Here is a 60,948-nt window from a genome sequence, read left to right on the forward strand (position 1 = left end):
TTTTTAATTTTAAAAAATATAAATCACACTCAGCAATTTTGCTTTTTCACAATTGCTTTTCATATTTTCGAATAATTCAATATTTTTAATTAAAAAAGAAAGGCTCTGATACATAAAAAAAAAAAAAAGTTACCGTATGAAAAAGAAAAGAATGATGTAAGTTTTGAACTTATATGGATGTCTTGTTGTAGAATGAATGGAATATGAAAATTTATTAATTATTAGGGTAAGAGGATAGAATGATAGATAATTCAGTAATTCATAATTGTGTTGGTGTTCTTCAAAAAAAAAAAATAATTGTGTTGGTGTTCAGGGCATTCAAAGGGACCGTGAATGTGAATGGCACTTATAACTGTTGTAATAAGTAGCATATTGTATTGTCGTATTCATGAGTTATAAAACGCGTGTCGTTGATTCACACTTACACATAATGTCGTTTTGAGGGATAGTCAGTCATATGTCAGCAACTGTGTCAGCATCTCTTTATTAACCCAAAAACCCCACAACCATAATTTTGTTTGAAATTACCAAAATTATTCTTACATAATATTTGACCAATGACAACAAATTAGAGTTTAAATATGATCCAGATTTCAGTTTACGCATAATACTTCCTCCTCCGTTTAAAATAAGTGTCAGTTTTTACTTTTTGGATTTATTACTAGTTAGTACTTAATGTATCTAAATAAATTATGTCTAAATATATTAATTTTTTAATGAACTTAAAAGATGAAAGCATTAGTTATTTTAAAATAAAGGGAATAATATATAAAATATAGACTATTAAAAATGTGCTTGATTTATATTTTTATTTCTAGTTATTTTTTTAGAATTAAAAAAAAATAAAAAGCAATAAAATTTATTTTCTACTTTTACTTTTTATTTTTATTTTTTAACAAAATTTTGAAAATTTAAAATATTACAAATAAAATTTTGATGTTCAACCATCATAATTGCCTATTAGATTGAGACCACATCAAGATGCTTTACATGGGATTTTTTCTACCATTATATAATTCGACCTAAATTTTATTGTATCTATCTATAATTTAAAGAGAAAGTATAGAAAGATAATGTAGTATTTAATTATTTATACAATATGTATAATAGAAATTTAGGGATATTCAATTCAGTAAAATCTCAGATGTTTATTATTTCTGATATCCAGATAGTTATTTTGGATAATATGAATATATTGTGTTTGAGAAATTAATAATATTTTATTCTAAATGTTTATTTTTTAATTTATATTAGACTAAATAAATAACTCATTATGTATATTGTACAAATATTTCATTGGCTTCCTAACATGATTCTAATTTAAATGTTATTATTATTTTTTGTTATAATTTGAAATGTTTAGGGCAATTTGTTGTTACAAAATTTTTTTTATCCAATGTAAGATCATATAGAGATGGCAATGAATAAAGTAGAATAAAATTTAAATTTCATCGTAATTTTATTCACCGATTTAAATTTCTCAAGTTAAATCCTATATCCACGCTCTAAGCCTCCCAATCCAACTTGATCCGTAAAATCAAATTTATCATCATTCAAATATTTAGTTATTTCACATTTTATAATATCAAATATTATGTATGTATGATTAGCAAATTAAATCATTAGTTTGGTGGTACTAAACATATTTGTACAGAAGACATAATTTGAGTTTACATTTTTAATCGTTCATCATATGTAGATATACTTTTATAAAAATATTATTTGTACATTAAAATTATTGATGAATATTTTTATAATGATATCTTTATATAAAGATAATATTGTGAACTATTAGATGAGTTGATAAGGTTGACTAAATATGTTTAATTAATCATCTAAAAATTCACAATGTTATCTTCATATAAAGATGTCATTATATGAGTATTCTCCAAAATTATTTATTAAAATAATTATTATATATTTGTATATAATATATGTATAGTTTAATTCATTAATAATATATATTTTGTATTTTAATATTATTCGACACTAATAATTAGGGCAAATCATAGTATTAAATCAGATGGGAAGAGAATTTATATGACTCAACCAAAGCCAAAAACATGACAAAGATCCCCCATGAGGACGTTTCTATATAGTTCGAATCAAGGCAACTCGAATTACACCAACCAATAGTAATTCGAATCTGAATAATTCGAATTTAATGTGAACATAGTAATTCGAATTGGTGGAACTCGAATTATGCTTGCATCAATTCTTGATAGTAATTTGAATCAATATGAATCGAATTACATATGCACAACAACTCGCACTAGTTTAAATTAGCCCAGTTTGAACTAGCCAACTATTTTGTGCATATAGTAATTCAAAACAACTTGTTTCGAATTAGCTAATGGTTTTGGTTGCCGTTGGTAATTCGAATTCTACTCATTCGAATTACTAAGCCTCTTCCTATATAAAGAGTTCGAAGGAAGCTCATTCGAACCACTTTTTCAAACTTCTGTCTCACCAAATCTCAGAGAAAAGGATCTCATACCACTCTAACAAAGGGTTGAATAGAATATTCAGCCGATGAAGGATAATCCGGACCGACTTTATCACTTGGATGGAGTCGCCCATATAGCCGGTATTATCAATGAATTAAGAGGTTAGTGGGAGCTTATTTTTTTAAAATAAGAATCAATGAGTTTTTTTTTATATATATTTTTGTCTTTGGTATGTTAGAGTGGTAATCATTATTTATCGTTGCTAATTTAGAATATATAAGTGGTTATGTTAGTGGTTAATATGAACAGTAATCAGTGATCTTTTTATCTTGTCGTGATATTATTCTTTTTTTAAGAAGTATGTTTTAAAAATATTTTCTCATTTGACCCAGTTTAATGGATATATGATGTTTTTTGGGTTTCAGATATGCGTTAGTGAATGATGTCGTATGAATATGTTTCGAGCTGAGAGACATTCTAGTACATTCTTTATGCAGTCCCACCGCTGCGTTTTGGTGGACGAAATTATGATCACATGTTCTTTATACTTTGATGAGTTTACTCTTAGGGCACTGTTTATTTTCACAACTCCGTTCAACTAGCCAGCAAGTGTACTGGGTCGTCCAAGTAATAAACCTTACGTGAGTAAGGGTCGAATCCACAGAGATTGTTGGTATGAAGCAAGCTATGGTCACCTTGTAGATCTCAGTCAGGCGAATTAAACATTATTTATGGGTTCGAGGATAGGAATAATAAAATAGAAAATAAATAATAAAAAGGATAGAAATACTTATGTAGATTCATTGGTGAGAATTTCAGATAAGTGTATGGAGGTGCTGTACGACTCACGGACGTCTGCCTTCCCACTGCTTCTACTCAATCCTTCTTACTCCTTTCCATGGCAAGCTTTGTATAGGGGTTCACCATCAGCTGTGGCTACTTTCAATCCTCTCGGGGAAATATCCTATGCGGCTGTCACTCGCACAGCTAACCAGTCTGGAGGCATCACCCATGGTTGATGGCTACATCCCATCCTCGCAGTGAAAACTAATGCTCACGCACTCTGTCACAGTACGGCTAATCACCGGTTGGTTCCCGCTCCTACTGGAATAGAATCCCTTGATTCTTTTGCGTCTGTCACTAACGCCCAGCAGGTTACAAGTTTGAAGCACGTCACAGTCATTCATTACCGGAATCCTACTCGGAATACCACAGACAAGGTTAGACTTTCCGGATTCCCAGGATCCTACTCGGAATACCACAGACAAGGTGAGACTTTCCGGATTCTCATAAATGCCGCCATCCATCTAGCTTATACCACGAAGATTCTGTTGGGGAATCTAAGAGATACACATTCAAGCTCGGTTGCATGTAGAACGAAAGTGGTTGTCAATCACGCGCGTTCATAAGTGAGAATAATAATGAGGGTTATCTAACTCATCACATTCATCATGTTCTTGGGTACGAATGAATATCTTGGAATAAGAATAAGATAGAGACCGAATAAAAGAAAATAGAACTTCATTAATACTTGAGGTACAGCAGAGCTCCACACCCTTAATCTATGGTGTGCAGAAACTCCACCGTTGAAAATACATAAGCAAAAGAGGTTCAGGCATGGCCGAATGGCCAGCCCTCTCCATGATCAAGTGACCGAATGAATAAAGACTTAAAGTGGTCAAAAGATGGTCAAAAGATGTCTAATACAATAGATAAATGTCCTATATATACTAGACTAGCTTCTAGGGTTTACATGAGTAAGTAATTGATGCATAAATTCACTTCCGGGGCCCACTTGGTGTGTGCTTGGGCTGAGCTTGATCAATCCACGAGCTAAGGCATTTCTTGGCGTTGAACTTTGAGTTATGACGTGTTTTGGGCGTTCAACTCCGGATCATGACGTTTTTCTGGCGTTTAACTCCAGACAGCAGCATGAACTTGGCGTTTAACGCCAAGTTACGTCGTCAATCTTCGAACAAAGCATGGACTATTATATATTTCTGGAAAGCCCTGGATGTCTACTTTCCAATGCCGTTGAGAGCGCGTCAATTGGAGTTCTGTAGCTCTAGAAAATCCATTTCGAGTGCAGGGAGGTCAGAATCCAACAGCATCAGCAGTCCTTTTATTCAGCCTTTTTCAGAATTTTGCTCAAATCCCTCAATTTCAGTCAGAATTTACCTGAAATCACAGAAAAACACACAAACTCATAGTAAAGTCCAGAAATGTGAATTTAACATAAAAACTAATGAAAACATCCCTAAAAGTAGCTTAAACTTACTAAAAACTATGTAAAAACTATGCCAAAAAGCGTATAAATTATCCGCTCATCACAACACCAAACTTAAATTGTTGCTTGTCCCCAAGCAACTGAAAATCAAATAGGATAAAAAGAAGAGAATATACTATAAATTCCAGAATGTCAATGAATATTAATTTAATTAGATGAGCGGGACTTGTGGCTTTTTGCTTCTGAACAGGTTTGGCATCTCACTTTTTTCTTTGAAGTTCAGAATGATTGGCTTCTCTAGGAACTTAGAATTTTGGATAGTGTTATTGACTTTCCTAGTTAAGCATGTTGATTCTTGAACACAGCTACTTATGAGTCTTGGCTGTGGCCCTAAGCACTTTGTTTTCCAGTATTACCACCGGATACATAAATGCCACAGACACATAACTGGGTGAACCTTTTCAGATTGTGACTCAGCTTTGCTAGAGTCCCCAGTTAGTGGTGTCCAGAGCTCTTAAGCACACTCTTTTGCCTTGGATCACGACTTTAACCACTTAGTCTCAAGCTTTTCACTTGGACCTTTATGACACAAGCACATGGTTAGGGACAGCTTGATTTAGCCGCTTAGGCCTGGATTTAATTTCCTTAGGCCCTCCTATCCATTGATGCTCAAAGCCTTGGATCCTTGCTTTTTCTAGAATTTTCGCCCCTTTTTTTTTTCACTGCTTTTTCTTGCTTCAAGAATCAATTTCATGATTTTTCAGATCCTCAACAACATTTCTCTTTGTTCATCATTCTTCCAAGAGCCAACAATTTTAACATTCATAAACAACAAGATCAAAAGACATATGCACTGTTCAAGCATTCATTCAGAAAACAAAAAGTATTGTCACCACATCAATATAATTAATTTAAATTCAAGAGCTATTTTCGAAATCTATGTACTTCTTGTTCTTTTGGATTAAAACATTTTTCTTTTAAGAGAGGTGAAGGACTAATGGATTTTATTCATAGCTTTAAGGCATGGTTACATACTAATGATCATGAAATAAAGACACAAGACATAGATAAACACAATAAATTAAAAACCGGAAAACAGAAAGAAATAAAGAACAAGGAATGAATCCACCTTTAGTGGCGTCTTCTTCTTGAAGGACCAATGATGTTCTTAAGCTCTTCTATGTCCCTTCCTTGCCTTTGTTGCTCCTCCCTGATTGCTCTTTGATCTTCTCTTATTTCTTGGAGAATGATGGAGTGCTCATGATGTTCCACCCTTAATTGTTCAACATTATGGCTCAAATCTTCTAAGGAGGTGTTGAGTTGCTCCCAATAGTTGTTGGGAGGAAAGTGCATTCCTTGAGGCATTTGTTGATGATGAACTTCCTCATGTTCTTCTTGAGGGCCGTGAGGAACTTCTCTTGTTTGCTCCATCTTTTTCTTGGTGATGGGCTTGTCTTCTTCAATGGAGACATCTCCTTCTATGATAACTCCAGCTGAGTAACATAGATGGCATATAAGGTGGGGGAAGGCTAGCCGTGCCATGTATGAAGGCTTGTCAGCTATTTTGTAGAGTTCATTGGAGATGACTTCATGAACTTCCACCTCCTCTCCAATCATGATGCTATGAACCATGATGGCCCGATCCACAGTAACTTCAGATCGGTTGCTTGTAGGGATGATGGATCTTTGAATGAACTCCAACCATCCTCTAGCCACAGGCTTGAGGTCCAGTCTTCTTAGTTGGACTGGCTTGCCTTTGGAGTCTATTCTCCATTGGGCGCCTTCCACACAAATGTCCCTAAGGACTTGGTCCAACCTTTGATCAAAGTTGACCCTTCTAGTGTAGGGGTGTTCATCACCTTGCATCATAGGTAAATGAAACGCCAATCTCACATTCTCCGGACTAAAATCCAAGTATTTCCCCCTAACCATTGTGAGATAATTCTTTGGACTTGGGTTCATACCTTGGTCATGGTTCCTAGTGATCCATGCATTGGCATAGAACTCTTGAACCATTAGAATTCCAACTTGTTGTATGGGGTTGGCTAGGACTTCCCAACCTCTCCTTTGGATTTCATGTCGGATTTTCGGATACTCATTCTTTTTGAGCTTGAAAGGGACCTCAGGGATCACCTTCTTCTTTGCCGCAACATCATAGAAGTGGTCTTGATGGCTTTTGGAGATAAATCTCTCCTTCTCCCATGACTCGGATGTGGAAGCTTTTGCTTTCCCTTTCCCTTTTCTTGAGGAAACTCCGGCCTTAGGTGCCATTGGTAATGGAAAAACAAAAAAGCTTATGCTTTTACCACACCAAACTTTAAAATTTTGCTCGTCCTCGAGCAAGAAAGAAAAGAAAAGTAGAAGGAGAAGAAGAGAATATGGAGGAGAGGGAGAGAGTAGGTTCGGCTATATGGGAGAAGAAGGTATTTGTGTTGTGTGAAAATGATGAAGAAGGGAAGGGTATTTATAGGGAGAGGGGAGGGTATAGGTTCGGCCAATTTGGGTGGGAATGGGTGGAAAAGTGAATTTTGAATTTTATGGAGGTAGGTGGGGTTTATGGGGAAGAGGGGGTTGATGTGAATGGTGAATGGGGTAATTGGGAAGAGGAATTGAGGTGATTGATGAAGAAGATGTTGGGAAGTGTGACATGGGGAAGAGTAATCACATTCACAAAAACTAGGATTAGAAGGTAAGGTGTGAATATGTTAGGTGGGGATCCTGTGGGGTCCACAGATCCTGAGGTGAGGATCCTGTGGGGTCCACAGATCCTGAGGTGAAAACAAATACCATTCCTTCACCATATAGGCATGTAACATGCCTCCATGCATCATCCTGGCGTTCAAACGCCCATTTGTGCATGTTCTGGGCGTTCAACGCCCATGTAATGCATGTTTCTGGCGTTGAACGCCAGTTTCATGCTTGTTTCTGGCGTTCAGCGCCAGATTGTCCTCTTCGTGCACCATCCTGGCGTTTAACGCCAGGTTATTGCTTGTATTGGGCGTTCAGCGCCAGAATGGTGCTCTGTTCTGGCGTTGAACGCCAGACAGATGCATCTTACTGGCGTTGAACGCCAGTCTGCGCTACCTCCAGGGTGAAAAAATTTTTTTCTTCTGTTTTTGACTCTGTTTTTAATTTTTTTGAATTTTTCGTGACTCCTCATGATCATGTACCTAATAAAACACAAAAATAACAAAGAAACAAAATAAAACAAAATTAGATAAATAAAATTGGGTTGCCTCCCAACAAGCGCTTCTTTAATGTCAATAGCTTGACAGTGGCTCTCATGGAGCCACATGGTGATCAGGTCAATTTAGTGTGCAGTCCCAACACCAAACTTAGAGTTTGGATATGGGGTTTGAACACCAAACTTAGAGTTTGGTTGTGGCCTCACAACACCAAACTTAGAGTTTGACTGTGTGGGCTCTTCTTGACTCTGAACTGAGAGAAGCTCTTCATGCTTACTCTCTTTTGTCACAGAGGGATGGCCATGTGCCTGAAACACAAGGTAGTCCCCATTCAATTGAAGGACTAACTCACCTCTGTTGACATCTATCACAGCTCCTGCTGTGGCTAGGAAAGGTCTTCCTAGGATGATGCATTCATCATCTTCCTTCCTAGTGTCTAGGATTATGAAATCAGTGGGGATGTAAAGGCCTTCAACCTTTACTAGCACGTCCTCCACTATTCCATAAGCTTGTCTTATGGACTTATCTGCCAATTGTAATGAGAACAAGGCAGGTTGTACCTCAATGATCCCCAGCTTCTCTATTACAGAGAGTGGCATAAGATTTATCCCTGACCCCAGATCACATAGAGCTTTTTCAAAGCTCATGGTGCCAATGGTACAAGGTATTAGAAACTTGCCAGGATCTTGTTTCTTTTGAGGTAGAGTTTTCTGAATCCAAATATCTAGTTCATTAATGAGCAAGGGAGGTTCACTTTCCCAAGTCTCATTACCAAACAGTTTGGCATTCAGTTTCATGATAGCTCCTAAGTATTGAGCAACTTGCTCTCCAGTTACATCTTCATTCTCTTCAGATGATGAATATTCTTCAGAGCTCATGAATGGCAGAAGGGGATTTAAAGGAATCTCTATGGTCTCTAGATGAGCCTCAGATTCCTCAGGATCCTTAATAGGAGACTCCTTCTTGCTTGAGGAACGTCCCAGGAGGTTTTCCTCACTAGGATTTTCGTCCTCCTCCTCCCTTGTGCATTTGGCCACTTTGATCACATCAATGGCCTTGCATTCTCCTTTTGGGTTCTCTTCTGTATTGCTTAGGAGAATGCTGGGAGGAGTTTCAATAACTTTCTTACTCAGCTGGCCCACTTGTGCCTCCAGATTTCTAATGGAGGATCTTGTTTCATTCATGAAACTGAAAGTGGCCTTTGACAGATCAGAGACTATATTGGCTAAATTAGAAGTGTTTTGTTCAGAATTCTCTGTCTGTTGCTGAGAAGATGATGGATATGGCTTACTATTATTCAGCCTGTTGCGTCCACCATTGTTAAAACCTTGTTGAGGTTTTTGTTGATCCTTCCATGAGAAATTTGGATGATTTCTCCATGATGAGTTATAGGTGTTTCCATAAGGTTCACCTAAGTAATTAACCTCTGCCATGGCAGGGTTTTCAGGATCATAAGCTTCTTCAGAAGCTACCTCTCTAGGACTGTTGGATGCATGTTGCAATCCATTCAGATTCTGAGAGATCATGTTGACCTGTTGAGTCAACATTTTGTTCTGAGCCAATATGGCATTCAGAGCATCAATTTCAAGAACTCCTTTCTTCTGAGGTACCCCATTATTCACGGAATTCCTCTCAGAGGTGTACATAAACTGGTTGTTTGCAACCATGTCAATGAGTTCTTGAGCCTCTTCAGGCATTTTCTTCAGGTGAATAGATCCACCTGCAGAATGGTCTAGTGACATTTTCGAAAACTCAGAGAGACCATAATAGAATATATCTAATATGGTCCAGTCTGAAAACATGTCAGATGGACATCTCTTGGTCAGCTGCTTGTATCTTTCCCAAGCTTCATAGAGGGATTCACCATCTTTTTGTTTGAAGGTTTGAACATCCACTCTCAGCTTGCTCAGCTTTTGAGGAGGAAAGAATTTATCTAAGAATGCAGTGACAAGCTTATCCCATGAGTCCAGGCTATCTTTGGGTTGTGAATCCAACCATACTCTAGCTCTGTCTCTTACAGCAAAAGGAAAAAGCAAGAGTCTGTAGACTTCAGGATCAACTCCATTCGTCTTTACAGTGTCACAGATCTGTAAGAACTCAGTTAAAAACTGATAGGGATCTTCAGATGGAAGTCCATAAAACTTGCAGTTTTGTTGCATTAAAGCAACTAGTTGAGGCTTAAGCTCAAAGTTATTGGCTCCAATGGCAGGAATGGATATGCTTCTTCCATCAAACTTGGACGTTGGCTTAGTGAAGTCACCAAGCATTCTCCTTGCATTGTTATTATTATTTTCGGCCATCTCCTTCTCTTGTTAAAAAATTTCAAGAAGGTCTCTTCTGGATTGTTGTAATTTAGCTTCTCTTAATTTTCTCTTCAGAGTCCTTTCAGGTTCTGGATCAATTTCAACAAGAGTGCCTTTATCCTTGTTCCTGCTCATATGAAAGAGAAGAAAACAAGAAAAGAAAAAGGGATCCTCTATGTCACAGTATAGAGATTCCTTTATGTTAGTAGAAGAAGAAAGGGGTATAAGAAAGAAGAAGGAAGGATTCGGATTTTTGGATGAAGAGAGGTGAAGAGAAGTGTTAGTGATTAATTAATTAAATAGAAGAAGAGAAGAGGAGAGAAATTTCGAAAATAATTTTGAAAAAGAGGTTAGTAATTTTCGAAAATTAAAGATAAATGTAATTGAAATTAAAATTTGAAACAATTAGTTAATTAGAAAGAATTTTTGAAAAAGAGAGAGATATTTTCGAAAATAGAAGAGAGAGAAGTAGTTAGGTGGTTTTGAAAAAGATAAGAAACAAACAAAAAGTTAGTTAGTTGATTGAAAAAGATTTGAAATCAAATTTGAAAAAGATAAGAAGATAAGAAGTTAGATATTTTGAAATCAAATTTTGAAAAAGATAAAATTTTGAAAAAGATAAGATAAAAAGATAAGATAAAAATTTTAATAAAAAGATATTTTGAAAAAGATTTAATTTTTAAAATGACTTAACTAACAAGAAACTACAAGATAAGATTCTAGAACTTAAAGATTGAACCTTTCTTAACAAGAAAGTAACAAACTTCAAATTTTTGAACCAATCACATTAATTGTTAGCTAATTTTCGAACATTACATATAAAGGTAAGAAAAAGATTTTTGAAAATATTTTGAAAAAGATTTTTGAAATTTTCGAAAAATAATAGAAAAATTGAAAAAGATATAATTTTTGAAAAAGATTTTGAAAAGATAAGATTTTTAAAATTTGAAATTTTGACTTGACTTGTAAGAAACAACTAATTTTGAAAATTTTTGACCAAGTCAACCCAAAATTTCGAAAATTTGGAGGGAAATAAGGAAAAGATATTTTTTTTTTATTTTTGAATTTTTAATCATGAGAGAGAAAAACAACAAAAATACTCAATGCATGAAATTTTTAGATCAAAACAATGAATGTATGCAAGAACACTATGAATGTCAAGATGAACACCAATAACACTTTGAAGATCATGATGAACATCAAGAACATAATTTTGAAAAAATTTTTAATGCAAGGAAAACATGCAAGACACCAAACTTAGAAATCTTTAATGCATGCACTCTAACAAACGAAAAATGCATATGAAAAACAACAAACAACACAAAACAAGAAAACATCAAGATCAAACAAGAAGACTTGTCAAGAACATCTTGAAGATCATGAAGAACACTATGAATGCATGAGATTTTCGAAAAATGCAAGAAAAATTTTTAAAAGCATGCAATTGACACCAAACTAAAAAAATTAACACAAGACTCAAACAAGAAACACAAAATATTTTTGGTTTTTATGATTTTATGATTTTTTTTGTATTTTTTTTTGTATTTTTATTTTATTTTTTTCGAAAATAATTTTTTTGGAAAAACGAAAAATAAAAGAAAAATTTTGAAAAAGATTTTTGAAAAGAAAATTACCTAATCTGAGCAACAAGATGAACCGTCAGTTGTCCATACTCGAACAATCCCCGGCAACGGCGCCAAAAACTTGGTGGACGAAATTATGATCACATGTTCTTTATACTTTGATGAGTTTACTCTTAGGACACTGTTTATTTTCACAACTCCGTTCAACTAGCCAGCAAGTGTACTGGGTCGTCCAAGTAATAAACCTTACGTGAGTAAGGGTCGAATCCACAGAGATTGTTGGTATGAAGCAAGCTATGGTCACCTTGTAGATCTCAGTCAGACGAATTAAACATTATTTATGGGTTCGAGGATAGGAATAATAAAATAGAAAATAAATAATAAAAAGGATAGAAATACTTATGTAGATTCATTGGTGAGAATTTCAGATAAGTGTATGGAGGTGCTGTACGACTCATGGACGTCTGCCTTCCCACTGCTTCTACTCAATCCTTCTTACTCCTTTCCATGGCAAGCTTTGTATAGGGGTTCACCATCAGCTGTGGCTACTTTCAATCCTCTCGGGGAAATATCCTATGCGGCTGTCACTCGCACAGCTAACCAGTCTGGAGGCATCACCCATGGTTGATGGCTACATCCCATCCTCGCAGTGAAAACTAATGCTCACGCACTCTGTCACAGTACGGCTAATCACCGGTTGGTTCCCGCTCCTACTGGAATAGAATCCCTTGATTCTTTTGCGTCTGTCACTAACGCCCAGCAGGTTACAAGTTTGAAGCACGTCACAGTCATTCATTACCGGAATCCTACTCGGAATACCACAGACAAGGTTAGACTTTCCGGATTCCCAGGATCCTACTCGGAATACCACAGACAAGGTGAGACTTTCCGGATCCTCATAAATGCCGCCATCCATCTAGCTTATACCACGAAGATTCTGTTGGGGAATCTAAGAGATACACATTCAAGCTCGGTTGCATGTAGAACGAAAGTGGTTGTCAATCACGCGCGTTCATAAGTGAGAATAATAATGAGGGTTATCTAACTCATCACATTCATCATGTTCTTGGGTACGAATGAATATCTTGGAATAAGAATAAGATAGAGACCGAATAAAAGAAAATAGAACTTCATTAATACTTGAGGTACAGCAGAGCTCCACACCCTTAATCTATGGTGTGCAGAAACTCCACCGTTGAAAATACATAAGCAAAAGAGGTTCAGGCATGGCCGAATGGCCAGCCCTCTCCATGATCAAGTGACCGAATGAATAAAGACTTAAAGTGGTCAAAAGATGGTCAAAAGATGTCTAATACAATAGATAAATGTCCTATATATACTAGACTAGCTTCTAGGGTTTACATGAGTAAGTAATTGATGCATAAATTCACTTCCGGGGCCCACTTGGTGTGTGCTTGGGCTGAGCTTGATCAATCCACGAGCTAAGGCATTTCTTGGCGTTGAACTTTGAGTTATGACGTGTTTTGGGCGTTCAACTCCGGATCATGACGTTTTTCTGGCGTTTAACTCCAGACAGCAGCATAAACTTGGCGTTTAACGCCAAGTTACGTCGTCAATCTTCGAACAAAGCATGGACTATTATATATTTCTGGAAAGCCCTGGATGTCTACTTTCCAATGCCGTTGAGAGCGCGTCAATTGGAGTTCTGTAGCTCCAGAAAATCCATTTCGAGTGCAGGGAGGTCAGAATCCAACAGCATCAGCAGTCCTTTTATTCAGCCTTTTTCAGAGTTTTGCTCAAATCCCTCAATTTCAGTCAGAATTTATCTGAAATCACAGAAAAACACACAAACTCATAGTAAAGTCCAGAAATGTGAATTTAACATAAAAACTAATGAAAACATCCCTAAAAGTAGCTTAAACTTACTAAAAACTATGTAAAAACTATGCCAAAAAGCGTATAAATTATCCGCTCATCACGTTTCAAGCATGCAACGACAGTAGGGTATGCGTTTGGACGAGAGGTATGTTCCGTACTTGCAGATGGCCGGCTTGCACTATCTTGCGAGGTTGAACGAGAGATGGTTTAGACTGGATGAGCCCCTGGTTAGTGCGTTCGTGGAGCACTGGCGTCTAGAGACGCACACGTTCCATATGCCATTTGAGGAGTGCACTATTACATTGCAGGACGTAGTGTACCAGTTAGGACTGCCGATCGATGGACATTATATTAGTGGTTGCCTGACAGATTTTTAGACGTACATCGAGGGTGGTCGGCCAGCTTGGTTGTGGTTCCAGGAGCTGCTGGATGTGTTACCTCCTGCGAACCAAATCCAGAAGTTTGCAGTGAATTGCAGCTGGTTCTAGGAGACATTTGGAGAGCTTCCTGAGGGAGCCGATGAGCCCACTGTTAGGAGGTATGTCCGGGCCTATATGATGATGCTGTTAGGGACTCAGCTATTTGCCGATAAGTCCGGCAACCACATTCAAATTAGGTGGCTCCCATACGTAGCTAGGCTTGAGGACATGGGTGGGTATAGTTGGGGATCGGCTGCTCTCTCGTGGTTATACCGGTGCATGTGCCGCGTGGCGAATAGACACGTGGTGAAGTTAGCCAGACCGTTACAACTACTTTAGTCATGGATCTTCTGGCGGTTTTCTGGATTTAGACCCACTAGATATGATACGTTCAGCTTGCCCTTGGCCTTGAGGTACTATTAATTTATTATATCGTCTACTATTATTTTATTATATCTCTGTTTCTACTGTTATATTACTTGGTGTTATTTTCATTTCGTGATAACATGGGGGTGGGTTGCAGGTGGTCATCTCGGAATGCGATAGAATAACTTCTAAACCCGTTTCACGCCTTACAGCCCAAGTTTCTGTATTATAGAATTCAAGAAGTCATCGAATCTCGTCGTAGGTCTCATAAAAATATTCAAGGGATCCTTATCAGTGAACTTTACACTAGAGTGTGTTTTTTTCTTAATAGACCCTCTATAATGCACCAATACTACAAAACTCTCCTCACTAGCCATTGTGTCACACTCTAATGAGAAGAATTCACGTTCACACCATACTTATACACGTCTGGAGCTTCATAATTTAAAATAACCGTTTTCGAATTATATATATATATATATATATATATATATATATATATATATATATATATATATATTCGAATAAGTCAGATTCGAACTACATTCGAATTGCGTCCCTTATCATTCGAATTAGTTTAATTCGAACTACCTTCTGCATAATTCGAATTAGTAAGGTTTGAACTACCTACGAATTCATGTATGTATAGTTCGAATTGATCAACTACGAATTACCCTCTCTCATAATTCGAACAGCCTTGATTCGAATTACTCTTGGTTTATAGTTCGAGTTAGTTTGATTCAAATTACATAGAGACATGCTTTTAGTTGATCCATGTCTCGTTTTTGGATTTAATTGAATTGTGTAATTTCTCCTCCCATCTAATTTAATACTTCAATTTGTCCTAATAATTAATTTTAATATTTAATTTTAGTGTACGTCTATCATAATTGATATTTTTATATACATTTACATTATATATCAAAGGTACGGATTTAACGGATAAAGTTTAAACGGTGCTTAAATTCGATCCTAGTCATAATGAATTGAATTGTCAATTTATTTCGATCAAATTAAAATGAGTTAGATACTTATAAATACGAATTGTACTGTTAGTCCTAATTCTATTATATAAATAAAATTTTTGAAATATAAGGTTGTTTAATTTTAAGAATTTACTCATGCAGTTTTATTTAATCTAATACCAACTACAGAATATAAAATTATAAAAGTTTGATTAAAAGTCAAATCCAATTATAAGGGCAAGCAATATAATCATAGGATGAATGATAAGATGATCAGATGTAAGTTTGTATAAATAGATAGATATTTTTGTTAGTTATTTATATAATGACATGTGTATTGTAAGTGCAGCAATTTGGTTATTGTTTTTAATTAGGGAGCAATTTTGTAGGTTTTGTTTTTAATTAGAGAGCAAATTTGTAGGAGTGATTATGATTAATTGATTAAGTTAGAGTGAGCTATGCAAATTTCTAAGAATAGTTTTCATTATAGTTTTATGCCTTTAGTGATAAAAATGGATATTATTGGGTCTGTTTGGGAAGAAATTGGGTTAAAATTTTTTTTTCTTAAATAAAAAAAGATTTATACAAATAAAACATACCCTATCATAAAGCATGAAAAAAATTAATTTTAAATATAAATTTATTTTTTTAATCAATTTAAAAAAAATAATCAAAATTTAGTATTTAATATCTTGTAAAAAATTATAAACAAATGAGTCTTTCTAATAAAAGCAAGTAATGTAATCAAGAAGTGAAAAATAAAAATAAATTACTAAAAATATTTTTAAGAATTCAAGTGCCAATAAAAATAATTTTAAATGACGAAAATAATAAAAATATTATAAAAATTTTTTAAAGTAATGATAAAAATAATTAAACGTGAATAAATCTGTCTTTATTAAAAAGATAATTGTGATAAAAAAAAGGGTCAAGTCCAGTCTGTATAGCTTTTTTTATACGGATCAAAAACAACTACCATCTCGATGAATAAGTCAAAATCCTCAATCTTAAGTATTTGGACCTCATGTTTGGATTCAAAACCTACATTAATTTTAGTTAATGACTCAAAACAACAACCTTTTATCATTAATTTAAAAAAATAAATCTAAAATGAGATTATTAATTTATCTTACTTGATTGTATTAGAAATTAAAAAATTTAAAATACCCTCGTTATAACTCAAACAAAGTTAATCTTTAAACAAATTTAAATTTTTTTTAGGTAGATTCTATTTTAAGGGACTAAAAGATTCTTATGGCATTAATTTATAAAAAAAACAAAAATACCCTTGTAGTTCATATTTAAAATACAAGTAAATGGTCAAATTAGTCCCTAAAGATCATTCGTTCTCTAAATTGGTCCCCCAAAAATTTTTTTAATCAAATTCGTTCTTTAAAAGTTTTAAATTAGTCTTGTTAGTCCTTCTATTACTTTCTTTATTGATAGAGTCAAAATTTACTAATATGACACGTTAAGTGACACCATAATTCACATCTAAGAGTCTTAATTGACTATTAATATAATAAATTTATGAAATTAGATCAAATCAACATCTAATTGAGGAAAGAACATGAGGCATTAAAATCCCTAAATTTGGAGTTGATTTGATCTAATTTCATAAATTAATTATATTAATAGTTAATTAGGACTACTAAGTGTGTATTGTGATGTTATTTAACGTACTACATATATCAACAAACTCTAACGCTGTTAGCAATGGAAGTAACGGAATGACTAACATGACTATTTTTTTAGATGACGCTAACATGACTAATTTAAAATCTCTAAAGGACGAATTTGATTAAAAAAATCTTTCGAGTACTAATTTTGGAGAACAGTAATCTTTTAAAGATTAATTTGACCATTTACTCTTAAAAGTACTAAAATATCTTTTAGGCATTAATTTTAAAATACTAAATTACACTTATAAAATTATTTGAAATTCTTTGATTGCATTATAAATAAAAAATGTTAATTTAATATTAAATTGGAATTAACCTTAAAAAATATCCTTTTAAAATAAAGATTAAAATACTCTTTCAAAAAAATATTTTTTAATTATATTAAAATTATAAATTTAAATTTAAATAAAATTAAAAATACTCTTGTAATTAATTTTTATAAGAACGCAACAATTTCCGAATATTATTAAAAATACTAAAGTATCATTATAGGACCAATTCATATTCTTTAATTGTATTAGAAATTAAAAATAATTTTAAAAACATTAAAATACTCTTATATTTAATTTTTAAGATATTAAAATAGTCTTTTAGGATTAATCTTAAAAATAATAAAATACTTTTTTAAAATTAAGGTTATTTAATTATGTTAAAATTTTATATTATAATTTTAAAAAATTAAAATATTTCTTGAAGAAAAAAGGATATTTAAATATTTTTGTTTGTTTTAATTTTTATATTTATTTTAAATAAAAAATATAGACACGTAATGTAACACCCTACCACACAGAGTCTTATGCTTAAGTCATAAAACAGAGGTGGTGAGGTATTACGACATCTAAAAGTAAAATTATATATATATATATATATATATATATATATATATATAATATAGTTGAAAAAGAATTATGACTAGGAGCCTTTCTAAAAAAGGTTTAAAAATAAAGCGTAAGCAGAACAACATGTCTCTCGCGTAAGCATTAATGTAACGAAGTAGGTTAAGAGACTTACAAGATATAGTTAACAAGGCTCCTAACTCGGCTCGCGAAGTCAAAACTGGATGGAGCATATAAACATATATACATATATACATGAGAATCCCAAAATGACCCAAAGCAGAAAAATGACAACTTAGTTCTCCGAGTCAACCTCTAAGAGGGACAAACATAATATATAAGGTGGAGAATCTATATACATATATAAGTATAAACAAAATACGCCCCAGAGTCCCAAGAGTTCTTTGCTTCATCAGAGTCTCTAGAATACAGAGTGGTGCTTCTCAACCTGCATCTGAAAAACAACAATACTGTATAGGATGAGAACCAGGGGTTCTCAGTATGGTTAAGGTGCCCATATATATAATAAATAAGGTCCCGAAAAAGTCAGAGGCGATCATAGAACGTCGACACTCAGATTATAAAATGTAAGGAGCTAAAACTGAAACCATAAATGAAGGTAGGTCTCTAAGGTTCTAAACTTGATTAAAATCGAATCAAAACCCTCAACCCTCCACTTGCTCTCTAATCCTCCAACTTCGGTACACAGTAGGCAGTTAGCAATTAACATGGATAAACAATTACGCAAGTCAAGACAATGCACACTCAAATAAAACATACAAATGCATATGATGAATGCCTGCCCTATGGCTGATGATATCATCTGTTGGTTATATAGCCAACCCGACACAGCCTAGTAGCTAACCATGGACTGAAATACCCATGGAGAGTGTTGGGAATAAGACACCATTCCCCCTTGAGAAAACACCTTTGACAGAGAAATAAAATAGACACAATCACAACACAAGAATTTAACGTGGAAACTCCAATTACCGAAGAAAAAACCACGGCCATTGTCAAATGACAACCAGAGATTATCACTATGTAAAAATTGTTACAACACATATACTTCTTTCTCTCTAACACCGGCACCCCAGTACAGCCACACTCTCTCAAAACAAATATCTAACTACACCTCACAACGGTCTCTAATCAAAGAGTACAGTGGAAAAGAAAAATCAGATACAAGCTTAAAGTGTTTCTGACTGGTGCAAAAAATATGGAGAACTTAGCCTCATATTTATAACCTATGCCACCCACTCCATTTGCTATCCTAAGCAATGTGGGACTAATTCAACCAAATCCTAACAATCTCAACCTTGATTGAAATAGTCACACATCTTCAGCTTCCATTGTCAACACCGACAATTCTTTGCTGCCATTGTCTATACCGACAATCATAGTTCAGAGAACTATCATACTCCACCATGAAAGTATACTCACTTGAAATTAGACCACTCCAAACATTTCGCCTTGGTACATATCGAAATCTTGCTGAAAATTCATTGTGCAACTTCCAAATTGGCTTTTCCTGGAAGTTCTTCAGCCATCGACCTAACTCCGCCACACACCTTGCATCTTAACGCCAACCAATGCCCGTGTGCAATTGTGGACCTGATTGCCACAACTTATCCTTATCCATGGCAGTGCGGTAATACCATGAGGATACTTCTTGTCTTCTAGAGAACATCATCTTCTCTCATAGAGAGAGCAACCAGAGATCTTCTCCTTCAACGCCTTGTGCAAACCTGATTGTATCAACACATCCATGACTTGTATTTGCCACAAGCCAAAATTGATTCTTCCATCAAATTTTTCTATTTCAAGCTTCACAGCACTTGAATATCCTAACATTGTTGCAACCGTATACTGGAATAGTATAACTCAACTGTAGACCGTGTACTAGGAAGTGTCCCCAGGAAAGAGAGGTGGGTCACAATGGACACACTTAAATACCAGGTCTTTCCTTAGCCAGAATCTTTCCAAACTGCACTCTCACAGTGTCACACTGCCTTCCAGCAACAACAACAGCAACCAAAGCTCAACCTCAAGCCACATGACAAAATTCTTTTCTGATGTGGAAGGTCAGACTAGGCTGCAACCACAGAGCATACTAAGAATAAATCCCACCGAACCGAAGCTCTGATACCACTTGTTGGGAATAAGACACCATTCCCCCTTGAGAAAACACTTTTGACAGAGAAATAAAATAGACACAATCACAACACAAGAATTTAACGTGGAAATTCCAATTACTGGAGAAAAAACCACGGCCATTGTCAAATGACAACCAGAGATTATCACTATGTGAAAATTGTTACAACACATAGACTTCTTTCTCTTTAACACCGGCACTCCAGTACACCCACACTCTCTCAAAGCAAATATCTAACTACACCTCACAACGGTCTCTAATCAAAGAGTATAGAGGAAAAGAAAAATCAGATACAAGCTTAAAGTGTTTCTGACTGGTGCAAAAAATATGGAGAACTTAGCCTCATATTTATAGCCTAGGCCACCCATTCCATTTGCTATTCTAAGCAATGTGGGACTAATTCAACCAAATCCTAACAGAGAGCAAGGTGGTTTGAGCTACAACCCCCTTACTACTATCCGCTTAACCCAGAGCCAGTGGAATACCCACTACTACGGCTACTACCCAGGCGGGTGTTTAAAAGCTCAACCTGAAGCAAGTGGAATAATACACTACTACTGCTACTATCCAGGCGTCACAATCACTAACCTGGAGCAAGCGGGATGAACCACCATCCTTGCTACTACCCAGGATCTCAAACATACTTTCATTCAAAATTTTATAATTAAATTCGTTTCTCATAATTCTTCTTTTCTAGCCCATATCCAGAACAAGTGGATATCGTCACTGCCTACTTCCCGAGGCCACAATTATATTTACACACAATAACTCATATCCAAACAACGTTATGCACAATCACTAACACAAAAACCAACTATTTCACTCATTACAACCTTATTCCTCAACTTACCAACAATACTAATTCATTCCTCATTAATATCATCACCTCATCAATCAACTTCCTTATTACAACATCAATTCACAACATGCATGTACACATCATCAATTTCCACAAAATTTACATTATTTCACTAACAACCTTAACTTGCCAAGCCTCGTAAATACCCACCATTCTCAATTCATCAACCACATCAATATTATTATTTACCAATCTTCACATACAATATTAAACAAATCATTCATATAGTATACAATTCAACCACCCAACTCAACAACACTAACTAGTACTCATATGTTCATTAATCCAATCAACAACCAACTTCAATCCAAACTTATCCTATGGTCATCTAACCTAAGTTTTCACGACACATTACATATTATATATGAGAAACCAAAATCATACCTTAGCCGGTTTCTCCCTAATGCTCGGAACGCAACAAATTATTGCCGTTTCGCAATACCCAAAGCTCCAATTAGTGTGTCGGATAGAATTTAGTTATCGCAGCCCAAATTCAGCTTACCGATACCACCAATTACTTCAAACTTCAAACATTTAATCTAATAATATGTAATTTCATCAAAATTCAACATAGGGTTTACTAAATTAAAAATTCACCAAAGTTTAAGAGCTTCTTACCTTTCCCATGGGCTAATAGAACAACACCAAAAAATTCTCGCAAGCTAATTCGATCCTAAAACATCAAAATATCGTAATTCTCAATTCCAAACTCATGAATTTCGAAAATGAAGAGGGAGATTTTGGGCGAGAAAATTGGATTTCTTTCCAAATTGGTTGCTCGACTTTGTAGAGTATTTTGAGACGAACGCGTGGCCGCTAACGGCTCGTCAATCGAAACTCGGGATCAAAAGTTATATGAGATTGAAATTTTGCCAAGGGTTTGGAAAAATCCCTTTTCTTTTCTCTGTTAGTGTAACGTAAATTGCCTTTGAGGGAGAGAGAAGATGGCTGAAACCATTTTTATTAGGTGATAATGGGTTGGGTCTTGGTCCCGTTATAGACCTGGTTCGTTCGATTCGGTCCGTTTGATTTAATTTTGGGACAAATTTTTTAAAATTAGTGTCAAAATTTTTATTTTAATTAGTTTTACTTCACTAAACCATAAAATTTTATTTTCTAATTTTTTAGGTTAATAATTAATTTATTAGCTAATTATTTACTAATTTCACAAATTTTACACATAATTCAATTTTATATACTTTACAGTAAATACAATACAGAAATTTATGTAATCTCTATCGTCTTTTAATTTTTATCTTTCAATTTCTCTCTCATGATTTTAGAAGCAATCTAATAATTTCATTTATATTTGAGAAATGACTAATGAGCTAGTGTTACAAAATTTATTATTATTATTATTATTATTATTATTATTATTATTATTATATGTTTGTTTTTTTTACTGGAGTATATATATTTTTCTAATTAAATTTATATAATATAAAAATTTTTATCATTATGTTTATATTTAATATTATAATTTTATTTCACACAAAATAAATATTATTTAAATATAAATATTATATATAAAATATATATTTAATATTATTTTTTTAAGATTCTAATATATTTTTTTCCTCTAGGATTCGATGAGGCGAATATCCCTACACACACACATTATTGAATTTTTTGGTATTATTATGATAGGGTTTGAGAATTTTTTTTAAGTTTATATTTAAAAATAAAAAATTTTATTACATTATTGAATTTTTTTTATTTCATGCCGTATATGAATTATGTATCATGCTTTCCTTTAAAATAAAACGATAGTGAGAGATCTATCTAATTGATAAGACTAATTTTGTTAAATAGTCTAACAAGACAGAATCTTGTTACATTATAAATATGGATTATACTACGTGTACACTAAAATCAACCACTAAAGTTAGTCATTAGTATAAAATATATACTGAAATATAAATATATTATGAAAATAAATTAAACTATACATATATTTATACATAAATATATTGGTAGTTAATTTTAATGGCTGATTTTAGTATACAAATAATATTTCTCTATAAATATTTAACTAAAGCTAACTATGACAGCTTTTCGAAAAGCATGCTATCTTACTATTTCTGAATATTTACCTCCTCTAAAAATCGGATATCATTCAAATATTTAACTATAAAAAATATCATTATATTTGAATCAACTTGTTTTTTTTTTTCAATCAGAGTGACCCTAATCATGTATCATAGATATCTTTCGGTTTTTACATTAGTAGGTATGACTTTGGTTGAATCATTGATTTTATTCCTTTCTTAAATTGTGGTAATTATCTTTCTTCTAAAAGACCAGAAGTGAAAGAAGGGTGAGAGTACACAATTACTATTTCAAGTTTTCAATATCCCAAAATGCATACCGTGAATAAATTCAAGAGAAAGCAAGTCAGTGTGTGTTTGGATTTCAGTTTGCAAACGAGAATTTGTATAGAAGTGACTTTGCAAACTTGCTTTTGATGAAAAGTAAGTTTGTGTTAACGTGATTTATGTTTGGCAATTTTTATATCAAAATTGATTATAGTAAAATAAATGTTGTTTGGATTATACTATTCAAAATCACTTTTAAATGAAAAATTACTAAAAGAGACATCAATTAAAATATTTTTTTATATTATTCTATTATTTTACTTTAAATATTTGAATAGATCTTATTAATTCATTTTATAAAAAAAGTTACAATAAAATATAATATATAAAAATTATAATTATAAATTTTACATATCGAATAAAAAATAAAAAATTTTAGCCAAAACAAAAATAAAGTATAATAAAATATAAAACGAGAATTCATGTAAATAAAAAATGATAAAAATTTTATAAAATTTTGTCACCAAAAAAAAAATATGAATAAAAGAAATATAATAAAAAAGAAGAAAAATAAAATTCATATGAACAATATATATCAATAATATATATCATATAAAACCAACAATATAAATACAGGCATAGAAAAAAGAAAAATAAAATTCATATGAGCAAGAAATAAAAAAATACCATAAAAAATTTAATAACATACCTGAGAGATGAGAGATTACAATACTGAAAAATAATATAAAAAAGACCAATGATAAAAATAAGTAAAAAATAAAAAAAATAAAATCAAATAAAAATAAAAAAGACACCTTACATATTAAACATAAAAAACAGTAAAGGATAAAAAAAATTCATATGAACTAAAAAATAATAAAAAATAAAAATATAAAAGAGAGTACTATACATTGTATAATGTTAAACAAAAAGAAAAGATTTTATAATTTATTTTAGTTCTGTGAGTACTTTTTAATTTAATATATTTTGGACTGTAAATTTTTATTATTTATGACTCTTTTATTACTTATAATTACTATATAATAAAAATAAATAAAGTACAATAAAAATAAAAAAACAAAAACAAAAAAAATTATACAAACATAGTATATAATAATTACAACCAACAATATATATCATATAAACAAAAAAATTATAATAAAAAGTAAATAAAATTTATATGAATATAATCAAATAAAAAAATAAAAAATTTTATACATAACATAAATATAGTACAATAAAGGATAGAAAAAATAATTATATAAATAAAACATAATAAAAATTAATAAAAATAAAATTTATATCAACAATAGTTGTCATATAAATAAAAAAATAAAAATATAACAATAGAAAATTAAAAAAATAACATCAGAACACTAAAAAAATAATATGAAAAATATTTATCATATAAATAAAAAATACAATAAAAAACATAAAAATTAAAATATGAAAGAAAGAACTAAAAAATATTAAAAAGAAAATTAAAATCTTTACCTTGGCAGTGATGGAAACAAATCTGAAAGAGTTTGATAAAAAAAATTTTGTAACTAAGAACATAGAAAGAACTACTACTGTGTGAAATTATGTGGTTATGGGCATCCTTTTTATAGAAGAAAGGAAGGATACAGTTGGTAGATATGAAATAAATTTGTTACCTAACTCTTCCAACGATTATTAATTTTTCCAACGTGAACGCAGAAGCTTGAATTTTTAGCTTCTCGTGAACGTACGTTCACAGGTGAAAGCAATTCTGGGTTAGGGGTTTCAAGAAATTGCCAAACATAATAATGTGGCGTTCAAACGAACTTTTTTGTTCTCCAACGTGAACCCCAAACACACCCTCAATAATGAACTCCATCTGATATATATGAACAAAACAAGTTGATAATGTGGGGGCAATAACGTCAAATTATCAAAAGAATATCCCTAGGGGTTTTCTAAGATATACCACCCACCGAAACCACTTTTTTAATAACGCGTAAATATATTTTGTATAGACATTTAATTACTATGATCATATCAGTCAAATAATTAATAATTTTTTATATTTTTTTCGTAAATAATTATCTAAATAAATAAATTTAATTGAATAATAGTAGTGTAAATTATATTATATTTTTGGTATATATTTTTTAAAATATGCATTGTTAGAAAGAGAGTAATCTGAAAAGTGTATTATTGAGTGTGATCAAGTTGTTTATTCAATTTGTCTGTAATGATACAATATAAAAGGGTATTTATAGGTACTAAGAGAATCGTAATAATAAAGACGTAATCTCCTATAATAAATACTCAGATATACTAAATAATACTAATTGATCCTAATAATTATATTCTAACATCCTCCTCAAACTCAAGTGACCACTTGAGTTTGAAATTTATTTAAAACAACGAAATAAAGAGAAAAAAAACTGCATAAACAGATAAAATGATTGCAGACGGAACTGACGGAATGAAGCGTAGATGGAACTGTCTCTTGTCTGAAGGAAGCGCAGATGGAACTGCCGCTAGTCTGAAGAAAGCGCAGACGGAAGACAGAACTGCCGGAAAGAAACGCAGATAGACTGCTACAAAGAAACACAAACAAAACGCAGACGGAACTGCTACGAGAGAACGCAGATGGAACTGCCAAAAGTGAGCGAAAACTATATGATTTTTTCATGAGAATAGATAAGCAGCAGATGACAATGGTGTTTGATCATTCGACTCGAAAAAATACAAGACAGATAAATTAAGCTAGTCGGTGAGGTGAAAAAGCATACAAAAAAGAGTGACAAAAAGAAAAGAAGAATGGCATAGAAAAAAATACAAAAACTACGATAATTTCACCGGAAAACAACCTATCCTTTTCAAGGTGGATACCATGGCTCTGATACTATGTTAGAAACAAGAGACTTAGAGAGTAATCTGAAAAGTGTATTTTTAAGTGTGATCAAGTTGTTTATTCAATTTGTATACAATATAAAAGGGTCTTTATAGGTACTAAAAGAATCGTAATAATAAAAACGTAATTTTTTATAATAAATACTTAGATATACTAAATAATACTAATTGATCCTAATTATATTCTAACATGCATCAATAATTGTGCAACCCCTTCTATTTCTAAAATAAAAAAATTATAAAATAAATATGAATTTTGCAATACTTCCATTTTACCTAATGAGTAATTGTACATTCTTGTTGCTTCTTGAAATGAACATAAACACGAACATGAACGTCACCAAGCGAACTGTAAAAAAAAAACAAAGGCATGTGCATATGATATGACTCCACGATGTATTATTGGTCATGAAATCAGGAAACAACTCACTTCAACAATATTTTCATTCAATACAACATTATTTTCCCTTTCTTCGGCAAATTAAACATATGATCTTATGTCTTATGTCTACCATAGATTCATCACAGTAAAGTTAATAATTGTACGACACTCAAAATCATAGCAAAAGATTTTTTTTTGGTGACTATAGCAAAAGATGTTTGTTACATTGTTACGACTTACGAGTAACGTTGAATCAATACCTGAAAAAAAATTACATTCAGAGGCCAATACTTAAAAAAAAATCTTATAAGATTTTGGATTCTTTCACTATAATTGCTAGTTTTTGTGGTGATGTTTTCCTAAAATCTTATAAATCGCTACATTAGTACTTTAATTTCATTGAGAGTTGGCCACCTGAAAATATTATTGGTGAAGAATTTTAATTGATAAAAGATTGAGTGAAGTGTTGCAGAGTAAAATTGTCAAGATGTCGATTCTTAAAGGAATATTATGTTATGAGTTTGTACATAGTTCTGAAAATTGAATCGGACAGACTGATTTAATTGGATTAATCAAAAAATCGATCATTCAACCGGTTCCATTGACCCTAAAAATTATCGGACAAAAAATGAGTCTGCAAATTAATCGAACCGGTAGTTAACCGGTAAATCGCAGGAAACAGTCGAATGTTTTTTTTAGAGTTACTGGTTTGGTGGTAACCCTAAAAAAAGGGAGCTGTTTTGAGTTTTAAGGGAAAAAAAAAAGAAGCCCAATGATCAATACCCATTAGGCCATCCCACCCCTCTCTTTCTCTTTCTCTTTTCTATTTGAATTCTGAACTTATTCTGAAGAAGAGAAGATTGAAGAACCCTAATCCCCAAACTTCAGCTTGCAGCTACAATTTTATCCCTCTTCAAAGTCATCGCTGAACTCTTCTCCTCCAGGAATAGACCATGGGTACCACGTCGCGTGTGGAAGCTCTGTTCGGCGATTCGGCCCTCTTCTCATTGTTCCTCCTCTAATTGCCGCCAAAGGAAGGTCTCTCTCTCTCTCTCTCTCTCTCTCTCTCTCTCTCTCTCTCTGTGTGTGTGTGTTTCCGAACTCAACGTCTCTTTTCAAGTTCTCTCTCGGTCTTTGTCCGAACTCAACGTCCCTTTTTGAGTTCTCTCTCGGTCTCTGTCCGAGCTCACTTTAGTTCCTCTGTCGTCGTCACTTCCTTTCCCTTACTCTGAGTTGTTGTTGGTGATTTGGTACAGTGCTTCACTACATTGTTTATGCTAGAATTTTTTGATTCTGAGTTGTTTATTTTGATTTTTTCTGATTTTGGATTGTTGATTTTGGTTGCTGATTTTCTGATTCTAAATTGTTGATGGTGTCATGGCACAGGCTTCACAACATTGTGTTAAAATTTTTCTGATTTTGAGATGTTTATGGTATGATTTTGATTGCTTCACTACGTTGTGTTTATGCTGGAATTTTTTGTTTGTGCTGATTTTTTATATTTAGTTGTTGATTATTGTGGTTGATTTTTCTGATTTTGTTGTTATTTTTTGTTTAGGAAATTTTATTAAACTAGAATAATTATTAGTGGTAGAATATTATGTCTTTGTCAATTAAGTGTATTTTGATTTTTGTTAGTTATAAAGGTTGATATTTAAAGTTATTTGTGAATTTTTTATTATAAATTATGAGAAATTATAAAATTATAAAATTTATTAGTTTAAAAATAATTAAATTTAAATATTTAAAATTATATATTAAAATTTTTAATAATTTTATTATATATTTAATTAAATTAATTGAATTTTAATTAAATTCTGATTGAACTTCTGAACCATTAAATCAATCACTTTATTAATTTATTGACCATTTTAGTTCTTATAACCTTATTTTTTAGGACAAATACCTAAAACTTTGGAGTCTCTATCATAAAAACTAACTTTTGTGATAATAGTTCTTCAAAAATTGTGTGTCTTATTATAGACATAGCATTATAAATGGTTGAATTCACAATTTAATGTGAAGTTAATTGTATATCTGATTAGACTGTATAATTTGCCTAAGTCTTTGGTTTATTCGCACATTAGTGGCCGAGACAATTAGCTTAGAGTGCAAGATTTTCCATATTTAAAACAAACGATAATATTAATATTTTACTACTTAATAATATTAGTAACCTAAAATATCTGACAGAAGTTCTAATATCATATTGGATTGAGATTAAGTAGATTTAATTCGATTAGGAATCATTTTTTTATGAACAATAATTGTGTATTATACAATTATATTCTATGATGGTGGGTTTTGCTACAAAGAGAAATTGCAATATTTTTATACCACCGTGTAAAAACGGATTTAAAAATATTATCATAAAAGGTCAATAATATATTTAATATTAAAAAATTATGAAAATATTATATAATATAAAATGTATTATAAAAATATACTGATAGAGAATATGTTTTAAAATATAAAAAATATGAGTGTATTTTTTATCAACAAAGTAGTCGATTTTTCGTATTATAAAATTCATCGATAATAGGATATGTGCAAATTTTTCATAAATTTTTTCTTTAATATAATTAAAACAATTAGTAAGAAATTCGTCTTTTATTTTGTTTCTGAGTTATTCTTCACAATATTCATAGCTGAAAAAAATCTTTCAGTTGTAGTAGCTGAAACAGAGAGAATTAATACCAAATGAATCAAGAAGAATGGTCACAAGAAGAAAAAAAATAAATTTTATAGAATTTGAAAAATGTTATTTAATTAAAAAATATTAGTAATAATATCTTTTTCTGATTCTTTTAATATTGTTATTTACTTTTTAGATATCAGAAACGATTAATATTTAGTTTAGACCGGACTTTTATTTATATTAGACTAAATACTAAATAAATTTTAAAAAAATAAATCATACTTAATAACTTATTACTATTATTTTTTTTGCAAAAAAAGCTGGGGTGGCCGAGGCCTCCACTCGCCTCCTGTATGTCCGTCCCTACTAACACGCAGGTAACGTATTGCTGTAATTCGAAGCAGATTTTGCATGAAAGTGAGACACTTGGCAAGTCCCCATCAACACGCAGGTAGCATGATGTATGCGGTGGAAGCAGCTTTTTCAACACAGATGTTGCGTGTTGTAGCAGCTTTATCAGAGATTCATGTGCTTTTTTCATGGAATTCGTAGCTTTTCAGAGATTCTTTTACCAACACATTACTTGCGTGTTGTTAGGATGTTTGCATGCAGGAAGCAGATGTTACTACAGAAACATGCAAAGACGTAGAGGTTGGCTTTTAAAGCCTTCCACCCGGCTCCTCTCCTCACTCTTTCAACACATTGTGAAGGAGTTAATACTCAAATTGGCCCATGAAATTTGACCCCCGACTCAATTTAGCCCTCAAGGTTTCAATTGACTCTAATTGCACCCTGAAATTTTGGCTCGTGTCTTAATTTGGCCCTTCCGTCGTTATCCGTCACCGGAAAGTTGACCTGGCAATTTTGGTTGACACCTTGCACTCTAGCAGTTAGATGACGTGGCAAAATATTTGAAGGCATCAATTTAACACTTAAAAATTTCAAATAAAACCTAGAAGTCCCAAATTTTCCAAATCGCAAGAGTGTCTCCAAAAGTTGTGAAGAATGTTGGGAAGCAGCAGCCAAGGATCATATAGCTCTAGTAGAGCTCGTTCGCATGGTGGCTAGGTGAAGAACGCACACCGTGACAGAGGTGGGAAGGTTTCGCATTGGTGCGGTTGTGGGTTGCGTCTTATTCTTCGGTGGTCTAGGACGGATTCCAATCTAGAAAGACCATTTTATGGATGCTCTAACTATAATATGAGTTGGTTGAATTGTTGCAAGTTGATTGTGTGTCTTATTTCTCAAATGCTTGTTGATTTTGTAGTTGTTCTTCCTCTCAATTTTTTTTGGATTTTTGGTGTTGTAGACTATCGATAAGAGATGGTGCGACTTTTTTAAATGGGCAGATGTTGAAGAAGAAGAAGCCATAGTTTGCAGAAATGAAAGTTCAGTTAGTGAAGACCATTGAAAAATATCTCTGGGATAGAAAATTAGTGCACTTGAAGCTGAAATTAGAATATTAAAAATGTGAAATATTATGTTTTCTTTGTTTGTTATTATTTTTGGAATTGTGATTATAGTTTACGGATTAGGTGAGATGAAATATATGTAACTATGATATCAGTTATGTGAATGAAACATTGTTATGTATTTAATGACAAAATAGAAATGAAATTTTATGTTCTCTTGGTAATGATATATCCTATAAAAATTCTTTAAAATTGAGATTATATAAAAGAGGAGGTATAACTTATGACCAAATAAGTATAAGAAGAGTATAGTTTAATCAAATTGGTTAAGCTGTTATAAGTCTGTATATGAAGACAAGATCAGGAGCTGGCTCTAATAACTATATATGTAGTATGCACTTCCATTAGTGAATAAATTTAAGTGTATAGTTCATTTGTGAAAACATTGAATACAAAATAATAACTTCACCTCTCAATGATTATCTTTTTTGTTCCCATGAAAACAAAAATAGATGAGATGTTATGACAAAAGAAAATCTAATAGAACCTTTTGTGGTTCTTACACTTGACAGAGGACCTACAAATAAGTAATTCATTAAGTAATTCATAGTCATTAATTATTGTCAATATCACAGCATTAGCAATAGCAGTATCTGTATCATACTTTAAATACCCTAGATAACATAGTTTCAAATATCCTAAATCAAAACAGATTACTCTACATAACATAGTAACAAAATATCAAAAGAGCATATTTTGATCAAATGCTCTCTACAAAATATGTTTTACACAACTTCCAGTCAACATTGCAAATCGTTTTCTATTTTGTTGTTGGTGGTTTGAAGCCCGGGGTAGGGACAAATGTCATAAACTCTGCCAAGTGTGCAGCAGACCCAGAACTTGCTCCTTGCATTGGGTCCACATTGGAAGTTGTTTTCCTCTTAGATTTGTAGCTTGTCAGCCTTGTCACCTGTTGTAGAGGTGGAGGTGGATCTGATGGAGGGACCTAGTGAAATTGTTAACAGAATTAGTGACCAATACAACCCAATAAAAACTAATCAATATATTATCAAATAGTATCAATCAATTGGATCTACTCAATATTTACTCGTGTATTATAAACCAATACAAACCAGTTAACAGTTAATCAAATATTAGAAACCAATCACTATATGTTCCTGATTTTCTGGTCGTGAGTAAGTTGGTTGGGTGAGTACAATTTCTGAAGCATTTGCATCATCAACAACTTGCTCTGGTGCTAATGGAGCATTTTCATTAATCTCAGCAGCTTGGGTGTTAGTAGTAGCAGCATTTGCTAGATCTGTAGTCTCTCCAGCCGTAGAACCTTTTTCTTTTGCAACAACAGCCACTGCTGCATTAACAAGGGCACTAGCAAGGTCATCAGCTTTCCTATGAGCACAACTCCTCTTTGTATGTCCTCTCGTACCACAGTAAGTATATGTGAATTCTTTGTATTTTATTTTCAATTTGGTTTCAGTTTTTGACTTCTTAACACTAGATGACTCTTCATCAGCGTCCTTCCTTCTTTTTTAGGTTATTGGCCCTGTCTTTCGCTTCATTTTAGGTGCATGAGGCCTATTTTGTTCACTTCTCTCCCAAAGATCTTGTCCTGGTATTGGATTGAGAGAGTGCTTGTAAGTATCTCTATAGGCTTCCATCGTTAGCCAATGATGACAAAAATCCTTAGGATTTCGATTTATCTTGGAGATGGCTGCACATGCATGGACACACGGCATGCCTACAAAGACAGATGTTATGAAACAGTATCCAACAATCTATTTAAATATAGACCAATCACCAGAGACAAAAAAATAGTTAAAAAGATAACAACACTTAAATGAATACAAACCAGTCACTATCTAATCTAAACTATGTTTAATCAAATAATACAAAAATAAATAGAAATAAGCAGTTATTGGCTACCTCAGTACCTGTTATTTACCAAAACCTACAGGTGCATATGCTCTTTCCTAAGTCAACAGCCATGTTGGTAGGCTAACCGTGGATCTCAAATCTTTGATACTTTTCATCTCCACTCCAGATCGGTGTCCATTTTTTAGATTCTTTTCGGATTTTCTGCAATCTACTATGTTGGATTGGTGGGAGCTTACCAACATCGTGGGATACTTTGACCTTGTTTTTTTGCAATGGACCGCATCGCAAACATCCGAACCTTCTCTAACAAGGTGATTATTGGCTTAGCTCTGTATTCCTTGATCCTCGAGTTAAAAACCTCGCAGGCATTGTTACAAATGTTATCAATTTTTTTATCGTGTCGGAAATATGCCCTAATCCATGCTTCTCTAGGCTACTTATCCAAATATACCCAAGCTTCCTCGTTGAGTCTCTTTAACCTATCCATCTTCTTATCAAAACCATGGCGAGTTGTTTTCCTAGCACACTCCCATAATAGTCCTCTGTACTCCTGCTCTTTCCACTATTTTTTAAAATTCTTCCATAGATGCCAGACACAGAATCGATAGTGTACATTGAGCATGAGCTCCTTTATTGCTGAAGCCAAACCCTGAACCAGCAACACATGAAATTTCAATTATCGTGCTTCAAATAGACCCCCAAAATATATTAAGTGACCTCAAATAGACCTTCGCAACGAATACATTTACTAATCACAGTCCTCACAGCAAGTATGAATTGATTATACAAATACATTTACTAATCACAATCCTCACATACAAATAGATCTTTTTAATCACAATCCTCACAGCAAGTATGAATTGATTATACAAATAAATCTTTTTAATCATGGTCCTCACAGCAAGTATGAATTGATTATACAAATACATTTACTAATCACAGTCCTCACAACAAGTATGAATTGATTATACAAATACATTTACTCATTTACCTTTTGCATGTCTGACATAAAAGCCCATTTATTAGCCATGTAGTCACCCAAGTCATCAAGCAGCAGGTCCGAAAACCACCTCCAATTCTCTTTATTCTCAACATCAATAATTGCCCACGCAATTGGATATATGTGGTTGTTGGCGTCCTGAGCCACTGCTGAGAGTATTTGTCCCCCAAACTGAGTCTTCAAGAAGGCTCCATCGAGTCCGATCAGTGGGCGGCAGCCAGCCTTAAAACCCTTCTTACATCCATCTAGGCATACATACATTTTTTCAAATATAGGATCATCCCCTTGAAGATATGTATCAATCTTTACCGTTGAACTAGGAGTACTCTTAAGTAGAGTTTCTGCATAATCTCTAACCAAACCATACTTGGGCAACTGCATGACCGTAAACAATATTTCTTGCGTCCATTAAAGCTTTGGCTAGTGATGATTCGTTTAGGTCTAGGTCACACCTTCTCCTGAAATATGCTTTAGCCTCACTGTGCTTTAAGCTCGGATACCTCCTCAATTTCTTTACCAACTTGCCAGCAAGCCATCTCCTGTTGGCTGCCCTATTTTTGCTCATCCTAAAACATATGTGTTCATTCTTAAATATTTTTAATTGCCAGCATGTCTCCTCAGAATTCCTGGATGCATAAGCAACCCATGGACATCTAACCATATCCTCATCTTCTCCAATTGTCCACTTGCAAATAGCTCTGACTTAGTAGTTCTCATTCCTTCTAAATTTAATCTCTCTACCCTCTTAAATGGTAAATTCTCTCACAGCATCCATAAATTCATTCTTGTTACTGAACTTAATTCCAACTTGTAGCTTTAGTTCACCGAATCGGCCACCCTCGGAGAAGATTGGGTGCACATCATCAGCATCATCATCATCACTCCACTCCTCATATGAGTTTGGGGGTTTTTCAATTTTTCAGACCTCCAAGAGTCGTTTCCATCAGAATCATCGTGAATTGGATCATATGCATCATAAGATTCTTGGTTATTTTCTCTGTTGCCCAGCACTTGCACCCAATCTACTTCTTCATCAGAATTCTCCACAACCAGATTGTCATCTTTCTCTACTATTTTTTCCTTGTGCTTCTTCCAGACAGCACCTGGAGCATGCTTCAACTTAAATTCCCTCAACCTAGCTGCCGAAAGACCACCTTCAATATTTGATTCAATAGAACTGTCTTGTGGTCCAGGCTTGTATAGGCTATCTTCTGCAGATTCATACGAGTCATGTGAGTCACTGTCACTACTATTGCTATCATCGAGGCTTATATAGGTTTTCTTGTTGCCAGTATCTTGTTTTTGTCCTACTACTCTTTCTTTTAGTCTATCAGAGGATCTTGTTGCAGTATGTATTGATTTGGATGAAGTGACTTTAGATTTGGGGGCTGATTTAGGTGTTGGATTGGGCTTGGATGCTGATTTAGGTGTTGGATTGGGTTTGGGCCTGGACTTGGATGTGGACTTAGTTGTATTTAATGTGGGATTGGGTTGAGGTGCTGGTTTGGATGTGGACTTGGGCTTAGGTCCTGGTTTGGGTATGGGCTTAGGTGTTTTCTTAGGTGCAGGTTTGGACTTAGGTTTCTCCTTAGTTGCTGGCCTGGGCTTAGGTGTGGGTTTAGGTGCTGGTTTTGGTTGGGGTATCTCCTTCAACAGGGGGTAGAAGCAGATGCAGGTAGGGACTTGGATGCTGCGTTGGAAGGGCCTTCACTTGTGCTATTGATGGGTGATTTGATATGGGATGGAATGGTTGGTGTATTATTCTTTGGGCTAGGTGTGGTCCCTTTGACAACGTTTTCTACACCAGTGACATTGGGTGTTAGCTCTATCAATTTAGGTGCTTCTTCCTCTACCATGGGTTAGGAAACTCCATGCTTATAGTATATGTGCACTGTTCTCCCATTGTTCTTTGCATAGAAGCACATCTCTACTGGCTCTTTGTCATGACTTAGTACTCGCAGTCCACTCTTTATAGGTCTACCAGGAATAAGCCACCAATACTTAACCATGTTATCATAACCTAGGACTTTGTAGTAGTCTCTCAGTAAAAATACATCTAATACATCCTCATCCTTTCCAGTCAACTCATTAGTGTGATCATTGTCATAAACCAAACTGCCATTTGGTTTGGTAACAAAACTACCTCCGTCATGATACACAATTGTTATACCTTCATCTATTTATAAATAAGATTCAGGAGACACAATGGTTAAAAATAACACTAACTTCTATAAATTAAAAATAGTAATTCAGATTACAGACAATTCAGTTGGGACCTAGTTCTAATATATTAAACAAACTAATCAATTAAAAGTGTTTTGGCTACCATTAAAAAAGAAGAAGAATTAAAACATGAATATTTTGTTAAAGGTATTTGGTTTAATTTCAATCTGTCTCATACAATCCTTAATCATGAAACATGAAAGAATAAATCATGTAAAATCAACAATATTTAGATACGATTACAACTTTACTAATCAAAGTAAATTCAACTCTGACTCAAATATGAAACTATTATGCCATACAACACTAGCCAACATTGCCAATACTTCACAGAATATAATGAAACAAGTATAATCCCTTTAGTGGAAAGAATGGCCAAAATGAATAGGGACTAGAAGACCAGGGATCTTTAATAATAATAATAATAATAATAATAATAATAATAATAATAATAATAATAATAATAATAATAATAAACCTTCAGCAAAACATACCAGCTTGATCTACGCTTTAATTATTGTTAAAACCAATGAACATTATTTTCAATCTTCAAGTGGAAAAGCAAATAAGGGAAACTCATTGTCCTATCTAAAAAAAGAAAAGAGAATAAAAGGGCAAAGATTTTTTACAATTGATTGCCAAAGTAGAACAAAGAAGTTAAGATCTTCACACAATCAATTACCTAACTAACAATCACAAGTATCTGAATACATATATAATTGTTCCCAAGCCAAAATGACGTAACATAGTTTCAATTTTTTTAACCACCCACTAATTAGATATAACACCACAATGCTCAAAATGCACTGAAATATTGAATATGATTATCTGCGACACCTTCAAGCCATAGTACTAATGTCAATGTCTAAGAAAAATCAAGTAGTTCAGTTCATGATTATCATGACGTAACATAGTTTCAATTTTTTTAACCACCCACTAATTAGATATAACACCACAATGCTCAAAATGCACTGAAATATTGAATATGATTATCTGCGACACCTTCAAGCCATAGTACTAATGTCAATGTCTAAGAAAAATCAAGTAGTTCAGTTCATGATTATCACTTAATTTCAGATGTATAATAAAACACTTATGTGGTCATTGATGCAGACAATGTTTAGCGCACAAAAAATGCTTTATTTTTACAAGAAATTACCCAGTCAACAATTAAATTAAAATGAGATATGAAGGAGAAAAATTGTTATTTTAAAATGGAATATGAAAAATCAAAGAAGCTCAAACGGACAAAGAATTGAACGATTTAGTTGATCACAGCCACACACATGCAAAAAAATTAAACCCTAATATACAAAAATTCTATCATCATCAACAACTATAATCAACTACAATCTCCCAAAGTTTCACTGATGAAGTAGAGTGAAAAAATGAAAAACAACCCACAACTAACATTTCGAAAAAAAATAGAGCATGGTAGTTGAGAGCAACGATTTTGTTACTAACCTGTTTTTCAAAAGATGACTCCCAGGTAATTAATCTTCACAATGGGAACGAAACAAGTAAGAAAAGTTTCAAACCTCCATTACTGTGACACCCATGGTGCTTCTATGACGGGAACGTATACGAGGGGAAGAGGAGGAAGAGAAAGGGTCAATTGGGTTTCACTTTTGAAGTGGTTAATGTTTGGATTTTCATTTAACCCATTTCTCATGTCAACGACGTCATTTCTAAAGATTTCAGCGCCAACAGTAAAACGGCGTCATTTTGAGACTCCCAGGTATCATTTAAAATTGTCAGTTCAGCTTTACGGTGACGGAAAACAATATAAGGGCCAATTTGAGGTGCAGGTCAAAATTTCAAGGTACAGTTATAGTCAATTAAAATCTTGAGGGCTAAATTGAGTCGGAAGGTCAAATTTCAGGGGACAATTTGAGTACTAACTCCATTGTGAAGAGAGTTGAAAGAGTATTTAATTCAATGGGTTTTAAAGAGTGAGTGTTCTTTTGATGATGCAAGGAGAAACGCAATGACAAAGCCATGCAAGAGAAATGTTGAACGGGGCAGCGACGTCAGCGGCAATAACTCTGGAGGGTAGAGGTTAGAGGCTAGAGAAGATGAAGAAAATTGAAAAAATGAGAAAAGGAGAAGGGTTAGGGATTTAAGGGGTGGGGTCAAAATTAATTATGTAGTGGGGGCACCTAATATATATCAATAAGAACTATTCACTAATTTTTAAAATTTCACTGGGAGCACTTGCCTCCACTAGCCAGTGAGTACATCCGTCCCTGTGTATTGCTCCTGATGGTTAGATCCGTTTTGTTACTAATTTTTTAAAATTTCACCCATTTCGAATTCAACGAGGGAAGGCTCAACGTGGACAAAAAATAATTAATGATGGAATCTACTTTCTCATCAATTTTTCTCAATTCTCTAACCACTTCTTCAATACCAATGATCTCAACTTCCTCCTCTTGTTGTGATTCTTGCTTCAACTCCTTTTCTTTCCCTTGAAGTTCCAAGTTCTCTTTTTCACTACGCTCCTTAGTTAATTCTCCACATTCATTGAAGGATTACCATGTGTTCATATTTCATAACACGCATCAGAAGAAAAGAAAGTAATCGTAAAGATCTATTTTGTGCTTAAATTTTATTCTAGAAATAATATATAGATCAGATCTAAATACCTTTAGAAAGTTTAGTAAAAACTTTATTTTTCGATTGTACAAAGACTCTATGTGTATCTACACCGAGACCAACCTTTAGCATCAACTCCTTGACCAATGGACATCTGATCTAAATTGAGAAATCTCTTGCAACTCTTTGCACATCATAAAATTCTTCTCCAAGAATTAGACCCACATACGTTTATGTGTATAGAGGTAAAAGAATAAAACTCTTGTGTTTTATTCTCATCTATTTCCTCTATTCTTGGCATACATATATATAGTATGAGATTTGTTACTGATTTTAAATTTAAATATCAATTCAAATTTGAATAATATCTTATTATTTTAAATTTAAATCTTTTAAATTTATGAATCATATCATAATTCAATTTGAAACAGAATCAGTTAGGATCTCATTCAAATTTATAATTCAAATTTAAAAATAAAATAACTAATTATTCTCAAATCTCATTTAATATTTTAAATTATCATATTTTTATTATTATTATATTTTTGGTGCTAGCAAAGAATACAATAATATTCTATCTGAGTTAATATAATTATTTATTTGATCAAATCAAAATAATAATTAAATAATTCTATGGCGAAGATTAGAACACTCGTTTGTATGTGACCCCATAGGTTCAGCGGATAGTAAATTAGTCATACTAAATTTACTAATCAAGGTTGACATATAGCAATACTCCTCAACGACCTGATAGTATGAAGTAATATATATTTTTATTAAGAACCTCATAAGAACAAAGTATAATTTCTTCTATCTTTTCAGCTCTTGGTTAACCCTTAGAGTATAGTTTAATTGTCAAACTCTAACTTGTTGCCATTGAACTGTGAATGACTTAAGAAACTAATTTCTTCATTCATTCAAACTCCTTAGCCAAGATTTTATTCGTCTCAGTTATTATAATCATAGAGCTCAAACTCTTTACCAAGAGTTGACTGATTTCTTATTGACTAATCATTAATTCTACAAGTATTTAAATCATACCCAATATCCATTCAACAACCACCCTAGGGTATTAGATGTCCAAAATCAAAGTATAATAAATACATTGTTAATTACTATAACAGTCGCAGGTCAAAGAAAACTCTATTACCTTGTTAATCTTGAGAATATCCTATTGACAAATATGTGGTAATTATAACTATTAATTGAGTTAGTTCAATGGTCATATCTCTATATGCACCATATATATATAATTTAATAAATGAGATCTGTTAATCTTCATCCAATAAAGACCATTATATATATATATATATATATATATATATATATATATATATATATATATTGGATTATAATGTCCTTTTTAATAATCCTATGACAAAAAATAATTTAGATTAAATTATCAAAGATTCATCTCTCAATATTATGTTCACTATCACAATGATAAATATCTAAATTTAATCAAGGACGTTGTTATATTAATATTTTAATATAATAACAATAACAAATTATTTGACACATGATTGATTGGATTGTGGTTATATTACTTATTCCCAACATTCATCAATGGGAGTGTCTTGATTACATGAGCGCAATGAAACAAAGCGATTCACTGCTTCGGCTAAGGTAGCCACAAATTTTTCTTGCATCTTTTGTTGTTCTTCTCGCTTTTGGAGAAGAGAGTGAAGATCTCTTTGTTCTTACATTAAAGGTTTGAGAAATTCATTCAGTGAAGGTGGTGGTGAAAAAGATGATTCATTGTTTGGGAGAAAAGTGTTATAGTTAGAAGGTGGTCCTTCTTGGTGAGAGTATTAAGGTGATATATATGGAGGTGGTGGTTTTTGGGAGTATTGGTGTTGAAATGGTGGTGGCTCTAAACATGGTTCACATGGCTCATATGATTGTTGGTGTGGTGGGTATAGGGTAGGATCATATGAAAGTGTTTGGTGGTATGGAACTTGTGAGTATGGCGGTTGAGGGCTATGTTGAGAAGTTGGTTCATATTGGTGTGCAATATGGGGTGGATTGTAATCATAAGAAATCGGAGGAGGTTGTTGCTAAGAAGTTTGTCTATATGAATGAGACTCCTCCCACCTTTGATTCCACGATCTACGATGCGACCGATCGTTAAAATTCTCACTTCCTACAACATAGTTGTAACCAAACTTATGGTCAAACGGGTGAGAATTCATAGTGAAAATAGAAAACAAAACAAAAACTGTCAAAAGATAAAGAAAATACACTTTTAAAACTAGCAAAAACTTAGCAAAAATACAAAAACTAACTATTCACAATATTAACATATATACAATAACCAATAACAAACATTGCAATTCCTTGACAACGGCGCCAAAAACTTGATAAAAGTATTAATGTCGGTTCGAAATTTCACAACATAATTCCGTTGCAAGTATAATCCAAACCAACAAATAACTCTCAATCAAAGTTTAATTTAGTTTGTCACAATAAGCAAGAATTTAAAAGACAAGAAAGTAAAGAAGTATGCAAGAAATTAAATTAAAAGCAATTAAATCAAAAGAAAGGAGAATTCAAATACTAAAAAGAGTCTTGGTAAGGGTTGAGAGTCAAGGGTTCTTATCCTAGTCATTGACCACAAATATGATAATTATGAAGAGTTAATCCCATTTAGTCAACCCTAACATTGGGGGTAAGTCAAATAGGAATAATTGATCTCAATCCACAAGTCCTAAGCAACTCACTAATTAACTTAGTGAAAGACTGGCGTTAGTTAGGAATGGCAATACCACCGAAACCTACGGGTACCCACCCCGCCCCTACCGCTCGGTGCGGGTAATTACCCGCTCGGGGTGGGCCGCACTGGAGCAGTTTTTAGCGGGGCGGGTTCTTGAGAGGGGCGGGGTGGGGTCGGGTTTAGGTAATACCCGCCCCTACCCACCCCGCTATATATATAATATATATAATTTTAATATATAATATGTGTAATATATGTAAAATAATTAGTAAATAATTAATAATATTCTATCATATTTAAATTTTTACTTTAATTTATGTTATGTATGTGATGATGGTTATATAAATTTTAAAATTTTATTTTATTTATTAGTTTTAATCATTATAAGGGCGGTTAGGGTCGGGGCGGGTTAGGGTTCAATATTTTACTACCCGCGAGTAGAAGCGAGGCAGGTTCTATGCGGGTTGTTGTGCGGTGGGGCGGAGTCGGGTAGAGCAAAAATCCGCCCCGTTGTCACCCCTAGCATTAGTAGAAACTAAACCAACTAAAAATCCTACATCATCAATTAATATTGGACATTAATGACTCAAGGTTACCTAAATCATCAATCCCAAGTCAAGAGTGTGAAAAACTACTCAATAATTAAAAGAGGCATTTTCATGAACACTTGAAAGGCATAAAATAAAAGTATGTTAAAATAGCAATAATTAATAAAATCTAAGACTAATAATTGCAAGATAACAATAACAATCACTAAAAGAAGCAACAATAATATGAAAACATAAATTGCATTAAAGGAATCAAAATTAACAATAATGTTCATAAAACTAAAAGTTGCAAAAATAAAAAATTAACAAGAAAAATTAAGAGAGTTAAGGCAATGGACACATACAAATAAAATGAAACTACACTAAAATAAGAATAAAAACCTAAATCTAAGGGAGAAATAACTAAATCTATTCTAATTCTAGAGAGAAGAAAAAGCTTCTCTCTCTAGAAAATGACCTAAAATATAATTTTAAGCTACCCTAATTGCTCTCCCCTTAATCCTTCTTGAATTTGGTTTCAAATACTTCAGAAATGTGCGTAGACATGCATGATTGTGTGGAAGCATGATCTTGAAATACTCCAAACTTCATTTCTTCATGAATTTTTTACTTTTGCATATTTTTTTCTCACTTTTTCAATCCATACTTATCTTGTAAGCCTGTAATCACTCAACAAATACATCAATTCATCGAATGTAATTAAAGTGAATTAAATTTAGGAAATTAAGGGTCTAAAAAATATGTTTTCGCTCTTAAGCACAATTTAGGAAGAATTCACAAAACCATACTATTTCAGTGAATAAATATAAGATAAGTTGATGAAATCTACCAAATTCAATACAAAATAAACAATAAAATTATGGTTTATCAGGACACTTGTCCCATTGGCCAGTGAGTACATTCGTCCCCGCGTGTTGCTCCTGATAAGGACATGTGTTCATCATGTTTCATACGTGCTGAGTCAGCATATTATCTATGTGTTGGACCTATCATATGTGCAACGTCCACCCACTTGTATATACACTAACACATGTTTGAATTAAGGGAATTTGAACGGAAAGAAAATGGGAGGAAAGATAATGAATGGAAAAGTAAGTTTTTTGTTGTTTGGATGAGAAGAGAAAATAGGATGGAAAGAAAAAAACATAGTGTAAAACCCACTAAAATATTTTCACTCCAAAAATGAGATAAAAATGAAGAGAAATGTGGCAAACATGAATAAAATTACACATTTACCCTTTATCATTAATAAATTATAATTTACATATAATATAGATAATAATATTAATGTGATTTTATATTATTATGATTTTCTTTCTTTTCACTTTTCTTTCCATCCAAACAAATTTTTTTTTTCTTTATTTTCTTTTTATCCATTTTCTCTTCATCCAAATAACATATAAATAACTCTACTTTTCTTATATTTTCTTTTTTTCATTTTCTTTTCTTTTATTTTCTTTTTTTATTTTTTTTATATCCAAACAAAACCTAAAAAATTTCATTTCCAATAAAAACTCATATTTTTTTTTATATAGAAAAAAGTAGCCTAATTCAACTGTGAATATTTGTAAGTAAATAACTCAATAATATTAAATAGGATAGAGTTTGCTACTATATTAGATGAGAGAATTGAAAGATGATAGATTGCAAGATATAGAGAAATGAAATCATATTATTACTCTGCATGATTTTGACTTATTTATATAGGCATGAGGTATGAGTGTTTGCTTGTACACTAAGCCGCCGACATTGACTACCAACGATATGATGAAAGCATTGTTTCTTTTCTCTTCCTTTTTTACCCGAAATTTTTATTTTGGACTGTGGTTTATTTTGTTCTTAATTTTGTTTTATTGGTACTTTGTGGGCCTTGAGTAGCAATCTCACTGAGAAAACCAGCTGCAAAGTTGACCCCAAAAACGCCCACCAAAAAAGCTAAGAGGATAAGTGGTAAGTATTTTAATATTTCCATTTAATAATATAATTTTATATTAAAATTTGTTTGAGTGAATTTTTAAAAAAATTTTTAATTATGTTTTATAAGTCTGATTAATCAAATAATAATTATCAAATAAAGTCTAAATAGTAAATACCAATATTATTCAATCGTGGGGGAAAAAAGATGAAAAAGTAATCATTTCATGTCTCGGTTTTTGCTAAAGCCAACTCATCATTGTAATTATTTTTGATAGGAAGGAGGCCAAAGGCCCAACGAAACAAAAAAAACACTAAACAGCCACTATCTTTGTGAACTTCATTCTTCTAATGAACATATCCTGTGATTCCTGCCTCTTTCTCATGACCCATCTTCGCAAGAGTATCTGCGCAAAAATTCCTTTCTCTGAAGATATGCTTAATTCTGAATTTGTTCAACCTTGTGAGAATCTCCTTAATTGATATAATAAGTGAAGAGCTAGCATGGAGATCAATTGAGGGTTTTCCTATAAGGTTCACAGCACACATAGAGTCTGATTCTACCATCAGATTGGTGATACCCAAATCCACAGCAAGCTTAACTCCGACATATATGCCCCAAAGTTCTGCCATAGTGATGCTACACCGTCCAATGTTCATGCTAAATCCTGCGATGTAGTCTCCTTCAGAGTTCCTCAGAATGCCGCCGCAAGAACCTTGACTACCCGGTTGAAGGACCGAGCCGTCAACATTGAGCTTCACCCAATTCTCCTCTGGTGGTTCCCAACCCACTTGCTCGTCTCTGGTATGTCTCAGAACCCTGCTACTCTTTTCAACATTTAAAAACGTTGAACTGTAGTTTTCTGCAAGTCTATTCACTAAGAACGGAACCTGGTTGTACTGCAAATTTAGGTTGTTGAAAATTAAATCATTCCTACACCTCCAAAGGGTGTTACACGCGATTACGAAAATAATGGTCCAAGACTGACCATTTTGGTGATGAGAGCCAAGATTTTCATCAAAAAGCCAATGAAAGAGGAGAACTCATCATTGTAATTAAATTAAGAGTAAGACTGAAAGTTTTTCGAAACAGATTGACCGATATCTACAATAACTTATTATTTATTCTTTTAATGAAAACATAGCTTAACAAAGTTTGAAATTTTTTTTGACTGTCTATGTTTTCTTTTTTAAATTTGATAGATTAAATAATTAGTTTATCGTAAATCAAAATTTTATTTAAAAATTTATTATTGATAAAAAAATTAATATATATACAAAATAAATTTTAAACTTCTAATATTTATTTAAATGAACTAATAAAAAAAGCTTGCAACCTAAGCTGCATTTGAAGAATACTTCTTTGCAATGGTTTAAGTATTTTATTTTAGTTTGAATTTAAGAATCATGAAACACATGGTCCCAGCCAGATATATATGTGTTTGCTAAGCATCTTAATAGGTTTAGTTCCCTCCATTTAGCCGTCAATTAATCATAGTATAGAAATTAAGGTCAAATTATAGAAATTATCATCTTATTGATATTTCTTTTTTTTTTCTTCCATTATTTTTAGCCGTGATTACATATATTATAGTATAAGTGAGTTTTTCATTTTTAAAGAAGATAATTAAGGTCCAAATTTGGTGAAAAAAATTATATTATGCATTATTTTTTTTGTATGCATATTATGTGGATATTGTTCATTTTATATTAAAGAAATTTATAAAAAGTAAAAACATAAAACAATTATCTTAATATCACAAAAAATATAAATTTAATAATATATCAAAAATAATAAAAATATAATTTCTCAAAATAAAAAAGGACTCATCTTTGCCAATGAAGGAGGATTCAAGTGAGTCTCTTCACATTTTTCAATTATTTTTTTATGATAGATGAACTACAAACATAAATGATAGAAAATTTTCTATCATAATTGTAGAGATACTTTAAAATAGATAAAAGATTGTTGTTCTAACATAGATCAGTTTATAGATCTCATTTATTTCTCCATCATTGAACCTCTTGTCTAACTCTTTATCATTTTTAAGTTTAATTGTTTTATTAATTTTTATAATTTCACTAAATTTGTAATTAAATTTTTATATTTTTTAATTGAATTTTTATTTTTTTAATTTTATAATTAGGATTTTATCAGTATAAAAAGTATTAAAAATAATAAAATATTTTTTTACAAATTAAAAATACTCACAATTAAGAATTTAATTAGATTTTTTATTAAGTATTTTTTGGGAGAAATATTCTATTAATTTTAATATTTTTTACACAGAAAAATCCTAACTACAAAATTAAAAGTAGTGTGGAGACTTAATTGAAAGAAAAAGAATATAGAGACTTAATTGTAAATTTAATAAAATGATAGAAACCAACAGAATAATTAAACCTAAGTTTTATGACTAAGTTTTCCAAAATAATTTCAAATTAGTGTGATTCTTTTTTGTTCTTTTAGTTTATTTTTGTTTTGTTTTGGAGGGATGAGTAAGTCAGCATCCTTTTAACAGAAAAGTATATGACAGCTATAACAAAGTTGGAATTGTTAAGAACACAATCAATAGTCAACTGTCGATTCAAAAATTTAACACTAGAAAACATTGTTGAAACTGTTAAATGCAAAATTATTGTGTTTTTTCCTTAAAGTAACACATTTTTTGCGTACTTCACAAAAAGAAAAACATCATTATAATACAAAAAGATATTAATTTTTTTCTAAACATTTGTTTAATTGTTAAATGAATGAAAGATTAATTATTCTTATTTACATTTTTACTTGTAAAAAGTATTAGTGACTTACAGGTTGGTAGAGCTTAGAAAATAAAGAGAGAAAGAGAGATGAGAAGTATTGCCGTAAAAAAAGAGTGAATGAATTGAATGAATAATGCTTATACATGAGTTTAGCTAGTATTTATAGCTCTAGCTTATTGTTCACTTAACACAGAAAACTATAACTAACACACACTTACTTACACAACTAATCATAACTATCTAACTAATGATAACAATAACTAACTCTAACAACTTTTACAATAGTGACCACAACTAACAACTAACTCAGCCTCATCATATGCTCTCTCTTTCATTCCCTCTCAAACGAAGGATTAAGCTATCTTTAATCCTGAGTTTGGAGCAAAATTCAGTGAAAGTTTTGAAAAAAACTGCTTTAGCCATAGCATCCACCGCTTGGGCATCTCCTGGAATGTGATGAACTTGAATGTCTTCCTTCGATACATGATCTCTAACAAATTTCAAATCTGCCTCAAAGTGTTTGGAACGAGAATGCTATACTGAGTTTGCTGATAGTTGAACAGCTCTCAAATTATCACAGTACACTTTAGGATGTGCAACAATATGAATTTTGACTAATAATTTTCTGTCCAAAGCAATTCTATAACAACAGCTCCAAGGCCTTTGTACTCAGCCTCGGTGCTGGACTTCGAGACATATTGTTATTTCTTGGAACTCCATAAAATTAGGTTCAAGCCCATATAAACACAATACCTTGAATTAGAATAACCTATGGCGACTAAATCTGAACACTTTTGCATGTGCAGTCTAACTGTTCTTATTTCTTGTAAGTATTTTAGAATTTCTCTTCACATCCTTTCCTTGAAGAGCCCTTGAAACTTGCATGAATTGACTCACTTTGTTCATCGAAATGCTAATTTTGGCCTTATAATAGTAAGATATTGAAGACTACCTACAACGGACTGATACAAACTTGGATTATTAAACTCCTCACCATCTGTGAAAGTCAATTTTAGATTTGATATCATTGGAGTTAGAGCAGCTTTGCAGTCTTGCATTGATATATATTTTAAGAATATCCTTAATATACTTGGTCTATGATAGCACCATGCCTCCATCACATCTCTTTGTTACTCCTATACCAAAAAATTAGTGAAGGGATCCCATGTCTTTAAGTGCAAAAGTCTTGTTTAGCCGCTGAATAATACTGCTAATTGTATTTGATGAGGAACCTATGATGACAAGTCATTCACATACATAAGCATAAGAGTGACTGAATCTTTTGTTTTCCTCACAAAAAGACTAACATCAAACCTTGTTGGGGTGAAGTCTAAGCCTTTAAATGTTGTTGAGAGTTTGGTAAACCAGGTGCGTGGGGCTTGTTTAACACCATATAGAATGGGTTAACTTGCAAACCACCTGTGAGCCACTGATTTTAAAGCCTCTTGGTTGAGTCATGTGAATTTTTTCATGAAGATCTCAGTGTAAAAAAGCATTATTAACATCCATTTGTCTTATATCCAGCCTTTAGAAAAAGTCAGAATTAGAACAATTCTTACACTTGCTGGTTTGATGATTAGACTAAAAGTCTCTTTAAAATCAACACTCAACCTTTGACTGAATTCTTGGGCTACCAACCTTGTCTTGTACTTGCTCACTGTGCCATCAGAATTTTGTTGTACTCTAAACACCCATTTGCTTCTGACTGATGATATACCTTTTAGTAATTCTGTTAGCACCCATGTTTGATTCTGTATAAATGCAGCATATTTCTCATTCATTGCTTGTCTCTAATGAGAAATGGTGAGAGCTTGAGCTTCTGACCTTAGTTCAATCTATTGACTCACATGTAATTGTTGATTTACTTTAGCTTGAAAGACTTTAGATTTACTAATGCCACTCTTAGATCTTGTTCCCATAGCATGTTTTTTTGTTGTTTGTGAGGGAGGTTGTGATTAAGTATTGGAAGTTTGATGCTGATCTGCGGTTGACACGACCTATTCTTGAGTATCATGATATTCTGAACTAGAAACTCTTGCCAATTCTGGTGTATAAGGCATGTGAGGCAGATAACTAGTAGTGTTTTGACACTGAAAAAGTGGGTTGATTATCCAACTTTGGTTGGACTGAGCTATCCAAAGAATTCACCGGTGTAAGTGTACTAGATGGCGCAGCTGCTAACTTTAGCATTGGCATATGGGATATTGACGAGGAAGGAATACTGGCTAGTTGAGCTGAGCTAGAAACAAAACTAAAACTATTTTCTTTGTAGAAAAACACATCTTGAAAATGCACATCTCTAGCAACAATGATCTTACCTTTGCTTGTGAGACACTTAAAAACTTTATACCCTGGAGCTGGTCCAAGATATACACATGGTTCTGGCCAGAACTGAAGCTTGTGCTTGTTGTATAGTCTTGTATGAGGCTAACAAAAACAACCAAACACTCTTAGCATATCAAGAGATGAAAATTGTTGCATTAGTTTCTCATAGGATGATTGATAATTTAACACTAGAGTAGGTAACAGATTGATGAGCTGGGCTGCAGTAGTAAATGCTTCTCTCCAAAATTTTATAGACAAATGAGCTTCAGCTAATAGAGTTAACCCCATAGTTGTAATATGCTTGTGTTTTCGTTCTGCAGCACTATGTTGTTGGTGCACATGCGGATAAGAAAAGCGAAAGACAATTTCTTTTGTTATAAAAAAATTCATTAAAGCATTATATTTCTTTGTAGTGTCAAATTAAATAGACTTAATCCTTGTATTAAATTGTAGTTCTACCATTTTTTTAAATTGAACAAAGACTAAATGCAGCTGAGACCGATTATGTAACAAGAAAATCTAAATATATTTTTAGAAAGTATTAATAAACTATAGATAATATCTTGATCCATTTATTGAAGAAATGGGTGTAGGAGCCCAGATATTAGTGTACAACAATTCTAAAGGTGAACTTATTATAGTTGTAGAATGTAGAAATAGGAGTTGACTAGACTTTCCTAAACAATAAGAATTACAAAGAGAGTTTGAAACAGTAAAAGAAATTCCTTTGTCTTTAAGGATCTTGGACACTATATCAGAGAATGGATGTCCAAGTCTCAAATGCCATAGTCTAAAAATAGAATTCTTGTCCAATTAAGCAGAATATACAACAACTACGTTACTCATTGATTTCTTTAAGCAAGTTGGACCAAATGAATATAAACCATTTCTAACAGTTCCTTGGAGAAGAATCTCCACCAAACATTTGTTAGGATGAAATTCAATCCATGCATTATTATCATAAACAAATTTACGAACACTAAATAAATTCTTTTTAATTTCAGGCACAAGCAGTATTCTTTGCAATTTAAAAATATGTTGAGAAAAAAATAATTTTAATAGTGAACTGCTAACTTTCAAAATACGTAAAGAATTTTCATTACTTACGACCATTTATTCTTGAGTATTATAATTATCATATTCTATCATGTTTAAACCTTTTAGAGTCATGTGATGAGTAGCCCCTGAATTTGGATACCAATTTGGGTCATAAATGGTTGAAGATGTGGCAGCTGAATTGCTCATGGCTACATTTGCTTGAGGTCGTATATTCTGATTCCTTCTAAATCATCGATCAAACCTGTGCCAGAAATTCATATCAGTGTCCCCATATTTTTCACACAATTGACAACTGAGCCTTGAAGCATTTTGATTTCGTTTTCTACCAAAATGTTTCACATTATTGAACCTGTCTTTGTCTCTAGCACCAAAACTACCTCTTGAGTTGTAGCCTCGGCCAAAATTTCTTTCAAGATTTTCATTTTCATAGCTCACACTATTATTGTCATATCTTCTTTGATTGAAAGTTTGTGCTAGATATGCTTAAATTGGATCTATCTTCTTGAATTTTTTAAACCACTTTTCTTGATTGAGTAAGCAAGAGAGTTTCTAGGGTTCCTACTGAAATTGGATTATCCCTTGCATTAATAGATGTGATGAACAAATAGTACTCTTCAGGCAACCCTTTTAGAATTGCTTCAACATGTACGACATTGTCTATTGGAGCTCCCACCAAAATTAATGAATCCATTGTTTTCTTGATCTCAAGCAAATATTCATTCATTAAACCTGCTTTTTTGGTGATACTAAGTTTGTTCCTTAGCTATCTAATCTTGGCTTTGAAAGCAAAAAAAAATTTGCAAATGATTTATATGTCATGAGAAAATGCACACCCAATCATTCTTACTGTAAAAGAATCATTCATAGACGCTAACAGACATGATTTTTGCAAGGTATCTTGCCTTTTTCGATTTCTAAACTTTGTTGAACTTTTTTCAGCTGTTACATCTATTTTATCTGCTGGTGTCTTGAATTTCTTAAGTATGTTGATTTCATTGATGTGATCTCTAAGTTCAAACCCTTCAATTGTTGCCTTAACTTATTTTTTTCAGAGAAGAAAATTTTCTCCATCTAGTCTAATTGCTATTGGATTGGCGAATATATGAACCGTTCATTTTTTATTATTAATATTGATTTGTGACTGATCTATTGGTATTGCCATAGAGAACCTTCAGCTCAAACACAAACACGTGAAGGTTGGGCTACAAAACGGAAGAAAATGGGGTATTAGGATTTTGGTTTCAGGTTTTTGGGAACGATTAACTAAGAAGATAAGATGATTGAGGTGGCTCTGATACCATAAAAGGTATCAGTGATTTACAGGTGGTAGAGAATAAAAAAAGAAAGAGAGATGAGAAGTATTGCAATAAAAAAAAATGAATGAATTGAATGAATACCGCTTACACATGAGTTTAACAAGTATTTATAGCTCTAGCTTATTATTTATTTAATACAGAGAAATATAACTAACACACATTTACTTATAACAATAAGAGTAACTAACTCTACAATTTTTACAACAGTGACTATGACTAACCCAACTTCATTATATGCTATCTCTTTTAATTTGATTTCATATTTATGAGAATAATTAAAAAAGAAATTATTATCGTTATTCTTTTAGCTTATATTTATTATTCTCAACTCAAATGAATCAAAATCAAAACAAAAGATACAAGGGAAGAATAAATATAAAATATCATGTGTATATAAAAATTAGATAATAAATTAATTATTATATATTTATATATATTAATATATATATATTTTACATTCTTTTGACATATATTTATATTCTACTCTATACTTTATATAAATAATTAATTTAATATTAATTTTTAATGTATATATAATATGAGATAGTTGAAAAAATATTTATGTTTTGGCTAAATTTCAAAGTTACACAGTTGGAGTGTTTAAAACTTAATACATTATACATATGACAAAAGAATAATCTTTAATTCAATGCTTGGGGAGTAGTTGTGTACCTTCCTCTTCCTTTATTATAATGAATATAATTTTCTTCATGGGACATGGATAATGTATACATGGACACATCTGCTTCACTGGCTTGAATTTGTCATATTTGACTTTCAAAATCTTTAAGCCCATACCAAATGATTTAAAACCTCCAAAAATGATTGGCGGTGGAATTGAGAAAGAAAATGATCTACAATTTTAGAAAATGAAACTCATAATAATGATGAAAATGAAGAAAAATTCTACAGACAGTATACAATATTGAAAATAAGTGAGCTTTCTTAATCAATCAAGTAATTATTTGGATTGGTATGTATTTAATTTTAATTAGATAAGGTTGGTTGGTCATATAGATTAAACAATATCATATTGCTATGCAATATAGATAGTCAAATTATTATGATAGTATTATTTAATAACATTTGGGATTATATATCAGCACATGTATATGGTGGTTTGCATTGTTTCTTTCCAGTAATAAAATAGGTGAATTTTTTAAAATTTGACGATAAATTCATATATTTTTAAAAAATATATTTAAAAAATTTGCAACGCACTTATAAATTTTAAGAAATAAATATTAAATAAATTTCTCTGAAAAACTGTAACAATAATTTATAATTCCTTGAATAAAAAAATGAATTGTATCTGATTTTATGATTGTTATTAATAACAACATATCATAATTTTATACTCGAAAAATTTAGAATTTAATTTTTAATAAATTCTAAAAATAAAAAATTAACATAAGGTAAATATAAATAAAAAGATGTATATAAAAATCAAGTAAATTTAAAAAAGATATACAATAATTCATATTACCTCTTTTTATTCGTTTAAATTTTTGAGAGAAATATTATGACTCACTAAACTTATAAAATTGAGTATTTAAAATTTTCAACCATTTACTAGTATTTATATTTTTTTTTATCGACCTATGAGGCTATGAGCTTATCACAATTTAAAAAAAAAAATTATTTGATACTTTTAATTAAAGATTTATTAAAGATTTTTAACTTTATTATAACATAGTTCGCTAACTTAGTTATCCTATTACTCGTTTTTAAATTAGAATTGTTAAATTTGTTCAAATCACTTAAAACGTTGTTATACCTTTTTTATTTCCTACAATAAATTTATATTAATGTTTAGATTTATGCTCATATGAAGGGGCCAGTAAAATCTATTTTAAAAAATTTTATATAATAATTACTTTATTTATATAATTTTATATATTTTATTGGTCAACTTGATTGATTTATAATTTTATTCCAAATGAAAGGGCCAATAAAATAAATTTGAGAAGCCTAGTTTCATCATCACTCACCATCATTTTTCTTTATACATTTTGTGCTTCTCACAAAGTTGATCAGTTCAGCTAGAGTTTCATTCCTCCTTTATTGCTTTTCTTCAATTGAAAAAACGGAAACTTTTTTATACTTAAAAAATTGGGTTTTAATATTTTACTTGATCTGGGTTGAAGAATTGTTGGGTTTTGGAAGAAACAAAAAAGGAAAATTCCAAGTTTTCTGAGGAAAATGATAAATGGGGTTTGATTGGATCGAGGAAAAGACTTGAACTTTGAAAAATTCAGACAATTTTCCTGGTTTTATTATTATTTTTTCTCATTTCTTTTCTGGGAAGAAAATGTGAATCTCGCAAAAGCTTTTGATTTGGTCTAGGTAAGAGAGAGGGAAAAAGAAGGAGTCAACTTTTTTTTTCCCTCTGCCATTGAAGAAGAACTGAAGAAGAATTTCAAAGGTGAAATTGCTTTTTGGGTAGGTTCAAAAAGTGCTGCTTTATTCATTGTTTAGTTTGGCAAAGTAGAAAAAATGGAAAAGACTTTAGGTGCATTTTCTAACTATACTATTGAGTTGACTCGGAGAGAAAAGGGGAGAAAGTGAAATAAGAGAAAAAAAATTGAAAGGTAGATGCAAATAGATGCTTAGATACTATGCTGTCATGTGAAGTTAAATACTCAGCTTTTGTGTGTTTATGATTTCTCCCCCTAACTTTTATGAAATGCATTTAAATGTTTCATCTATGATGGATGTCCTTTTTATTTACCTTTTAGCTTTAAATGCTAAAAGTTGTTTGGTTGTGTAGTATTTAAAGATCATATGGATTTGGGATTATTGCTATGTGATGATTTTGTTATTACTTTGTGTTTCTATGTATGTGAGATCTTCAATTCTCTTCACCAACCCAACGAAACGAAAAATGTACAAAAGATAATGAAAAGTACTATCATATTCCCTTCTTAAATGAAGCAGCTTTACATTTGTTGGGTATTTTTTTTTTATGTTGTTTTGATCATTGTCTTCTCTTCTTGTTAATTGTGAAAATGGTTCTTGATGCTAGTGCTTGATGCCTTTGTTTTAGTTGCTTGAGAGTGATCAAAGGCTATGCTCTTTTAAACCCTTTAAACCTTAAGCAAGGATTTTTTTTTTTTAAATGCGAGTTACAGGCATTTCTTGCTCCAAAATTTGCAGCTACATATGTTTTTTTTTTTGGATATATACAGAAATTCAAATAATTGAATGTGGAAGAGGTTGTCATAACTTCAAATATTATTATTTTAGTGAATCAAAATGGGGATTCAGTTCTCCATCCTCGTGCCGTGCTGCGTAAATTCACAAGTTAAGGCATCTGTTATTGAAGTTCCGCATACTGGTAGGTAACAATAATACACTGTTAATAATATTATGGTGCATTATGTTCTGCTCAGTAATTTCAAGAAATTGTGGTTCATAGATGTTTATTGTAATGTTTTCTTTTCCAGGAAATGAAGATAGAAGTGAAGCAGATAATGGGCCTGCATTTCGCGAATTTACATTTGAGCAACTTAAGAATGCGACATCCGGTTTCTCTGTTCAGAATATAGTATCTGAACATGGAGAGAAGGCTCCAAATGTTGTGTATAAAGGGAAGTTGGAGAATCAAATGAGGATTGCTGTTAAGAGGTTCAATAGGAATGCTTGGCCTGATTCTCGGCAGTTTTTGGTAAATGTTACCTTTCTTTCTTAGTGGATTCTAAAACCACACACTGTAACTTTCAATCCTCACATGGTATTGGTCTCAGTTTTAGTTAATAAGGATAATTTCATTTTGTAACTTCAGGAGGAAGCTAGATCTGTTGGCCAGCTTCGTCACCAAAGATTGGCAAATTTGCTTGGTTGTTGTTGTGAAGGCGAAGAGAGGTTGCTTGTGGCCGAATACATGCCCAACGAAACACTTGCGAAACACCTTTTCCATTGTAATAGCTTCTTTCATGCATATGATTTGTTCGTCTCTTTCAATAATTGGAAAACCAATTGGTATGCCTTGAATTAATATAATGCTTACTATTTTGTTTTTATCTGCTTTGTCACGAGTCAATCCTGGTGCATTGTTGGTGCATAATATGGGATTAGTACTGTCCAATTACTGAATAACATTCATCTTGTTAAGAAAAATTATGTTTTATACTGTCAAATTACAAAATAGCATTCAAACTAAACAAAATATCATAAATAAATCTTCCCAAAGAATTATGCTAGCTTCAATATTTGATGATGATCCTGTTTTCTGGTGATGGTTTTCATGAACATACTGCTGAGTCTATGATATGCGAAATAATTGATGTATGTCTCTATATCAGGGGAAACTCAACCGATGAAATGGCCAATGCGACTGAGAGTTGTTCTACATCTTGCAGAAGCTCTGGAATACTGCACGAGCAAAGGACGTGCGCTCTATCATGACCTTAATGCATATAGAGTTCTATTTGACGAGGTAAAATTTTGTGTCCACCTTGTGTATGTGTCTAATGTAACTAAATTAACATAAATCCTGTGTTAGAATTTTGCAGGATGGTAATCCTAGGCTTTCAACTTTTGGCCTTATGAAGAATAGTAGGGATGGGAAAAGTTATAGCACAAATTTAGCATTTACCCCTCCTGAGTATCTCAGAACTGGTATGCCATTTTTCTTCAGTAGTAGCATTGTGTTGATATTAAATCGAAAATCAGTCTTTTCATTTTAGAATATATGGTCATTAATCGTTTGTAAGAGTAGGATGATAACAAAATTTTAATAACTATTTTTCTTCTGTAGGTAGAGTAACACCAGAAAGTGTAATATATAGCTTTGGAACTCTTTTGCTTGACATTCTCAGTGGGAAGCATATCCCTCCAAGTCATGTAAGTCATGTTACTTTAGGGAAAATCGTGCCGTTGAAGATTGCACTATTTTATTCTTTATATATCCTTTGGTGTGTAAACTTGAATATTATATGTAATGTGACTAGTATCTCTAATTTTTTGAAAATGTTGGAGCAGGCTCTTGATTTGATTCGAGACAGAAATCTTCAGATGCTGACGGATTCTTGCTTGGAAGGACAGTTTTCTGATGATGATGGAACCGAGTTGGTGCGCTGGGCATCTCGATGTTTACAGTACGAACCAAGAGAGAGGCCTAATCCGAAGTCATTAGTGGTTGCTTTGGCCCCTCTTCAGAAAGAGACAGAGGTTGATATAATACTGTCATTCATTTGATTTCTTCTTTATGTTTGTCTTTTCTTACCAATGATTTCTTCTCTCATCTTTTTATTTCTTTTAGGTTCCTTCACATGAATTGATGGGTATCCCGCATGGTACTACTTTAGCTTCATTGTCTCCGCTCGGTGAAGCTTGTTCAAGAAAGGACCTGACTGCCATTCATGAAGTTTTGGAAAAACTTGGCTATAAAGATGATGAGGGAATTGCAAATGAGGTTCTCTATCTAAATTTGCTATATGCCTCATTGTTTTGGAGAAAGTTTAGTGTGCTTATGGTTTATATTTTCTGTTTTCAGGATTTTGTGAAGAAAAAAGAGAAATCAGTGTTCTGTTTTCATCTCGTGTTTCTCTTTTTCTTCAACAAATCTTGAAAATAAAAAACACTAAAAATTAAAATGAAAATGCAAACCAAAAGCATCATGTGTTCTTTTTATATTGACTTATTCAGACAAACTATTAAGTAATATGTAATTATTTATTTAACTTTTGCCTTTTTTCTTTGTCGTGTGCTAATTTGAGTTTTTCTCTGTTGTGATGTTACAGTTATCTTTCCAGATGTGGACTGATCAAATGCAGGACATGCTAAATTGTAAGAAAAAAGGAGATGCGGCTTTCCGGAAGAAAGATTTTAGACTTGCAATTGAGTTCTATACACAGGTAGATTCCTCATGGGGATACTCAATCATCTAAATTTGTCTTACCTTTCTTTTTTAGTCCTTAATGAACTATGAATAATACAATTGCAAGTTATATCCTTGCTCATGTGAAGTTTACGCAAGGGTTAGTTGTACTTTTCCTTGCCCTTAGAACTTTATGTCATGCACTTTAATCCTTGACTTCTAAAAATGTGCAAATTGACACTCTAAATTTCTCCAGATATGCAAATTAACCATGTTAACAATTTTTTTCTAATTTTTCATCTGTTATTTGATCTATATATGCACACACACATAATGGCATAAATATTGTTGTGTTATATATCACTAGATTAAGGCCTGATCGTTGCACGGTATTATTGTAAAATTGTCTAGTATATAGCGTACAAATAATATGATTTCTATCTCAACCTTATTTATCTAATGCAAAAGTAGATTAAATTAGTTTGGTAAATGATATGTGAAAACTTGTATTCAAATGACAAATAATAATAGCAACAAATCCATGATTGTTTTGCATATCCTCTCTACAGTTTCGTCCCTCAAAAGTTAGAAATCACAATACCATATCTTGATCTCTATTTTAAACAGAATAGATTTCTCTGTGTTACTTTCAGTTCATTGATGCCGGAACAATGGTTTCTCCGACGGTACATGCGCGTCGCAGTTTGTGTTATCTCATGAGCGAAATGCCGCAGGAAGCGCTAGGCGATGCAATGCAAGCGCAAGTGATTTCCCCTTTGTGGCACATTGCATCTTATCTTCAGTATGTTTCATTGGGTGGACTTGGAATGGAGCATGAAGCACAAGTGGCACTCAAAGAGGGAACAACATTGGAAGCCAAAAGGAGTGGACAAAAATGAAGAGTGTGTTTTGTACATAGCACAGTTTCATTGCAATGGTTATATTTATACACATATAATTATCATGTATTATTCAAGAAACAAATGATTGGATGATGAGTGTAATTAGTGATTGAACACCCCTACCCCTTTTTATTGGGTAGGCTTGGATGTTGGTTAAGTTCTTATCCATGATTTGATTTGATTAATGATGGAGCATTATACAAACTCAGCATCATTTTATTTCTTTGATAATAGGTTGGGAAAAAAAAAAAACTGAAATGTGGAAATGTTCATTCTTATTACTATTGAGCATTAGTAAAAAAATAGGGAAAATTCACGTGCAGTCGAGTTCACGTGAAGTTGATAACTGATTGACTGAATTTTCATCTAACGACTCTCGGCTATTAATTTCACGTAAAGTCGACCGCACGTGAGTTTTCACAAAAAAAAATATGAAGAGTGAATACAAGAATCCATGCCTGAGTCAAGAGTCAAATTTTTTTTGGTTGCCGGTCAGGTATCATTTTTCTAACTAAACACAGAAATAAACACAAATTTTTGCTTCTTTCTTTTTTTAGCCCTTGTTTTTCTTTTTTGGAAAAAAAAAAAGAGAAATAAAACAAAGAAGAGTAGGGAGAAAAAAAAATGCAGACAAGGACACATATAAAGAACGGTGTTTATGGATGAAAATTCATATGCAGTTTTTTATTAGTTTCACGTGAAGTTAGTACAGAACCTGTTCGACCAAATGCCCCAAAGGAGCCTCTGTCCATTGGCTCATAGCGTGTAAATGCAATGCAATCACGCACCCCCACCTTTCTCATCCATAGTAAACCCAAATCCTTCTTTGTTCTCCCCTCTCTTCCATTCTCAACCACCATCCATAACCACACCATTCAACATGGACAACACCACCACTCCACTACCACCTTCCACAACCGCAACCTTGCCGCCATCATCCACTCCCTCTGTGACGCCCACCGTTTCGATGAAGCCCACAACATCTTCTCCCTCTTCCTCTCCTCCGGCTTCCTCCCTGACCACCGCACCTCCAACGTTCTCCTCTCCCGCCTCCTCCCCTCTCGAACCCCGCACCGAACCTGGGCTTGTGCCCTTTCTTTGATCCAAGCTAACCACGGCTTCGTTCCCTCCATTGTCACCTATCACCGCTTAATGGATCACTTTTGCAGGTTTGGTCAACCCCAACAAGCTCACATACTGTTCTTCGACATGAAGGGTAGAGGGCATTGCCCCAATGTGGTTTCTTATACTACTCTCATTAATGGGTACTGCTTAATTGGTGGAATTGGTGATGCCCGCAAGGTGTTTGATGAAATGCTTGATAGTGGTATTGCGGCAAATTCTTTGATTTATAGTGTTTTAGTCGGCGGGTTTCTTAGGATGAGGGATATAGAAGGAGCAAAGGGAATGATGTGCCAGTTATGGGAGAAGATGAGGGTTGAAAGGGAGGCTTCGATGAAAACAGCAGCCTTCGCGAATCTGGTTGATTCTCTGTGTAGGGGAGGGTTCTTCAATGAATTGTTTAGGATAGCCGAGGAGTTTGCATTAAGGGGCAGTTTGTGTGAGGAGGTTGCATATGGACAGATGATAGATTCACTCTGCAAGGTTGGGAGGTATCATGCGGCTGCTAGGATTGTGTATATAATGAGGAAGAGAGGATTTGTTCCGAGTGTAGCGTCTTATAATTATATTATACATGGGCTTAGCAAGGATGGTGATTGTATGAGAGCTTATCAGTTATTAGAGGAAGCTGAATTTGGATTCTTGCTTTCTGAGCATACCTACAAGGTGTTGGTGGAAGCTCTTTGCCAAGTGCTAGATGTGGACAAGGCAAGGAAAGTTCTTGAACACATGCTAAGTAGGGAAGGCGTCGACAAGACTAGGATTTACAACATCTATTTAAGAGCTCTTTGTATTGTGAATAATCCAACAGAACTCTTGAATGTGCTTGTGCTCATGCTTCAAAGCCAGTGTCATGCAGATGTGATCACACTTAACACAGTTATCAATGGATTTTGCAAGATGGGAAGGATTGATGAAGCTCTAACGGTATTACAGGACATGTTGAGTGGTAAATTTTTCGCTCCCGATGTTGTGACCTTCACTACGATAATTTCTGGTTTATTGGACACTGCAAAAGTTGATGATGCTATTGAGTTGCTCCATAAAGTAATGCCTGAAAATGGTGTAAGACCGAGTGTTGCGACATATAATGCTTTTCTGCGAGGCCTATTCAAACTAAAGAGGCCAAATGATGCATTGAGGGCCTTCAATAATATGGCAAGTAATGGCATTACTGCAGATAGTACCACTTATACTGTTGTGGTAGATGGTCTATGTGAATCTAACCAAATAGATGAAGCAAAGAATTTTTGGCACAATGTTATATGGCCTTCAGGGATTCATGATAATTTTGTTTATGCAGCAATTCTGAAAGGGTTCTGTCGCACCAATAACTTTAATGAAGCTTGTCATTTTTTGTATGAACTGGTAGATTCTGGGGTGTCTCCAAATATATTTAGTTATAATATTGTGATCAATTGTGCTTGCAATCTAGGTTTGAAAAGGGAGGCTTACCAGATTGTTAGAGAGATGAAAAGGAATAAACTCACACCTGATTGTGTGACATGGAGGATTCTTGACAAGCTACATGGCAAAGTGAGGACGCACAATCATTTTGAAGATTGAAATTTTTCAGCACTCTATGACAGAGCTTCACTTGGTACTTGATGGATGGTGCTGCCATTTTTTAGACCTTGGTGGGATTGCTACTGTTTTGAATTGATGTATGTTGCATGCTTCAATCCTACATTTGTGTCTTTGGACAAGTAATTAAGCATTATTTGTATCCCTGTATATCTGTCTATAATATATAAAAGGTCATGTTGCTTAGAAGTGTTTATCTAACTTACCAAAATGAATAAAAAATTAATATTTAATTTTAAAGTTATAAAAATAAATAATTATTAAATATTTAAAATTTAACATAAAAAATAAGTTTGACAAAAGTTAGATACTAAGTTATAAGTACCATAAAATTCACCTATATAAAATAGGATAGAAAAGTGTTCTTTTGGATAGATATTAAATATTAACTATTTTAATTTCTATTTACGAACAATATAAATTTTGAAGTGATACCAACAGTATAAGTTTTGAAGTTGTGTCGGACAAAATGTGACCGGAAAAATTACATAAACCTAATTACAATTTTTCTTTTAATCTAACATAATTTTAAATTTTCAATTATAATTCTAATCTCATTCAATTCCAATTTCTAATATTTTGCTGCTGCTTCACACTTCGACAACTATATGACCCATAAAATCCATTAATCTCCTCATTTTTTTTAACTTCAACCACATCCTAAATCTCTT

The 60,948-nt window shown here is 32.7% G+C and overlaps 3 protein-coding genes across 7 annotated transcripts; 2 read left to right on the plus strand and 1 right to left on the minus strand.

Annotated features, from left to right (window-relative positions):
- Nucleotides 1–34,208: 34,208 nt before the first annotated feature.
- Nucleotides 34,209–38,364, minus strand: LOC130975624 (uncharacterized). Its single transcript, XM_057900387.1, has 4 exons — nucleotides 38,334–38,364; nucleotides 38,026–38,127; nucleotides 35,285–35,568; nucleotides 34,209–35,039 (listed from the first exon to the last, which is right to left on the minus strand). The coding sequence occupies exons 1-4, from the start codon at nucleotides 38,362–38,364 to the stop codon at nucleotides 34,209–34,211; spliced, it is 1,248 nt and encodes a 415-aa protein (XP_057756370.1).
- A 5,601-nt stretch (nucleotides 38,365–43,965) lies between these two features.
- Nucleotides 43,966–57,781, plus strand: LOC130973997 (serine/threonine-protein kinase BSK3-like). 4 transcript variants are annotated; one of them, XM_057898697.1, is made up of 11 exons: nucleotides 43,966–44,190; nucleotides 54,095–54,185; nucleotides 54,295–54,515; nucleotides 54,633–54,768; nucleotides 55,153–55,286; nucleotides 55,363–55,468; nucleotides 55,608–55,693; nucleotides 55,832–56,020; nucleotides 56,112–56,264; nucleotides 56,593–56,706; nucleotides 57,323–57,781. In XM_057898697.1, the coding sequence occupies exons 2-11, from the start codon at nucleotides 54,104–54,106 to the stop codon at nucleotides 57,566–57,568; spliced, it is 1,467 nt and encodes a 488-aa protein (XP_057754680.1). In that variant the 5' UTR covers nucleotides 43,966–44,190; nucleotides 54,095–54,103; the 3' UTR covers nucleotides 57,569–57,781. The 4 variants fall into 4 exon arrangements, with proteins under 4 accessions (XP_057754680.1, XP_057754682.1, XP_057754679.1 ...); XM_057898699.1 differs by lacking the exon at nucleotides 43,966–44,190 and adding an exon at nucleotides 52,809–53,290 and having other exon boundaries at nucleotides 54,037–54,185; XM_057898696.1 differs by lacking the exon at nucleotides 43,966–44,190 and adding an exon at nucleotides 52,809–53,290.
- A 346-nt stretch (nucleotides 57,782–58,127) lies between these two features.
- On the plus strand, nucleotides 58,128–60,447 carry LOC130973767 (pentatricopeptide repeat-containing protein At3g18020-like). Of its 2 annotated transcripts, none has more exons than XM_057898423.1 (2): nucleotides 58,128–59,855; nucleotides 60,129–60,447. In XM_057898423.1, the coding sequence occupies exons 1-2, from the start codon at nucleotides 58,346–58,348 to the stop codon at nucleotides 60,257–60,259; spliced, it is 1,641 nt and encodes a 546-aa protein (XP_057754406.1). In that variant the 5' UTR covers nucleotides 58,128–58,345; the 3' UTR covers nucleotides 60,260–60,447. The 2 variants fall into 2 exon arrangements, with proteins under 2 accessions (XP_057754406.1, XP_057754407.1); XM_057898424.1 differs by having other exon boundaries at nucleotides 58,128–59,642.
- Nucleotides 60,448–60,948: the final 501 nt, after the last annotated feature.

The sequence above is a fragment of the Arachis stenosperma genome, chromosome 4 (assembly GCF_014773155.1).
Source record: "Arachis stenosperma cultivar V10309 chromosome 4, arast.V10309.gnm1.PFL2, whole genome shotgun sequence".
In the NCBI taxonomy this organism is placed as follows: domain Eukaryota; kingdom Viridiplantae; phylum Streptophyta; class Magnoliopsida; order Fabales; family Fabaceae; genus Arachis; species Arachis stenosperma.

Bases quoted from the DNA above. Each gene is read 5' to 3' on its own strand.
- LOC130973767 (XM_057898423.1), top strand. From the start codon at position 58,346: ATGCAATCACGCACCCCCACCTTTCTCATCCATAGTAAACCCAAATCC. The intron at 59,856-60,128 runs GTAATGGCATTA...CTTGCAATCTAG, and splicing joins GGCCTTCAATAATATGGCAA to GTTTGAAAAGGGAGGCTTAC.
- LOC130975624 (XM_057900387.1), bottom strand. From the start codon at position 38,364: ATGTCCATTGGTCAAGGAGTTGATGCTAAAG. The intron at 35,569-38,025 runs GTATTGAAGAAG...ATTTATAAATAG, and splicing joins GGAGGAAGTTGAGATCATTG to ATGAAGGTATAACAATTGTG. The intron at 35,040-35,284 runs GTGCACATATAC...CCCCTGTTGAAG, and splicing joins CAAAGAACAATGGGAGAACA to GAGATACCCCAACCAAAACC.
- LOC130973997 (XM_057898697.1), top strand. From the start codon at position 54,104: ATGGGGATTCAGTTCTCCATCCTCGTGCCGTGCTGCGTAAATTCACAA. The intron at 55,287-55,362 runs GTAAAATTTTGT...AGAATTTTGCAG, and splicing joins ATAGAGTTCTATTTGACGAG to GATGGTAATCCTAGGCTTTC. The intron at 56,265-56,592 runs GTTCTCTATCTA...GTGATGTTACAG, and splicing joins ATGAGGGAATTGCAAATGAG to TTATCTTTCCAGATGTGGAC.